This window comes from Corylus avellana, chromosome 7 (genome assembly GCF_965113065.1).
Source record: "Corylus avellana chromosome 7, dhCorAvel1.hap1.2, whole genome shotgun sequence".
NCBI lineage: Eukaryota > Viridiplantae > Streptophyta > Magnoliopsida > Fagales > Betulaceae > Corylus > Corylus avellana.
The window spans coordinates 13,227,320-13,299,408 of record NC_142496.1 but is presented as its reverse complement, the minus strand read 5'-3'; the positions used below and the strand labels follow the sequence as shown (position 1 = coordinate 13,299,408).

Below are 72,089 nucleotides of genomic sequence, written 5' to 3'. Positions count from 1 at the left end.
TTTTCTTTTAGCCGATGAAAGCTACAGATTTTTCTACACTTCAATAGGCACTTACACTTCAGTGTAAAAATAAGTGTAACCACAAAACACAATGGTTGTTTAAGAAAAATGCCCGTTGAAGACTCTGAATCCGATAATGAGTTGGAACTGCTTACCACAATTATTTTGGCACATATACTTTGCAATAGAGTGGGATAATCCATTTCGTATCATGGTTCTGTTCGAGAATGTACATTCACCGATTGTGATTCTTTGCAAGGCCACCAAAGGATTTTTCTCGATTATTTTGTTGATTTACCAGTATATCCTCCAAAAATATTTGAAGGAAGTTTCAGATGCATCGTCCTCTTTTCTTCATATTCTATCTGAGGTCAAAGATTACGATCCGTACTTTGTCCACACAAGAAATTATATTGGAACACTTTGTTGAGTGCCAAATATTGCAAATTTGGACCCCTTAATTTGCATTTTCTACCTTTAGCTTTATTATTTTCTTATGTTTTTGTTAGTTTTGGTGTTTTAGTGTTTTGCATATTGCTAAGGGAAAACTGTGGTCTTAATGTAGAAGATGCAAAGAAGTTGAAGAAAAGCATTTCTAGAGCTGGGATCGAGCGCAGCACACCGGCGCTCAAGCCCAGCAGCCTTACGCTTAAGCGCATATGTGCTAGAGCATGGCCACAACAGCGCACGAGCGCAGATACACCACTTAAGCGCTCAGCACCCGAGCACTACGCTGTAGAAGACGTGAAGCTTGCCCGAGTGTGATTGAGTGCACCTAGTGTCCGATCAAGCGTACTCGGCTGACCTGGCATCGCCGAAACCCTAGTTTTTTTAGTATAAATACCATATATTTTTTTATTGTAAACGTACCAAAGGGGCGCCGTTCAGACTGTATTTTTGAGTTTTACGTGTTTTGTAGCTCTGAATTTGATTTTCCTTTGTAAGTTTTTAGTTTTCATGATTTCAATACATTTTATTATGCTTTTTGTAATCATGAGAGGCTAAAACCTTCAACTAAGATTGAAGATGAAGCCTCACCATTGATTTACGTTCATACTTTCATATTGTTGTTCGTACAATTCCGTTATTTAATAAAGTTTGATGTTCTATTTTAATTCAATTATTTGAGTAAATTCTTATGATTGATTGTTTTGTTTATTATTTGTGCAAATTGGATATTTGATGTGTTTTATCCGACGGATACATCAAATCATTCAATTTAAATTTGATATTCATCATGACTCATAAATCAAACAGATATGTTGGATGATTTGATTTCAATTGGATATTCATTGTGATTTGTACAATGGATGGATTTGTTGAATGTTTCAATAGAGTATTTTTATAAAACATAGAACATGCATATATTTTATCGTTATTCGGATGTATGAACAAAACATTAGAGTGAAGTTTTAATTTGGTGAGGTGAATTCTAAAACCTTAGTCATTTATCATTTGATTTAATATCATCTTTCATTTAGTTTACCTTATTGCAAGAAAAATCACACAAAATTTGGAATTAGGTTAAAATATAATTAGTTTAGATAGAAATTAACTTTCACGACACAATTCCTTGTAGATTTGACCTCGCACTTACATAAACTATATTGCAAACGACTCGTGCACTTGCGAGTACTTTTAAAACTTGCAACACACTTTGTTTGTCTTCCTTTCAGAGGTGATTGTCGCATTTAGAATGTTCACTTATGGAATACGAGCCGACTATGTGGATGAGTATGTGTAGATTGGAGAAACCATTGCAATAGAATCTCTAGATAAATTTGTTAATGTGGTGTTTTCAATTTATTCTAACAATTACTTAAGTCTCCAAACATTGATGTTGTTGCTAGATTGCTAAAAGTTGGCCAGAGACGTGCTTTTCCATGAATGCTAGGCAATATTGATTGCATGCACTAGACATGGAAGAATTGTCCAGCTGTGTGAAAATGTATGTTTTATGGCCATTGACATCAACCAACAATGATTTTGGAAGTAGTGGCTTCACAAGATCTATGCATATGGCATGCGCTTTTTTGGATTATTTGGTTCTCACAATGACATCAATGTTCTAGAGTGGTCTTTTGTGTTTTTCGAGCTCGCGGAAGGTCGTGCTCCTCCAGCCAATTACTCAGTTAATGACCAAAATTATACAATCGGATACTATCTTGCTGATTGTATATATCCACAGAGGTCAACAAGAAAGGAAGTAGAACGTTCATATCCACAAGAAAAAAGACAAAACTATTTGTTGCAACCCAAGAGAGTCTTCAAGAATGGAAGTGAAACAATAATTTGGAGTGCTTTCAAGCACAATTCACTATTGTTCATGGACCTACACGTAGTTGAAGTCATGAAACGCTTATTTACATTATGAAAGCATTCATAATAATGCATAATATGATTATTGAAGACGGACGAAATACTAATAATGCTAATGACTTTGAATATGAACAAATCGATGAAACTCCCTATGTACAAATTTCTCACTAGCGTGCCTTTAAATTTTTGGAGTTCATTCAAAGGGATATGAGCATTAGAGACACTCAAACTCATTCAATCTGACCTTATCGAGAACTTGTGGCAATTGCATGGTCAATCTTAAGAATTATTTGCCTTATTGTATGTTTTAGGATTTTTTTTTTTTTTTTTTTTGGAGATATTTCCATCTGGTTTCCATTGTTTGTTGCTTTCGTGAATTGCATTAATGTATGCTGAATGGGTGTTCTTTTGTTGCTTTGTTATTTATATTAATTTCAATAAATTTTCAATTAGTGCAACACTCATATGGTATACGAAAAGAATGAGAAATCTACTGTAGGTGACTCCGTTAATGTGGAATTTCAATATTTTCCCTTTGATTGAGTGTTGGAAATAATATATATAACCAAGAATGACAAATAATATTTAAAAGCAAGTAGAAAAGATAATAAAGAATCTATTGGAGAGAGTATAGAAAAAGCAGTATCTAAAGTAAATAGTTGTATTTTTTGAGTAGCTATTTTGACAACAATTGCTAGATATGCTCTAAAAACTTCAACTTTTATAAGATATACATGTGTGTTAGGTGGTATTGTTCTCCATAATTTAATTAAAAATTTGATTTCCTGTAAGTATCTTTCCATCTCAAGTGAGTTCTCCAGAGCATGTTCTAGATCTAAACAAACAATATTTTATGTATGCCTCATGTCTTTCAGCTCAGTCGAATCCATAGAAAGACCTAAGGCTAGTGTACCTAAGGAATTCCTAGAAATAAGTTTTATAGTTAGGGTGAAAGGCTCACTACAAGAATATATTTTTTTGGTCACGGACCGTTAGTAACGTGTATATGGTGTTAACACGTTACTAAAGTATAGTAACGTGTCTATGGTAACGTGTTTGACGGGTTAAAAAATTGATCGTAACTATTTCAACTTTAGTTACGTGTCAATTATGGCACGTTACCAAATGGTAACGTGTTAATAATTGACACGTTACAAAGGGGTTGTAACGTATCAATTATGACACGTTACCAAATGGTAATTGACATTTTACAATTTGGTAATGTGTCAATAGCTGACACGTTACAAAACTTGGTAAGAAAATTTTTTTTTCTCATTTTCTCCGGTCGTGATACTAGAATTTTCTCCGGTCGGCACCTGATATACAAGTTACAATATATAATCCAACTAATCCAAAATCCAATAATCCAATAATCTATATATAAATAATCTATCAATCCAACATTAATCTAAATATAGTATCACAAATAATCCAACTACCACAAATAATCCAACTCTAAATATATACACATCAACGTAGGAAATAGTAAAACACAATACAACTTACATTATACACGAATACAAAAAACTTAAGCCTTAACTTATATACAAAAAACTATCAAACAAACACTACTCCGACGAAATCCGAGTGAACATCATCATGATCATTATCTCCCGACTTCTCCGCATTAACTGCAAATGATAAAACAGACAATCAATCAGCAAATTGACACTTGCCGTAGAATCATATCAAGTCCTAAGAGATGAGTGACGTCCAAGTAAATGAGAATAAAATTGAATGATTGTCACATAAACAACCTCAACATATATATTTGCACGACCTACGCACAAACACATATACATCTACATATACATTAATTCAATGAAGCGGCTTCAACAAATATGGTAAGATTAAATATGCAAAGCTCCAACCACAACCAAACCAACCAAGAACAACAAAGTAGATTATTTTTCAGTTTATATACATATAAGCTACCCGATTATATATATACTCACGGGGTTGCTGAATGACGGGTATAATGTCTTGACAAACGAGACCACTATCTAGCCGGCGTCTAGTGTTGGATTTCATTGTGATCGTCGTCCTCGGCTTCTGCTCTTACGTCATCTACACATATTACGTAGCAATTGTGTTAGATACGAACAAAGTTTATTTACCAAACAAAATTACTAGCCATTAAAATGATCGTCATCTCGTAAGATAATCGTGTTACTAAAATATAAACAATAAGAATATATTGTTACCTGATTGGCTATCAACTGAGAATCTCACAAGCACTGGGGCTAGGGACTCCGCATCTTGCAGAGTCCTAATAGTTGTCACCTCCGGCTCGGAGCTCATAAGTCTCAACCCTTCAAGGCTGCGAAACCGGGCCTCATACATTGCCATCTGCTCAGCCATCTGCTGAGTCACCTGCCCGGTCACCGCCGCAGTAATCTCTTCCCTTTGCTGCGCTAGCCTCGCATCCATTTGCTCCTTGTGCTTCTCCCTCTCAACTTCAATGACTCTTTCAAGTTCAACACGGGAGACCATCGTCCCGCCAGGGTTCTACGATCGTGCTTGGGACGGAGTATAGTATGAGTGGATGGTGCCGCATGCAGGCAAAATATTTTTACTGACCCCTCGAACACGACCCGCATACTCAGGCTTATTGCCATGCGCCTGGGCATAAGCGTCATTTGGTGTCCACCTAATCGTCCCCTGGGGCCCATCTACCAGTTCCGCAGGGTCAGTTTTCAATAACTCCTCCATCCATGCCTATACATGATCATTGTCATATATATAATTGTTAAGACTCAATAAGTTAATACATAAATAAAAATTCATGACAAGGTGTAAGGCACTTACAATTCTCTTTGCGATCACCGGATTTGGGTAGCTACCATCTTTCTTTCTAGGGGTCTTGATGTAATTCTTCGCTCGCGTAGGAGCCTTACCCGAAGTAATTACCCGCAATAAGTTCAAACCATCAAGGAAACATTCGTATATATACTACGCAATATATGGCACCTAGATATAGTTATGGTAAATTAGAGTAGTAAGTCTTCATGTGCCACCCTTGCGTAGCTCTTCGAGCCGATGTAGTGTGGTGTTTGATTCCTTGCTCGTATGTCTTTCATGTGCACACAATAATCCTACAAACACAACATGTAGACGTTATTAATAGCTAAACCATCGAACAATGGTGTATTAATGAAACACAAATAGTTTGAAGTGACCTACTTGATAAGCGGGATCACACCATTTCACCAACAATTTTTCCACGTCTGCGGGGTTGTACTTTGAAATTGTCTGGCCCATCCTCGCTACCACTATCGCATCAATATCGCCGCTCTGAATCATGAGCTTTTTCCTTAACTTGTGCCTCAAAAGCTTCAGCTTCTTGCCCATGTCTCTGAACGCAACTTTTTTTATTTCCGTCATATCTGACCCAGGCATGATGTAGAAGTGATTCTGCATTAGTAAAAACTAGGGTATTAAAGCATTGGTTGTTTTAAAAACAATTTAATATAAAAATGCTATATATTATAAATTAAGAACATCTAATCTACACTTACCATCAATGACTCAAATAAATCCTCCTTCCTATTTTCTGGTACCTCCTTCCAGTCGTCGGATAGCCTGATAAATGACTCGCTCATGCAAGTCTTGCCCATCATCCGTCTAAATTTTGAGCCGCTTAGTCCTATAGGCTGCCACGCGTCATTATCCTCCATGACGATCCTTTTCCCATTGGGAATGTCCCACAACTTATGCGAGTCATTTACGGTCAACACTTCAAAGTTATTCTGGCTATCTGCAATGATGAAGTATTAACACACAAATGGTAAAACAAATATTATTTGAATTTATGTACTAATTAACTACATGTACCATCATGCATAAATATGTACATATTTATGGTTTAGAATAGCATACATACATACCTATCGTGCGAACCTGGTCGATAGCCAATACTGGCCAAGTAGGGTCATTGTGCTACTGATTGTGCACGTCACCTGTCTCATCATCCATGTCATCGAGGGCCTGTGTCTCACTATCATCCACACGTGCACTACTGTGTGGTGGCCGATCGAAATAGCCATGCGGCAATATACCCAACTGGGTCAATGTGGGTGGCGAGGATGGCATACGTGGGGATTCGTCCGAGTCGCGAGGAGTAGGCTCACATCGATACCCTAGCTGGGTAAGGCATGTCGGACGGGATGGGTCAAGGAAATCCGGGCCAAAATCAATCGAAGAGTCGGGAATGTCGAAAACATAATCGTGTCTTGCAGATGTATGCCCTTCCACATGTTGTGAAAGTATGGGTCGATACCCTGATTACTGCCTAAGAAGCATAGCAGCTTCCTACGACTCACTGTAAGTAAGGGCATGATGCGATCTCGACCCACAAGATTGTGTCCTCCATCCTCTTGTCTTCTCCCGAGTACTCATATCTACCTACGAAATACAACACGTACCCAATTAGTTATGTGTATAGTGTAAGAAATATTCACCGCTTATATGAAGAAAAATTAACAATCAATGTACAAATTAATAACAACAAACCAATCAATGTACAATATTTAATTTATATGGAATGACATACACTTCGATTGGTGCGAAGCCGGGTCGGACTTATTGGATGTCATTATGCGGATCGTTTAGGTGATTATTGTTTAAAATGAGTGGCTCACTTTCGTGATAGTTGGCATGATCATCATGAGGCGCTTGACTCTGACCAACGTCGTATACGTTTCTACATTTAATCCTCACCGCGCAAGCCCAATCTGGGTTCCTTTCATCTTCGACGTAAAAAACTTGGTCCACTTGGGAAACTAGTACATAATGCTCATCACTAATCAACTTCCCCCTATAGACAAGGATTTTGAAGTTGACAAGCGTTAGGCCATACTCATCCACCTTGTATCCCATGTCCCTTGTGTTGTCCGCCCAATTACACTCGAACATAACATACTTTGTCCTGTCGTAATACTCTACCTCAAGTATTTGAGTTATCTTCCCGTAGTATGTTTCGCCATCAACAGTCGGCACTCACACGCCACTATTCTGAGACCTCTTTCCCTCATCATGTGCGACAGTGCGAAAGAACATGCCATTGACCACATATCTGTTATATTGGACTGTTGAGACCATCAGCCCTCTATAATGCATTACTAGTTTGTCACCCATATCCTTCCTGTGTTGATCGTCCGAACTATCTATCTGCGAGTCATATACAATGGTGAAATGTAGTTAGTACGATGAGGAAACATTTTGAAATTTACAAGGTGTGCATAACATTAGTCTTACGTTGTCACAGTACCAATTGCAAAATTGCTCAAAATGTTGGGTTTCCAACTGATCGTCCGTCATTCGCCCCCTATTTGCAGTTTGCCTTATCGAATCTTTGTGCATCCTACATAATGTAATAAAATCAATTAATTACAATTCACAATTAACGGTGTTGCAGGATATGAACATGCATATCTTGATTACACAATACTCACATCCGCAACTGGAGGAACTCATCTGAGTTAAACATAATGTAACGGTGAATCTGTGTCAACATGAGTCGGTCGAGGACGACTTGGGTTGCCGCCCCTTTAGGCCCACCCGGGTTTCGTTGCGGCCTATTGTGAAATGTTGGTGCGTTCTCTAAATACATCGAACAGAATGTCACCAACTTGGTTGCTATGAAGCCCTCCGCAATGCAGCCCTCATGAGCCGCTTTATTGCGCACAGTACATTTGAACCCCCCGAGGCTCCTATATATCAAAACTAGTCAATTATTACATCTAATAATTGTTTTTAAATAAATAAAGGGCAACAACATTTTAATTTTAGTTTTTTACAGGAAAGTTTACCTCTTTGCCGGGTACATCCACCTATACTGTACCGGTCCACCGAGTCGGTATTCATGGACAAGATGCACCATAACATGAACCATGATGGTGAGAAAACTGGGGATCTTGCATAGGGTGACATAGATGCCAGCCTCAAGTCGGGCCATATCCTCTTGGGTCAACGCCGTTGAACATATTCTACTAAAGAATGCAGACATCTCAACCAGAGGTCTAACCATGTTATCGGACAGTGATCCACTCAATGCAATTGGGAGAAGCTATTGCATCAATACGTGACTATCATGACTCTTCAAACCCGACTTCGTCCGGTCCTGATGTTTTATACATCGGGAAATGTTCGAAGCATATATGTCTGGTACCCTTATATTTTGAAGCACTTTTAGGAAACTAGTTGTATCCTCTTTCGACATCGTGTGGCAAGCATGAGGCATATAGATTCTCCCATCATCACCCGTGAAAGGATGAAATGTATGTCTCAAACCCATTTCTTGCAAGTCTTTACGGGCTTGAAGATTGTCCTTCGATTTCTCCTTAATGTCAAGTATTGTGCCAATTATATTGTCCATCACATTTTTCTCTATGAGCATCACTTAAGGTTGTGTCACAATAAATTATCCTTCCAGTACGGCAATCGAAAGAAAATACTTTTCTTCTTCCACAATACATTATTAGTCTTCTTCCTCTTTGCATGTGAATTATCAATGTTAACTGACTTACCGGCGCGCTCATCCCCAAATACCATCCTTTCTAACTGTTTTAGGATTTTATCTTCATCTGGCACATCAGGAGCACATTCTAGTTCGTGGTTAACATCAAATGTCTTTTTCTTCCGCCTCTACAGATGATCGATGGGCAAGTATCGCCTATGCCCCATAAAGCAAGACTTATTACCGTGTTTTAACTGTCTGGACCTTGTTGCATGCATACAGCAAGGGCATGCCTTTCCACCCCTTGTAGGCCACCTAAACAAGTCTGCATATGCCGCCCGATGCCGGGAAGTCAATAATTGTCCACATCAGCTGCGCTCAAAGCATGAAATTCTTTTTCAAGGAGACATCAAATGCCCGTACCTCCACACTCCATAGTTACTGTAATTCCTCAATTAATGGTTGCATGTAGACATCTATATCCATTCCAGGTGAACTTGGACCTAGAATAATCAGAAATAATATGAAAGACGCCTGTTTCATGCACATCCAAGGAGGCAGGTTGTACGGTACAAGCATTACAGGCCAAGTACTGTAGTATGTGCTCATGTTCCCAAAAGGATTAAATCCAACCGAGGTTAGGCCAAGTCTTACATTCCTACTATCCGTTGAAAACTCCGAATATAAATTGTCGAATGACTTCCCTGCTTCATCGTCGGCTGGATGCCTCAATACGCCGTCCTTAGTGCGGCCTTCTGCATGCCACCACATATAGGGTGCAATATGCTCTAACATAAAAAGCCTCTGTAATCGTTGTATGATGGGAAACCACCGTAAAACCTTGACTGGACGTCTCTTACTCAACGATATGGGGTGGCCATCCTCATCCAAATGAATTTCGTCTTTCCACTTAGATTTTTCACATTTAACACATGAATCTAAGTCCTTATTGCCCTTTCAGAACAATATACAATCATTGCGACAAGCCAGAATCTTCTCATACCCGAGTCTCATGTCCTTTAGAAACTGTTTGGCCTCATATGTATTAACTAGCAAAGCTCCATCATCTGCAGGCAGCAACTGATTGATTAGTTCAAGGAAACACGAGAATATCATGTTACTAACTCCACCCACACACTTCAAATTGTTCAGATGTACAGTAGCACTCAGCTTGCTATGTTTGGTCTTATCATAAAGCAGTTTGTCTGCATTTTTAAGCAATTTCTCGTACTTTCGTACTTCACCTCCATCGGCTTCGTCATGCACAATGTGTTCTTCCTCTCCATACACCTCAACCCAAGGCTCACTGTTGTCATCTCTGACTTCGTGCATGCCGAATGCATCATGCAACATGGCGTGCATATTTCCACCCTATTCAGTGCTTGCACCCGCAGCTATGGCCGGACGTACTGAATTCGAGTCTTCCACTGGAGCTAGAACAGGCCTCTCGCCATGATAAATCCAGTATTTGTATTGGGGCCACATTCCTTTCCCCCCTGTCAAGTGGTCGTATACCAAACCTGGGGGGTGTCTCATGTTACAGTGACACGTCTTACAGGGGCACACAATAAGTTTGTTTGGAGTGTCACAGTTCCTAACTACGAAGTCCACAAATGCTCTACATCCGTCTCTGTATTCCTTCGTACCCTTAGACTTCTTCATCCAACTCTTGTCCATAGTGTTACTATGTACATTAGAAACATAAATATATAAGAATTACCCTAAACTTAAATAGAAATGCATTAGTATGGCCCATGGGGACCTTAAAAATGAATAAGTAAAGCTAGGTTCATTACCTTTTTGTTATTCGTTTCTTTCCCTTTTCTGTTTTTTTTTTTTTTTTTTTTTTGCTTAATATTTACATAAAATAAATTTGCACGTAACCCAACACAAAATTGAAGCCCAAAACTTAAATGCATTTGGTACGGGGACCCTAAATAAGTTAAATCTATGTATGTTGTGGCCAATTTTTGTAAATGCATTTGTTATGTATATATTTGGACCCTAAATAAAATAAATATAGGTTAGTTATTTGTTTTCTGATTGTGTCCTATAGGTTTTTTTTTTTTATTATCCTTATAATCTATTTTATGTAATTTATGAAATCTAAATTTCCAAACCTTAAACCACATTATAATACAAAATTAAAAGCACTTGTCATGGGTACCGTACATAAAAAAAAAAATCTATGTTCGTTGTTTATTTAATAACATGTACTCGAATCTAAATTTGCAAAACCTAAACCAAATTATATAAAACAAATTGAAAAGCATAATTTGTTACGAGGACCCTAAATAAAATAAATTTAAGTTATGTTTTTGTTGCAATTTTTTTAAAAAAAATACAGTTACATAATTTGAACTTTATATGGGAACCCTCAATAAAATTCATCTAACTAGCTAGGTAGGTTTTTTTTTTGCATTCTCTATTTTTTTATTATTATTTTTGTAATCATTTATATAATAGGTTTGTAAAACCTACACAAAATAAAAAAATCTAGCTAATTTCAAACTACTTACCTAAAAATGTAGATATAAATATTTTGCATGCATGCTCATATTGAACAATCCTACATTCCTACTTACGTACCTATCATACAAACATGGGACCCTAAAAATCATATATTTCAAACAAATTAATAAGTTAATCAGCAAACAAAAAAATTTGTTCATATATATATACACTGTAGAGAAAAAAAATATCAATATATACACTATAAAAAAAAAATATATATATATATATATATATATATATATATATATACCTGATCGATGATGAGGTGGGAGATGGCCCAAAAATGTGTGAGAGTTGAGTTGCCGATGAGTTGCCGGCCAGAGATGAGTTCGTTGGCGAAGAGAGAAGGCGGTGGTGGCTAATTGAGGAGGAAGAGCTGAGCTGGCCGGCTACAAAATCAGAAGTAGAAGCTGAGTTCGCATGCAGGTGAAAGAAGAGAAGGTGGCTATGTGAGAAGAAGAGAGAAAAATTTAGATTAGAGAGGAAAGGAAGTACTACGCGCGGGGGAGAAGAAAAGAGGGGGGAAAAAAGAGAAAAGGAGAGGAAGAAGAAGTTGCCACGGCCAGCTTGGTGCGTCTTCCCGAGGCCAATAGTAACGTGCCACATAAGGCACGTTACTACCTTTTGTAACGTGCCATGTGGCACGTTACTATAATATATATATATATATATATATATATATATATATATATATATACTTAATATTTAATACAAAGCTTAATTATATTTTAATTTATTAAGCTTTATATTAAATATTAAGCTAAATATACTTAATATTTAATATAAAGCTTAATAAATTACATTTGCAATTTAATGCTTAATATATACTATAAAGCTTAAGCTTTATAATTGATATAAACCTTTATATTAATATATACTTGCAATTATTAAGCTTTATATTAAGCTTAGTAATTGATAAGTTGATATATATATATATATATATATATATATTTAAATATGCGTAATTTAATATAATGCAAAACATAAACCATAATATAAAGAACTTAAAATATGACAATATAGTAAGTAAAAAACCTATCATATATACTTTATAATTATTATAAAGTATGATAGTATTGAATTGTTTATTTATTTCATTAGTTTATATAAACTTTATAATTTATTGCTCAAGTTTAATTATTTCATGTTTACTTAAAATATGGCGTGCATATTTCCACCATATTCAGTGCTTGCATTCAGTTCCCTTTGGTTATTTGATAGGGTTATTAAGAATCTAGCTCTTTTCATAATTACTCTATCAGATTGCTGAGGAGTCACTAAATTTAACTATAGCATTGCATGCAATCATGATCTGCCTGCCACAAAGTCCTAAGCCCCCATTTCTTTTTTCTATGTATGTTTAACAACTCATCACTCTCTCTAAATTTATAATATATATGCCTCAAGTTTTTACAACTTATTATAGTTTGAATTATTAATACACGTACTAAATTTGATAATAATAATAATAGAATGAATGTCAACAAAATCGAATGACTGTTTACAAGATTCAACACTTATATAGAGCACTTCTCATCTAGCAAATATTGCAAGGAGTCATTGAAACAATTTTTTTATCATCAAATTTCTGAAACAATTTATTTTTTAATTTTTAAAATTTTTTAACAATTTTGGTAACGTGTCAATTTAACGCGTTACAAAATTGTAACGTGTTAAGTTGACGCGCTACCAAATGGTAACGTGTTAATTCAACACGTTACAAAAATGGTAACGTGGCATCCTGACACATTACCATATGGTAACGTGTCAAGTTGACACGTCACAACATGGTAACGAGTCAATATGACACGTTACCGTAAGATGACGTGTCCATTTAACACGTCATCTTATGGTAACGTGGCATTTTCCACACATCACCATTTGGTGACATGTGGAAAATGACACGTTAGTAAGCATTTTGGTAACGTGTCAGTAACTCACACGTCACAATATGGTGACGTGGCAATAACTAATGAACGGTTGCCACGTCACTAAAAGCTAATTTTTTTGTAGTGGCTGGTTTGGCTTTCTTCATTCTTACCCCAAGGAGTAATGACCATGTATAACTATACATATAGTCAAAGCCATGCCTTTATAATATCCAAGCTTGTAACAAGTTTACATGTCAAATAGATTACATGGCAAACGCACATGGACTAAGCTTAGTATAGGTTTATAGTATGTGGGCTCATGTGAGTTTGATATAACTGTATTGGGCTGAGCTATCATGCAAGTGGGCTAACAGATTTGGATAACTCAGTTAGATGGTTGGGTTGTTATTCTATAATGGCCCTTGTATTCATTTGGGAAATTCATTCAGCACCTTCTCGTATGAAATGTTGGCTTGTTAGATTATGCTCCGTTTGTTTCCACGTAAAATGATTTCTAAAAAATGTTTTTCCACATTTTTAGGTGTTTGGTACGACGAAAAATAAAAGTCAACGGAAAATATTTTCAGTTTGTCCAAAAAAGCCTCTTTAATTTCGAAAACTAGTTTTCATTTTTTAAAACCATAAAACATTTTTTTGAGTTTGAGTATCTTATTCTCAAAACAACAATACCAGCCTAAACGTCACAGGGACCTCATCAGGACTTCACCGGGCCATCGTCAGGACCATGCTAAGACCCGGTCTAGACCCACTGGAATTGGTCCACAGCCAGGACCTGGTCGAGACCTAGTCGGGACTCGACCTAGAATCCATCGAGACCGATCAGGACTCACCGGGCCACTGCCCAGACTTCATCGCTACGTGGTCAGGACTCAACGAGACCAGGTAGGGACACCACCTAGACCCGACCGAGCACCATCGGGACACAACTGGAACCTAATTAGAACCCCGCTGGGACCTAATCGGGACACTGCTAACCCAGTCGGGACTCATAAGGACCAGACTAAGCCACCACCGAGACTTTGCCGGGACCAAGTCAAAACTCGCTAAGACCCAACTAGACCACCACTGGGACTTCGCCATGACCCAATCGGGACTGGCAGGAGTCGCAGGAGCTAGACAAGTCACGGCTAGCAGCTAGTCAGGACATTATAGTAATTTAAAGTTTAATATGATTGAATGAACAAAATGTATAAATTTATGATTATAAAATGTTTTCAAAGAAATAATTTTTCGAGAAAATAATTTTCGCTGAAAGTATTTTCCAATGGGAAAGATGACATCAAAACAAACAGAGCCTTAGTTCATAGTTCTTGATAGTTTAGCCCTAGTCTTGTAAGATGACTGATGAGTACCAAATATTACATATTTGAGCCCCTTAATTTGCATTCGTTAATCCCTTGGTTGTATTTTAATCTTTTTTTTTTTTTTTTTTTGTGAGTTTGTGATTTTAATGTTTTGCAGGTTGCTAAGGGAAAATTGCGGACTAAATGAAAGAAATGCAAGTGCTGGAAAAGGCCATCAAGAAGTGCTCGTCCGGATGGGGAAAATTCCCGTCCGGACGGACGTGCGTTCGAGTGCACTGATCACACGCTCGAGCGCACACGGGAAAATCACGTCTGGACGGAGCTGCCAGCGTTGCAAAATTTGCTCAATTCTGCCTAGCACCCTTTTTAGCAAAAACCTTAGGAAAAGGGTTATAAAAAGAAAAGAAAGAAACGAAAAAAGGAGGCTGGAAGGCTAGAGGCAGGCTGGAGAGAGGACGTAAACGAGGAGCCACAACCAAGAATTGGGAGTTTTCTCTCCCATTCGGCCAAGGCCAATCAAGCACACTGGCACTCTTGTTAGGTTTAATCTTTCCTTTATGTTTATCATTTTGTTTGTATGGTTTATTTTTATAATTATGTGTAGCTAGTTTCTCAACTAAGGTTTAGGATGAAGTCTCACAGATGATTAGCAACAGTATTTTAATGTAATTCAATACTTTTCCGATTATATGAGTTATAGTTCTGATTGTTCTATTTCTATTCAATTAATTGAATTCTTTCATTTAAATTGATTGCATGGTTTTTATTTGGTTAAATTATTGAATATCCTTTCTGATTTGTGCCAAGCACGGATACATTGGATGATTTAATTTAAATATCGAGCACACTTGGGCAGAGGGTCACGTGACCTATTTTAGGTCATTTTTTTCCCCTGTCACTCTTTCCTTCTGCTCCGTGAACCACCAGCCCCCCTCCCCTCATTCAGCCGACACTGCACACTACCAACTCACCTCCACCGGCTTTCTCTCACCACCACCGAACCTCCACGTCATCGTTCACCCTCCAGCCACCACTCACTACCACACAGCAGTCACAGCCCATTCCCCCATCACCCATCTCCACCCCAACCCCCATTCTTACCCACTTCCATTTTTCCCAATTTTGTTTTTTTAAAAAGCAATCTGTAGGTGTTTCTCCTCACAGGGATTGCTTATGTGGTTGGTTTTCTCTGTTTTGCAGGGGGTTGGCCCATTTTTGCTGTGGCTTTGCAGTCTAGCTTGTGATACCGCACACCAAGTGTTCGACAAAATTCTTGACCCAAGCTGCACAATGCCTAAAGCTCGAGTTTCATCCTCTCAAGTCTCTGAAACCCAAGCCACTTCCTCCCCCACCCACTTTTGAGGAGCGGGAGCTTCGGTTTGAGACAACATTTGCAATTCGAGAAGACTTCTAAAACCTTGAAGCTACTCGCTGGGCGGTTGTAGAATTGAAATGCCAAGGGCTGAAGAAAATGTTCAAGCCCGTCACCTCCACTTCATACAAGAAATTGATAGCAGAGTTTTATGAGCATCTGTCTTTCGATTGCACCAGGCCAGGTATCCTGTTCTTAATAGTTCACAACAAAGATATTGAGGTGACTTCAGCCGGCATTGCCAGTGCTCTACAGTGCAATTTTGAGCATCCTCTAGAGGAAGCACAGCTTGCAACACAACCTCCCAGATTCTATGTTGCGGAAATAATTGCGGACATGTGTCACAGGCAGTTTGCAGACACACATAATAATGCCGGCAGCAGAGCCAATCTGCCTCCACAACTCTGGCTTGTAGACTCTATTCTGCATCGCAATGCCTTTCCCCTGGGACACAAAACCCAAAGGGGAGATCTATTCTTACAAACACTTTACGCCTTTCCTGCAATTATTTGGAACCAAATTCACAAGTTATGGAATTGGGTGCATTTAGGGGGAGCTGAGAACACCCACTCATGGGGGCTGCCCTTTCCATATTTACTCACTCACATACTTCGGAAAAATGGCATAAAGGGCACCTCAACAGATGACCCAGTCACCAAGACCCCGCGGTTTGGCATTCGACAATGGAATCAAGGTTTTCACACATGCCCAGGGTACCTCAAGCACCAGCCGTCGAGGTGGAGGAGTTCGAGGCAGAGCCTATGGCAGAAGATGAACTTGCAGCTGAGCAGGAAGCAGGAGAAGGGGAGGCGACTGTCACTCTGCCCGTAGTACAATATCGTTCTATCAATGAAGAAGTGGCAGCACTCCGGCAAGAGCTAGTAGATCAAAGACAGGAGGCTCGGGAGGAGAAAGTCTCGACAGACCAAAGATTAACTAAGTTAGAAGAGCTGTAACGGTCCATTCTAAATCGATTGCAACCACCATCAAGAGCATCTTTTTCGGGATAGCAATGAGAGGGGGACAACAGTCTGGCTGAAGACGTTAAACATAGCGCTCATGGGAGGCACCCCATAGTTTATCCTGTTATTTTTCTATTGGTTTTTCAATTAATCTTTATGTTTATCTTTAGTTTTGTTTTGTTTCCTTTTTATTTGTTTTAGTGTTTTATTTTCAGGGACAAGTGTGCTTCGATTCAAATTTGGGGGTGTGCTATGAGCCATGCTCTTCCAGACAGTTTTGTCCATATCCCGGATAAATTATTTCCATGTTATAAACACATTGGGGATAATGAGTAATTTAAGTTTGGGGGTATGGGAACACTTTACACACACTTTGTCCCAGTTTCATTTTGTTTTTAGTTTCGTTGTTTGAAAAAAAAAAAAAAAAAAAAAAAAAACCAAAAAACAAAAAAAGAAGAAAAAGAAGAAAAATATATGCATGTTCATGTTTGCCTTAAGATTTTGGTTGATCTAAAAGAATTGTGATTTGATTTCATTGGTGAGCTTAAAATTTTGAACACATGATCTGATGATAGAATTTGTTAGTTTGGTTACTTGCTTAGGACAATTGAGAATTCACATGTTTGATCTGATCTTACACAAGCACATTAGCGCATAATTTGTGGAGTATGACATGAAAGTCTCATGTGTGTTTCTATGTCTTGGGTGAAACTGGATGAATTATTAGATGGATACTTTGGCATATATATATATATATGTGTGTGTGTGTGTGTGATAATAATAATAATAATAATAATAATAATAATCATTGATAAGCTTTTCACTAAGTAACTGGACCTCTTGTCTCAAAGCATTGAGTGTTCACGTCAAAAGGTAAAGAATTTTGATTTGGTTAATGCCATAGTTAGTTTGATTTTGTAGCCTTTTTTTACTTGAGTCCTAGGGGTATCTCTACACCTAATGCCATAAAACCATCTAGTTTGGGAGTCATTGACTTAACACTTGTTACATGGGTCAATTAGAATGCTTAAGGGAACCAAATATTGTACAACCTGACGAAGAAGAATATAAAAAAAAAAAAAAAAAAAAAAAAAAAAAAAAAGGAAAAGAAAAATATGCCATAGTTATTCGTTCTAATAGGGATTTCAGTGAACTTTGAGATATTGAGACATTGCACATTGGAAATAATTGGAAGCTTCATATTTATGTGCTAGTTCACTTTACACTATTTCAAACTTGTGATGCCTCAGCATGTCCTTTTGTAAGTAATTAAACTTTAAAATTCCAATTCATTGTGAAGATGGAGTTTATCTTTTTAAGCTTGCTAATGAATGAAAATCATGGTTTTGAATGATACCCTAATTTTTGAATAACATGAACTCTTGCATGATGTTTGTGGGTAACATTCCTAGAAAACCCTCACGAGACTTCACTCGTCCTCTAGGAAACTCCTAGAGGTTTAAAAGGCTTGTTGCATATGCTAAATGCAATCGTACATCTCACGAAAGATGGGATTATCTTTTTGTTTTCTGTTTTTCCATTTAGTTTTTAGTTTCGTATTGCTAAGGGACTAGCAATATGTAAGTTTAGGGGTGTGTTAAGTGCCAAAATATTCATATTTTAGCCCTTAATTTATATTTGTTAATTCCATAGTTTTGTTAGTTTATGCCATTTTAGTTTTGTTATGTGTTTTCTATGTTTTTTGTAGGCTTTTGGAAAGGAAGCAATTTTGGAAGTATAAGGCTTAAAGAGCAATTTTGGGAAAAGTTGAAAGCTCTGGTAGTGCGATCGATTGCACGGGAATTGTGATCATGCGCACTACAAACAAGAGGACCAAACGAGCGCAAGGCATGCGTGAGGAGCAAGTCAGCAGCGCCCTATTCCGGAAAGTTCATCTTTTCAACCCTTCAAAACCCTAGGCGACTTAGAACGCAAAAGCTGCAATTTCTAGGGTTTCTAGAGTGTTCTTAAAGCCTATACATAGACCCTTAAGCCTTTCGAATAGACACACAATTTTCAAGGAGAAGAATTGGAGCTCTTCAAGTTCAAGTTTCAGGTTTATTTTTTTCCTTTCTATTTTATTTTATGAAGATTTTTAACATCAAACTCATGTATAACTAATTTACTTAGTAGGGCTAGATTGAAGACCTAATTATGTTTATTTAATATTTCAATATTGGCACCTTTGTGATGATCATGTTGTGATATTTAACTTGATTAGTTCCTGTTTTCTTGAAATCCTCATATGTGTTTGTCTGATCAACATATGCATGTGGTATGGACTAGTTAATTAAATCAATTTGGATGACCAAGTCCTGGGTTTAGTAAGGGTAACAAAAGAAATCCACACCAGGTTCTTGGGCTAAGCAACATGGAAAACCAGGAGTATACACCCACGCCCTAGGTTCCATGTGTTTGTCGATTTCCATAGATTCATGATTTCTTAAAGAACAACTTAGTATACACCCATGCTAAATCCTTTGAGAAAGAAAAGAGTTAGAGTATACACTCATGCCTAACTCGTTGCTTAGGGAAATCTATAGCTTAAGGAGTATGCACTCATGCCCTTAGGATGACAAACATTAGGTATGCATAACATGATTAAAGCATTGGCATATTGTTATATTATATAAGCATAATTAGTGGTGGATATCAAAGCCCGACCTTTTTATAATTATCAACTCAAAATCAATTTTTGTTTTATTTTACTTACGGAATTTATTTTAAGCAAAATTTAGCAATCCTCGTGGGAATGATCTCGTACTTGAACGCTGTACTACTATATTGATCTTGTGCACTTGCGAGTAAAACGTACAATTATTTGCCTATTAATTTAGGTCGATATTTGGACAACAATACTCGCAAGTACATGAATCGTTTGCAATATAGTGTTGCAAGTGCGAGATCGATCCCACAGGGAATTGTGTTTTTTAAAAGCAATTATGTCTAAATCAATCAAACCCTAACCTAGATCCAAAAGATGAGAGATTTTTTTTTTTTTTTGTGAATATAAAATCAAAAGCATAAGTAAAATAAAGTGAAAGAAATCAAGTGACGAAGTACTAAGGTTTCGCAATCCGCACTCATAAAGTCATAGCAACATATTCTCATGATCAATAATATTTCTAAAGTTCTCACAACAAAAATCTTAGGTATGTTTTACTTTTGATTCAAAGAATTAATCAAAACCATCCCATGTATCCATTCTTTGCATAAATCACAAAAGATATCCAATTTAAATTAAATCATCAAGTGTATTCGTAATTCATAAAAGATATCCAATTTAAATCAAATCATCAATTGTATCTGTAGAATAAATCACAAGGGATATCCAATTTTTTTGACAAAGAAAACCAAGCAATCAATTAAATGAAACTATCTTAAATCATCAAATGTATCATTGAATTACAAAAGATATCCAAGAATCATCCCACTTAATTGCATTGAAGTAAAACAAATGGAAAATCAAACTCATTAAATTGAAAAATTTTACATCACATGAGAATAATGTTTCTAATCATAAGTGAGACTTCATCCTCAACCTTAGTTAAGGGTTTAGCCTCTCATGGAGCTGAAAAATAAAACAAGAGTAATTGAATACATGGAGAATTGAGAAGCTTACAAATTAAAAACTCCAAAGTTGAGAACACCAAAAGCTAGGAAGACCCTAAGCTCTCTTCTCTCTACTCTGAAATTCCGTACTCTGCGGCCTCGTTAATTTTCTCTGAAGTCTATTCTATTTATAGGGCTTTGCCTAGGGTTTTAACCTAAAAAAGGGCGCCAGATCAGACAAGTGCACTCGATCGCACTCGAGCATGTATTTCTTCTCCTGGGGCATAGTTCTTGGGCGCTACTTGCTTGGTCATAGGCAGGGGCGCACTTGAGCGCACATGTGCTTGAGCGTAGGGTTGTGCGCTCGATCCCACTTCTGTTGATGGCTTTTTTTTCTCAAACTTTGCTTTTTTCACATCAAGACCGCAGTTCTGTTGATGGTTTCATCCTCAAACTTAGTTGGGGATTTAGCGTCTCATGGAATTGAGAGAAAATACAACAAAATGGGAATCCATAGACATTGAGAAACTTACAATGAGAAAATTCAAATTGAAAGCCGCCAAAAACTAGAAAACCCTAGCCTTTTTGCTCATATTCTCTCCAATTTCGGCCCTAGTAGGCCCCCCCTTTTTTCTGAAATTTTGTGTTCTTTTATTATATACTTAGTCTAGGGTTTTCTGAGGTTTTAACCTAAAAATCAGCACGAAGTCAGGTACGTGCACTCGAGCGCACTCGGGCATGTATTTTTCCTCTTCTGCGGTGCAGTGTTTGAATGCTGCTTGCTTGACCGTGGGCGCGGGTGCCCTCGATCACATGGCCAATGCGCTCGAGCGCACTAACGCAAGTGGAACACTCTTCTGCGCAGTTGTGCGCGTGCGTTGCTACGCCTCTGCTCTAGCGTAGGTGCGCTTGATCTTAGGCCTACTAGGCTCAAGCGTAGTTGCACTCGAGTGCCAGTCTTGGTGCGCTCGATGCCTCTCCTTGGTGTATTAACTGAGACAACACTTCCTTTCAAATGTTTACCAAAACTGCATGTTTATTTTTGCTTAATTACAATAGGCTCATGTCATACCCCATTTGTGAGGTTTACTTATGAAGTCGTTACATTTATGTGATTATTACTCTTATAGGAAGCCTGTTTCTAGGACCCAGACGTGACATAGTTGCCACTACAGACTTTACCTTAAGATCTTCATGTTGTTATCAGGCTTGCTTTATATTGTTAGGTGCTCCATGTCTTTTAATTTGAGGATTATACTTGTCTCTGTAATGATTGTAGACTTCTCAGATTTATTTCACCTTCCTATGCATTAACTTTGATAATGCTTAAAGGGGTGGTTCCCCATTTAGCCACCAGTTGGTTAAACTGGAGTAATTGCTAGTAACCCTACCAGGCTGACCAAGGCTAGTTTTGGGGGGCGTTACAAAAATTGTGTCTCCGACCTCATATCTACAAAATTCTAATAGGTTTTTTCAACAAAGAATGGGAACCAAATGGATTTGGGAAAGGTAGAGGATAGATATCTCATTGAAAGGAGAAATGATAAAAATCATTCTTTCAACCATCTTCGTATAGCAAATGGGTGAATTTACTATTGAATTTTTGTGAGACCCACATGAGTCTATAAATTCAATGATAAATCCATTAGATTTGTAAAAATGTATAGTTAAAAGATGATTAAGAGAATGATGTGCATCATGCCTCCATTTGAAATGGATCCCATTGGTAAAGGGAAGACAAGATTCAGGTGGCTGCCAAGTGCGTGGTTGTTTCCAATGTGCATTGCTGAGACAGGGTTGAGAGTGAAGCTGGAATTGGGATCAGCTTTCTATTTATAGAAATTCAATTCAACGAAAAAGAATATTCGTCAACTTAGAGGAAATAATGTTATACTGCGTTTGTTAAAATTCTCCTCTTCTGATATATATATTCAAAAGGAATTAAATATAAAATAATATTTGACTTTTGACTTTTTTTGGTGATAGCAAGGACGGCCTGGTAGGGGCATTTAGAATATATCTGTGGTGAATATGGGCCATGTGAAATATTTATGTGAGAAACATACTTTGCATTTCTCTCGCCTTTTATTCCATTGAGAAGCAAAAACAATAAAAACTTTGAATATGGCCTACCTTGTGTTTTACTTGGATAACAATGCCTGAATTTAAGATTTCGATATTCCCTTACCATTGAACTATTTTAATGGTACATTTACCAATGAGCCCATGATAACTAAATCATGATTTGCGTTGGATCAAGTGTTGATCAAAGAATGAAAAACATCGGATCAAGTGAAAGTTCGATGTACTCAAGTCTTGTTCCGATAATTCAATATCAAAAGGTAAAAGAACAAAAAAACAAAACCAAAAAAAAAAAAAATCCCTCTGGAGGGATTTTTTTTTTTTTTTTGAAATGTCCACGATCCACACATTAGTTGCAAGTGTCACTCAACATATTATTTATCACATCAATTATTAAATAATATAATTTGTTTTTAATTTTTTTTCACCCATATTATGACGTATAGTATTTGTGTAAATTGCGGTCAAGGCATAAGGCAACAAACTTAAGTAGGACTTCTTTTATATTATTTAAATATTTAATCAGATAATTTTAATTTTAATTCATTCTTCTTACGTTTTTTCCCTTAATTGTTTTTCCAAATGACTTACAAAATTCATCACTATTAAGAGACATTTAATTTCAACCGATATCATATTTTATATTTTCCTTAAAAAAAAGATATCATATTTTGTGTTGAGTTATAATAATTAATTTTATGTAAAATTTAATTTATTCTAAAAATTATTTTAATGAACTAACTTAGCCAATATGGTGGTTAAGTTGGACAAGGATCCTTTCCACTTTATTTGAACCGGAAGGGATCCAATTAGTTGTATTTATAAGGACTCTAATTTGATTCCCTCCGGTTCATTTGAACTTTAAATTATCCAAATTCAGTTAGTTCAGGTGAAATTATGAGTTTAGCTACTACTTTAAGAGTGTAATTAATGTAACTTTCTATTTTTTTATTTTATTTCTTTTCATCTAAAGTTTTATTATCTTGGAATTCAATCTTTTACCTTTATTGTGGCCTTAATTAAAGAGCACAGACTAAATTTTGTCATAATATCATTTTTTTTTTCTTTTTTTCTTTTTTTTTTTTTTTTGTATAATTGAGGCCTTAATTAAAGAGCATTAACTAACTTTTTTGTCATAATTGGGGCTTTAATTATTTCATTGGACGACTTGGAAAAGGATCCTCTCCATTTCAAAATCTCTCAATTTCCTCTATTTAGTGTATTTTGAAGGGTATTGCATTTAATGCATTACCATCATTAAAATTTTTAGACAACACTACCCTTTAAAATGTACTAAATAGAGAAAATTGAGGAATTTTAAAATAGAGAGGATAGGCTATTGTCATAAATGGGGCTTTAATTAGTTTGTATATCTTCAATTAGAATAAGAGTTGGATTTTGCTTTGCTTGACCACCCATCACAATATTCAAAGTTTTTGTCATCCTCGTTCATAACAACGAATATGATATAATTTTAATTAATAAAAGTTACTAATTAGAACTGAAGCAGTGATGTCGCTGTCTTTTAATGATTTTCACCAATTTGTTTAATCTATGAAGTTGATTACGTAAACACACCTTTTTGCCGATTGTGGTGTGCTGCGAAAGCAACGTTTCATAAATATCATTATTTTGGAATAAAATGGTTGATTATTGTAGTAATTAATTAAATAGTGGTTCTCGGATCATTCAATATAAACAAAGAAACTAACGCATTGGGATATCCGTAAGCTTTAATGAACCAACCAACTATTTCTTTATTTTTCTCCTACTTCAAAACATCGGTAAGCAACGATTGGAGACCCCATGGCTTTGAATCCTCCAAATTGAACCCAAGAAAGGTGTTTTTCAAGTGATGTACGTCCTATCATATCATGGTTGAACCTATTATAGCCTATACTACTGATCAATCAAGTTTTCATATTTATTTTCGAGTAATTATAGATGGCTTATTTGTGTTCTACTTGTATCCCACTAAGAATAATGTGGCTATTAAAATCACTCTTTGATCAAAATTCAATAATGATCAATCACAAGTCCAATGGTAATTTTAATAGTCACATCATTCTTAGTAGGATACAAATATGACATAAGTAGGCCACCTAAAATTACTCTTTATTTTCAGCTCTAAATAATTATGAAGAAAGTTTGATAAAGAATTAACTCTAGATTCCAAAAAAAAAAAAAAAAAAAAAAAAAATTAAACTCTCTAGCCCTAACATGATGGATACATGAGGGGTTTGTGTTAGAATCTAAAAAAAAATTAGCTAGTGAGAATCTCGAAAATCTCCAATTATTTCCAGAATAGAATATCAGAGATCTTCTATTATTTCAAGAATCTCTAAGATATTATATTATCTTCAAAATCGTTATACTTCATTATGTTGATGTGTGTATAAAGTAGGATCACTAATTAAAATCTATTGCCGTTCTGGCCTAATCATGCACTTTTAATTAGCTGTGCACTACCTCTCTTGTATTGTCTTTCTTCAGTCTTCTATTACTATTGAGCCACACAGAAGAAAGAGACCCAAATAGACAAAATTATCGGGGTAAGAAAAGTTATATCCTAGCTGAAGCATCAAATGAATCAATTAACTTGATTCATGGCCTCTCTGGTGGTCCTCCTTATCATTATCGATGGATGGATGGAGAATAAAGTGAATGTAGCAAGGAGAAATCTTTATCATCACGCAACCAATTTATGCGTGTCCTTGGCAATTCCGCGGCTCCAACTCTAAAACATAAAATAAAATAATAAATAAAAGCTATTACAATTTACATTACATGCCAGCTAAAAATGAAGTAAAAGGAGCACGTGCAATCATTCACCGAATCTCCTGGTAGAAAAGAAATTCTACTCCTCCAATAAACTAGGCTGAAGAATCGAATATATAGTTTGAAAATGACACCAGCAAACGTGCATATTACACAACAAAATAGTGTATTTAAGCATTTTATACCCCTATAAACAAGCACAACTCCAACCACCAGAGGATTACGAATGACAGCAAATGAATAAGCCATAATTCCAAGGGTCTTAATAAAGTTGCATCAATAGAGGAACAAGGCAAAGCGGCAAAAGACAACCACCCTAGTGATGAAAGCAGCGGGCATTATTTCATAGACTTTTAAAAACCCAAAAAGTGAGAAAGTAAATTGAACAACATATAAAGCAATTCATCAAGTAGTTTGCAGAAACTAGGTACATACACACCGACACACTGCACCCTATCATTCCATGGCATTTTGTACACCCAATAAATAGGAGAGTGGCAATGATATGTGTAGAGATAAAATTAGAATGTAATATATGCTTAGAGAAAATGAGAAGACCACAAAATGGAAGACCAACGAATTAACCTTCCATGAATCCACATTGCGTAAACCATATCTATATTTGCATCCCCCCGGTGTACAATGCAGATCAATCTGCTCTCACCCTGTAATGGCAGGGTAGCTTCTATACATGAATTGGATGGATTATTGGCATATAGAAAAAGATAACGATGTCCCCCAGCTCTTTCCGTAGATCCTCTCAGGCTTTCTTTAAGTTTTTACCACTCCCTATAACCTTCATGATCACCTCCTCTTCAGAGCAAAATCCTTCATTATCATTGTACCTCCGTGTAGAAAAAGTATCTGAAGATCTATGGCAGAAAAGCTAGCACTGTAGGAAAACACTGATGAATGTCACAGTTTCCAAACATAATGGTCACGTACTACTCCATGATTCATCTAATGGTGGCAAGCACTCTTCTGGGTTGGCATAGAAATAATCCTCCTCTTTAGGTCTGTCTGGGATCACCAACCTTCTACTCGGGCTCCCCATGCGAAATGCATGAGTTTCCTTCACTGCTGATGAGAACTCATCCCAGCTCAGTGATCCACTATTGTACTGATCTATCAAGCCGACCAGAAGTCCTCTGTCCAATAAAATTGTCTTCTTGAACCCAAGAAATCTGAAGCATTGATAAACAACAGATGTCTCAGTTGAGATGAAATGCTTTTGACACCATTAAAATAAATTAGCATGTAAAAAATTAGTTACTGACAAAGGACAGAAAATTGTGATGTCAAAACCAGTGGTGATTTAAATTCCAAATTACTTTATTCAAAGAAACCACTATACCGGTTAAGGAACGTCAGCATAATTTTCACACAAACAGAACAGAACTGAACTCTTAACAAAACAGTACCTGCGGTGGCCTTCAACAACTTTTGCCATGTTTCCATCATATGTAGGAACAAAAATATCACTCTCCAGTGACACTAGATAATCCAATGCAGCCATCTGGGACGAGTGATTTTGAAAAAACCTAAGGTCAGACGATTCCAACAGAATCTCCTTTCTGACCTGTATTAAGAAACCCAAGCACAATAGGTTAAGTCACGAAGATAAATAATAACCAAGTAGTAAAAGTCAAAGAGTTCGCCTCAGCTCTATCTACTCACCAATTTTGGATAAGCCTTTGCAAGACTTGCCATTCTCCTTTCTCCACCATATATTTCACCAGCTGCAATATAAATCTGGAAGCTAGGATCAATGTCCAGCGCCCTCAGAGTAAGAGCAGTTTCCTCAGGTGTCAAAGGGCACAAGCCATCTTTCCTTTTCAAGTCAGAATTTATTATTTTCTCTTTCCACCACGGATAAGCATACCTGTAAAAATATGTAAAATATGAGATGGAATGAGGATGGAATGAAATTTTCAGAGTTCAATAGCTGGTTAAAGAAATACACACAGCTCACCTCATTCTTGTCAACTCCTCCACCTCCTCATTGTTGCAACCTTGAGTACAGCCAGAAAATGCCAACATGTCCATTTCATATCTAAGATGAAGTACTAAGAAAGGACCATTTTTCCTTAAAAGCTTGATAACCCTTTTACCCAACTCCTCTATCTGAGAAGTGAACCTCAGAGCACTAAAATTCACTCTACAACGCAGCTTCTGAATCTCCAAAGGTTGGCCATTATTGGCAAGTCGAGCATCAGTTCTATTTAGATGTACAACCTTGTGCTTCTGTATCAGTGGAAGAATCTGTGTGGCACAAATACAAACAATAACCATTACTTTGAGAACAGAGGTTTCAACAAATTGAAAACATCATAAGTAGGAAATATAAGAATACAAATTGATGAATTGTTGCTATGTTTTGAGTAGATACTAGGTTCGAATCACACCAAGCGAAAGAGAAAAAGATATCTAAACGTTTAAGTTTAAAGATTGGATATCCAACCCAGCTATGGTAGTCATTTTCCATGATATTTAAGTTTTGCATCTTGCAATGTTCTGATATTCTTGCCTGACAGAAGGGGCTAAGGAAACAATAGTATAAAACTAACCTGATAATGATAGTAAGATATGTCCGACCAACTGATTGGAGGCATGGAATAAACAGTTCCTAATTCCACTTTCCTCTTGAGCCTAGGAGGCAATTCTTTCAATATTCGAACTTCATCTCTCAAGGAAGTAATGAAATGATCCACATCAAATATGTCTTGGAACTCACTGCAACATTAATTCATAAATATTCATTTGACACGTAAGAAACAAAATCCTGCTACACAAATGAGGGGAGAAAAGCTATACATCCTTTTAAAACTTGTCAACATTCAATAGCTTCAGATATGTAAGGAGAGAAACGTTGACACACCTGGGATCAGCCCAAAAGGAGGTTTTATCCAGCTCAGGCACTATAAGTGTGACATTTAAATATCTAGCAATAGCAACCATGTCACAAATCTGTACACAGAAATATAAGACTCATTACGATATGAACGTTTTTCCATATTACTAAGGTCATATGCCAATGGAGGCATGCTTCGCTAACCACTCACCGCTGCTCTCATTTGATTGAGTCCTCCATTGCATGAGACCATCAGGTAGCCATTGTTCTTATAAACCCCTAAATAAAACACGCCAAAATTCAATTGAGTCTAATATTGATAATCACAATTAAAAATAAAGAAAATAAGGATATGCCAATGCTTCATAAGGACAGAATATACAAAGAAATCAACATATCTGCAAAAACTCATTAAGTTGCTCTACTGTATTTCATAAATCAGAAAATCTGTCACAAGCTTATGATGACAGTAACTTGGAACAACATCAGTCAGCTCAATATACACTGAAGCTAACGGAAATGGGGCATCAGATATGATAGCTACATTCCGGATGACCAGTTTCTACCTCCAAATGCTACCACGCTAACTCACATTCTATTGGGCAGTCACATCTGCGTCAACAGAATTTCTATCACATGAAAGAACTGAGAACAAAGATTCTCCATAAATGCAAATATCCCAACATCCCCATATAGTCACAAAATGAAAATGGCAAAAGGCTTTTGAAAAGCCCATCTCCTAAAATCATCTCTACCTTAAATTAACAAATGAAAATGAAACAAATTGAACTTAAATAACCTCCGCATCATCATTCTCAAAATCAAAAGTCATTTTGAAAAACAATTAAGACTAGCCAATATCTTAAAAAACCCATAACAGCGACATAATTTCTAGAATACAACGTTACTTGAGGGATTCAGAAACCAACAGATAATAATATATCCAAAATACCCAGTAAAATCAATCAATTCAGAAACAAAATTTCACAAAAATGCTCACTTTTGGGTGGAAGAACACGCAGCGGAACAAACGGGACGCTGAGGGCATTATTGACGGAGGAGTCCCCGGAGAAACAAGAGGGCCAGCCCTTCAAGACCCTAGGCCCCCACATATCCCCCAACGCCGTCAACTGCACAACGCAGGTCCAGAGCAAAACCGACGTAGTGGCGCGTATCATCCACAGCTTCATCCTCGACCTCGACATCGAGCTCTTCAGCTTCTCAACCCTACTCTCACCCATTGCCTTCAAACCCATCTCGCTCCTCTCCTCCTCCTTATATTCACAACTCTTCCTTTCACTCTTCCTCTCTATCCTGCACATCTCGCTTCTCTTCCCCCCATGCAATAGGATGCGTTTTCATCCAATTCTCTTAATGTACTAGGATCAAGAATTGGAAACAGAAAGAGAAACAAAAAGAAACCCTAAATTCACAACCAAACTTGGAACCGCGAGAATGTCCTAATAGAGAAAGATCCAAATCCAACCTAAAGCTCACCCAAACTTGCCTCAATTAGCACCATTTCCCCACATCGCTGATTCCTCTCACAAATCTCTCCAAACCCACAGATTCCTTTCCCAATTTTGCACCAAAACTACACTGATTTCCACGCGCATTACCCAAAAGCTTCGATCCGAGCAATAAAAAAAAAATTTATAACCCCATTCGGATCTAAACAGAAATGGGAGATTGCGAATTAAAAGCTCATCGGAGATCCGGTGGATTTTTCGGTTAGAGATCGATTCCGGTCGCCCCAGAGCCCGGCCCGGCGAGTACACAAGCGCGATTACGAATATAGAGGGTGAGACCGCGAGCGAGAGAGAAAGAGACAGAAGGAGGACGTCGATGAATTATTGGGGCAATATTAACAGCGCGGTGGCTATGCGTGGGCGCACGCGACCAAAAGTGCAAAGGAGAGCGAGTCTGGGTGTGTGTGAGAGAGAGAGAGAGAGAGAGAGAGAGAGAGAAAGCGAGAGAGCCGTACACCGCTACTGTGGTTGGGTTGAGGGAGGTTTCGACTTTCATGGTGAGTCCGCCAATAAATGCCAGCCAGCTAGATGGGGATACGGTGGGCCCATGGGAATTAAGTGTCGAGGACGTGTCGAAGATCTGGCCGTGCAAGTTCCACCACGTGGCGATGACTCTGAGAGGTTTAGAGATGTCCGTAGAGGTAGCTGTTTATTGTTCTCCGCCCCGTTTGATTTGGGATTCGCCCGTCCTTTAATCTCGATTTCGATACGCCGACAAATTATCGCGATATTTTCCGCATATTTCGCCGCCGACGGCCAAAGGTTTTGAGGTGTATATTGATCGCTGAATTAAATAAAACTAGGACTCTGTTGGCCCATTGATTACAAAAGTGTGATATTTATTTCTTTAATACGATTAAATGAAGTATAATCCAATGACAAAGGAAGAAAAACTTCAAAATATATAGATATAATAATCCATATAATTAGACAATCTTTTATTTCTATAATTAATAAAATTTTATTTTTACTCTCATTATTGTTTCTTCAATTCAGAAAACAAAAATCCCCCCTATTACGAAGGAGCATTCAATTAGACAGAAAAATAAGGGGAAAATGCATCCATTAGTTACGATACCTTTGCTTGGAATAAGTCAATGAAAACATTTTTTGAGTTATAAATGATAGAAAAAGCAAGTACTACAAATGAAATAATTATATGCTAACTTAATAGCCAACAAATTTAGTAGTGCTTTCTTTATATTTAAATATTTAATTAAACAATTTTAATTTTAATCATTCTTCTGTTTTTTTGCTCTTAATTTTTTTTTTTTTCCAAATGACTTGCAAAATTCATAAAAGACATTTTATTTCACCATAAGGTGTCATATTTTATGTTGAGCTACATATAATTCTTTTTATGTAGAATTTAATTTGTGCAAGATGAAAGTTACTTTATTTTAAAAATTATTTTAATGAACGAACTTAGTCAATATGTTAGTTTATGTTCAAGTGAAATTATGAGTTTAGAAACTACTTTAAGAGTGCATTTAATGTGACTTTCTATTTTTCTCTTTCTTTTCCTTTAAAGTCTTAATATCTTGAAACTTAATTAAATTTTTTTTAAAAAAAAATATGTCCCCAAAAGGGGGTATTGGAGTTCAATTATTTGTATATGTAATTGAGCCATTAATTAAAAAGCACTTACTAACTTTTTTAACATAATTGGGGCCTTAATTAAATTACATTTTCCTATCATTTATAACTCAATTAGAACCATTTACTTAATTAATTGGGGCCTTAATTAAATTTTATAATTGGGGTCATAATATTATTTTTAAATGATAATCTCAAATTTAACGATAATTTTAAAAGACATATCACAGTTGAGAGGATACCAGGAGAATACTAGAATAACCCTTAGTATTTCTCAAATATATAATTGGGGCATTGACTAACTTTTTGTCATAATTGGGACTTTAATTATTTTATATATATAGAAAGAAACTTAAGTATACTATAGTTATTTGGAGAGTCTTATTTTATTGGGGGCCTTTTTTTTTTTTTTTTTTTTTTTTTGATAATAACGTGAATTTCCCATTGATACTCAAGGAATAAGTACAGATTGCTCTAAAGCAATAAGTTCCTGGATACAAGCGGGTGGGTCTACGAACCACACATTGTCCATAATCTGCTTTATCGCCAGTCTCGCAAGCTCATGAGCTATCCGATTTGCATCTCTGCTAACGTACATTATTGTCCAGTGGGGGAAAAACTGTAGGTTGGTGCGTATGTCATCTATAAGAGGGCCCCTCCTACTCCAGTCCGGCTCCAAGGAGTTCACCGCGTCAACCACCATCGTCGCATCTCCCAGGAACTATATCTGTTCGAAGCCCATTTCATGGCATAGCTGAATAGCAGCTAGAGCTGTCATAGCCTCTGCATCTCTGCTGGTTCAAGATATCCCCATCTCGTAAGACATTTCGCAGCCAGCAGCGTCCCTATATGGTCACGCAAGATTAATCACAAACCTATCCTACCCCGGCCATAATTAATCGCAGCGCCTGATATGTGCCAAATATTGCATATTTAGACCCCTTAATTTACTTGTGTTAATCCTTTAACTATATCTGAAATTGTGTGTTAGTTTTGTATTTTTAATATTTTGTAGGTCATTGAAGAAAAACTATTTTTCGAAAGAAAACATACTTTGAGAAGACCTAGATGATGTGGTTAAGCTTCACTAAATCTAAGAAATGGTTAAATCGGATTAAAGATAATATTGGATTAAAGTTCAGATTGGATAAAATTTCGGATTTGATTCAAATTCAGATTCTTAACATGTTTCAGTATTTTAACTATAACTTTTCGCTCACATATCCGATTGAGGTGATTCAAGTGGTATTGGAAAGATAACTCAAAATAATACAATTCATTGTGAAATATAATTTTCCTAATTCAGACGTTTACTATTCCAAAATCGTCTCGTAATTAAAAGGTACAAACGTGGACGAATTTTATCCGATTTCAACTTGTAAAACCCTAAGTTTTAGGTCTATAAATAGGGAATTATCAGATAAGTTAGGGAGGTTACGAATTTCAAGATTGCAGAGGAGAAAGAAGGGAGTTCAAGGTTTTCCTATCTTTTGGATCTCAACTTTGTGATTCTTATTTGTAAGTACTCAATTTTACATTATGAATTCAATCAATCTTGTTTTGTCTTTCAATAACATGAGAGGCTAAACCTTCAACTAAGGTTGAAGATGAAGCTTCACTTATGATTAACAACTTTGTTTCATGTATGTAATATTTCCCAATTTAATGGTGTAATTGCTTTATTGTTTTACTTCTAATCAATTGGATTGAATAATTCTTGGATATCTTTTGTGATTCAATTATACACTTGATGATTTAAGATTATTCAATACAATTGATTGCTTGGTTTTCTTTGTTAAAAATTGGATTTCCCCTGTAACTTATTCTCTGGATACAATTGATGTTTTGATAAAGATTGGATATTTTCTTGTGATTTACGGATACAGTTAATGATTTGATCGAATATTAGATTTCTTTTGTGATTTGGGTTATGAATGGATATATGGGATCTTTTGATTAATTCTTTGAAGCAATAGTAAAACAAACTTAAGATTTATATGTGAGAACTTTGGGGAATATTATAAATCATGAAATTATGTTGTTATCAATTTGTGAGTGCGGATTCCGAAACCTTAGTGCTTTTGTCATAAGATTTCAATCACTTTAAATTGCTCATGCTTTTGCTTTTTCATTCAAACAAAAAAAATCTCTGAAAAATTTGGAACTAGATTAGGGTTTAATTAATTTAGATTTAAAATTGCTTTTAAGAATAGAATTCCCTATGAGTTCGACCTCGCACTTGCAATCCATTAACTACAATTGATTCGTGCACTTGCGAGTTAAATAATTTGTACAACAAGTTTTTGGCGCCGTTGCCGGGGATTTGTTTATTTTTTTAAACCAATTTATTTCTAGATTAATTTTATTCTTCTACTAGTTATAATTAGGATTTTATTTTTCTGTAATTTGTTTTGTTTTAATCTTGTTACTAACAAAAAATAAAAATAAAAAAAAAATTCTTTTTCTTTTTTGTTGTTGTTTTGTTTGTGTTACAGCCCTGCTACGATCGAGCGCACTTGTGGCCAAGACAGCAACCGCAACAGTTCAGTAGATTTTAGCCAAAATCTTTTGGTCCTTTTTCGTGAGTTTTTAGTTGCTGTTTAAATTAATTTATGCTTGCAATTGTGTTTAGTTAGTTTAATATAATTTAATTTAGTTCAATTCATTTCAGTTTTTAGTTTATTAGTTTGTTAGGTTATTAGCTTGTTAGTTCCTTTTTGCATGTTTGGTCGTTGATCTTTAAATCTGGAGTTAAACACTTTTGATCCCAAAATTGAAAGAACGGCGAGAGAGAATCTAAGACATCCACCAATTCTCAAAATTCCGAGTTTGATTCGGAAAAGTCTGTTAAGATGGGAGAACAAAATCAACCTAGATCCCTTAGGGAGCTATTCGTACCCAATATTACCAACACACCGTAGTGTATAGTGTTGCTAGCTACTCACTTCGAGCTGAAGCCGAGTACAATAAGTCACCTTCCTGCGTTTAGAGGATTAGAGAATGAGGATCCATATGTTCATGTGAGGATTTTTTTGGAAATCTGCGATATTGTTAATACGTAGAATGCCCCAGCAGAAGCGGTGCGTCTTCGGTTATTCCCTCTGTCCCTACATGATAGGGCGAAATCCTGGCTACTCAACAATAGACTTGGATCTATCACTTCGTGGGATATGCTGCAAAGCAAGTTTTACCACAAGTTCTTCCCAATTTCCAAAATCAATGCCCTCCATTTGCAGATCACCAATTTCAGACAGAAAGAAGGGGAAAGATTCATCGATAGCTGGGAGAAGTTTAAAGAGCTTACTATAAAATGCCCATCCCACGGGTTTGAGAATGAGGTGCTTGTTCAAATTTTCTACAGGGGACCAACATCAAGTGAGCGAAACTCGCTTGAGACGATGAATGGTAGAGAATTCTTCAGTCTTACAGAGGATGAAGCCTATAAAACTTTGTGGACGAAATGGTTAAACAAGCACTACAATGGGATTTTCAAGATAGTTGGGACAGACAACAACCCGCTCCCAAGATAGGAGGCATCTATGAGGTGAGGAACGATGCTGAATTAAGGGAGGAGTTCAAAGTTCTCAGGCGTCAGTTTGACACTATGGTCTTAAACAAACCAGTGAATGCAGCAGATACTTACCAAGTTGATGCATGCGGGTTATATGAGAGTCAAACGCACTTCAATCAAAACTGCCCAACTCTGTCAACAGAGTATCCAACTGAGCAAGTCAATGCCTTCAATGAGTACAGAAAACCCACAACTGGACCGTCTTTTGAAACTTACAATCCAGGATGGCGGAATCACCCCAATTTCTCTTGAAAGCAAAATTAACCATTGAACCAGAGAGATACATCCACTCAAGCTCAGAATCAGTTCAGGCCATCTCACCAAACTCAACCTCCTGCTTATCAGTCCACCACTCATGGGCCACAGCCTGCACCACAGTCATCACTGGAAGACATGATGAAAGCATTCATGCAATCAATGGATAAGAACATACAAGATATGAAGAATGCAACCATGAGCAATTCCCAAGATATACAAGAGCTAAAGGTTTCACCAATCAAGCCGTACAGGAGATGGGGAATTCCAACATGGCTAATAGCAGAGACATACAAGAACTTAAGCAGGCCATGATCAAGGTAGAAGGACAAGTTGGCCAAAAAGCAAATCAAGTGGGGGAAAGAGAAAGAAGGAAGTTCCCAGACAACCTGTGCCTAACCCAAAAGGGCAATTTGTGATTGGAAGTTCCTCTCCCTCTACGCATGGTCAGGATCATGTAGAAGCCATCACCACTTTGAGGTCATGCAAACAAGTGGATAATCAAGTGGTCATGCCTGAAGAGGCCATTGAGCTTGCATAAGAGAAGGAAAACTATGACAAGCCTGCGGAAGACATAGAACCAAACATTACCATTCCGATTGCTAAGGACCCTTCTAGAAAGTATATACCCAAAGCTCCGTATCCAGAAAGACTGATAGCGCCAAAGAAGAGCTCGAAGTTTGATGATATTTTGGAAGTGTTCAAGCAAGTGCAGATAAACATTCCATTCCTAGATGCCATCTAGCAAGTGTCTTCTTATGCCAAATTTCTAAAGGATTTGCTCACTATCAAGAGAAAGACGAACGTCCCTAAGAAAGCTTTCTTGACTGAGCAAGTCAGCTCTATCTTGCAATACAATATGCCTGTAAAGTATAAGGACCTTGGATGTCCTACCATTGCTTGCAAGATTGGTGACAATCGAGTTGAAAAAGCTCTGTTGGATTTGGTGGCCAGTGTAAATCTACTGCCATATTTAGTATATGTTCAGCTGGGATTGGGAGAGTTGAAATCCACTTCAATTGCACTTCAGTTGGCCGACAGATCTGTGAAGGTTCCAAGGGAAATTATTGAAGACGTGCTGATCAAAGTTGATAAGTTCTATTACCTTGTGAACTTCATCGTCTTAGATACAGAGACGAAAAATGCAGAAATTCAAGTTCCAATCATATTAGGGCGTCCCTTTTTAGCTACGGCTAATGCCCTAATCAACTGTAGAACTGGAGTCATGAAGATATCATTTGGAAACATGACAGTGGAGCTGAACATCTTTGATATCAGCAGGCAGCCATTTGAGTATGAGGAGGTCAGAAGCACATGCTTAATTGAGGAAATAGTAGAGAAAACTGTCAATGAACTAGATATTGAAGACCCCTTGGGAGAATGCCTGATTGCATTGGAAGTGATATGGAACTGGACACATTATTGGAACAAGTTGACGCCTTGTTAGACTCAACTCCTGAATAGAGACGGAGACTGCAGAAATTACTTTGACATCGTCCCCTGGTCCATCTTTATTAGCAGTTGAGCCTGTCAAACGGGAGTTAAAGCCTCTACTAGACACCCTAAAGTACAAGTATCTAGATCCTACAGAATCTCTACTAGTGATCATTGCTGCCGACCTGGATAGTGATCAGGAACAGAAGCTGCTAGAAGTTTTGAGAGAGCATAAAGAAGCAATCGGGTGGTCAATAGAAGATATTAAAGGAATCAGCCCTATAGTAGTGATGCATAAGATTCATCTGGAAGAAAATGCTAAACTTCTCGCGAGCCACAAAGACGGTTAAATCCGACCATACAAGAGGTAGTTCGAGCGGAGGTAATTAAACTTCTGGATGCGAGAATCATATACCCAATCTCTGACAGCAAATGGGTGAGTCCCATTCATGTAGTGCCGAAGAAGGCAGGGATTACAGTTATCAAGAACAAGAAAAATGAGTTGGTCCCCACTCGTGTGCAGTCAGGATGGAGAGTGTGTATTGACTATAGGAAGTTAAATGCCGTGACAAGAAAAGACCATTTTCCTCTACCCTTCATCGATCAGATGTTGGAGAGATTGGCAGGCCATGAGTACTACTGCTTCCTTGATGGTTACTACAACCAAATTCCACTGGACCCAGAAGATCAAGAGAAGACTACTTTCACTTGTCCGTTCGGTACGTTTGCCTATCGCCGTATGCCGTTTGGATTGTGTAATGCACCTGCCACTTTTCAACGATGCATGATCAATATCTTTTCAGATATGGTTGAACATCACCTAGAGATCTTCATGGATGACTACGCAGTCTTCGGTTCATCATTTGGGGAGTGTCTACATCATCTCACATTGGTGCTAGTACGGTGTAAGGAGAAGAATCTAGTTCTAAATTGGGAAAAATGCCACTTCATGGTAAAATAAGGAATTGTTTCGGGGCATGTAATTTCCCACAAAGGTATTGAGATTGACAGAGCTAAGGTTGATCTGATCTCTAACCTTTCGCCCCCGCGGATAGTTAAGGAGATTTGGTCATTTCTGGGACATGCTGGATTCTACAAAAGATTCCTCAAGGACTTCAGGAAGATAGCAAGACCTTTATGTAATCTACTGGCAAAAGATGTTCCTTTTGATTTCAATGACAAGTGCCAGACAGCCTTTGAGATTCTGAAAAAGACCTTAACTTCTACACCAATCATTCAGCCACCTAATTGGGGGGTTTCCGTTCGAGATAATGTGTGATGCCTCCGATTATGCTATGCGAGTTGTTTTGGGTTAGCAAGTAAAGAAGATTCCACATGTCATATACTATGCTAGCAAGACTCTGAATGATGCACAACTCAACTACTCCACTACTGAAAAGGAGTTGTTAGCTGTAGTGTTTGCTCTGGATAAGTTTAGATCTTGCTTGCTAGGATCTAAAGTCTTAGTCTACTCGGATCATGCTGCGTTGAAATATCTATTGTCAAAGAAAGATGCTAAATCTCGTCTCATCCGGTGGATTCTGTTGCTGCAAGAGTTTGATATTGAAATTCAGGACAAGAAGGGTTTCGAGAATGTGGTAGCTGACCATCTATCTAGGCTGGTTGTAGACTTCAATGAAAATGTTGTGCCGATTGCTGAGACATCCCCTGATGAACAACTTATGCACATCTCTCAAATTACTGCACCATGGTTCGCAGATATAGTGAACTACCTTGTCACTACCCAAATGCCATCACATTGGACCAGGCAAGACATATCAAAATTCTTGGCTGGGGTGAAGTACTTTTGGGATGATCCTTTCCTGTTCAAATACTACCCAAATCAGATTATAAGGGGATGCATTTTTGAAAATGACCAACAAAATGTCCTATCTTTTTGCCATGATCATGCATGTGGAGGTCACTTTAGTTCTAAAAAGACCGCGGCAGAGATTCTTCAAAGTGGATTCTATTGGCCCTCCGTTTTTCGTGATGCCCATGCCTACTGTTCAACCTGTGATAGATGTCAGAAGTTGGGGAGCATTGGAAGAAGGAATATGATGCCGCTGAACCCGATCCTTATTGTGGAGCTGTTTGATGTTTGGGGCATTGATTTCATGGGGCCCTTCCCTAATTCTTATGGGTATCTTTTCATCCTTGTGGTGGTGGATTATGTTTCCAAGTGGGCGGAGGCCATTGCATGCAAGACTAATGATCACAAAATCGTGTTGCAATTTTTGAAGGAAAATGTGTTCGCACGTTTTGGGACACCACGTGCCATCATCAGTGATGGGGGGAAGCATTTTTGCAACCGATATTTTGAGCAACTCATGAAGAAGTATGGCATTACTCATAAAGTTGCAACTCCCTACCATCCTCAAACAAGTGGGCAACTTGAGATATCCAATAGAGAAATGAAGAGGATATTAGAAAAGACGGTGAACCCGACAAGGAAAGACTGGTCTCTTTGACTCAATGACGCTTTGTGGGCATACCGAACTGTATTCAAGACTCCAATTGGCATGTCTCCCTACCGACTCGTATATGGCAAGGCTTGTCACCTCCCTATGGAATTAGAACACCGGGCTTATTGGGCTATAAAGCAGCTAAATTTCAGTCTCACCAAGGCTAGTGATCAAAGGAAGCTACAGCTAGATGAATTAGAAGAATTGAGGAATGATGCCTACGACTGTGCCAAGCTATACAAAGCTCAGATGAAGAAGATTCATGACCAAAACATTTTGAGAAGATCATTTGAAGTTGGTCAGAAAGTCCTCCTTTACAACTCACGTCTGCATCTGTTTCTAGGAAAGCTCAAATCCCGATGGACTGGACCATTCATAGTGCGTGCAGTTTCTACTCATGGAGCCATCGAAATCGAGGATCCTAAGAATGTAAGTACTCTCAAGGTCAATGGTCAGCGGTTGGAGCCGTTCTTAGAACTGGAAATTTCGGAGAGTGAGGAATTGCCTTTGGAAGATCTTACGTCATCTACTTAATCATCAGCGGTGAAAAGTCTGGATGAAGACTATAAACTTAGCTATTATGGGAGGCATTCCTTTTTTTTTGGTATTTTTAGTCATTTTTTGTGTTGTTTCGTTTATGTTCATTTTTGTTTTATTTTTGTGTTTGTTAGGACAGGTGTTGTCACGAGTAAGTTTGGGGGTCGTCTCTTTGCTCACTCTGGTTCCTTATACCTCTTGGTATTGTATTTCTGCCTACTGAGGACAATGTGTGATTCAAGTTTGGGGGTATGGAAAAACATTTCGCCTGTTTATTTTTGTGCTTATTTGTATTGTTTAATAAAAAATAAATAAAAATTGTGCTATGTTGTTATCAAGTTTGAGTTAAACTGTAACTATGATTTGCATTTCATTAGCTCGCTTAAAGGGTTGAACACATCATTATGTCATTAGGAGTCTGAGTCCTTTGACTTATTTTTTGGTAAAAGAGATTTCACTTGTTTTGAGATAAATTTTTATGAGCACATTAGCATGTTTTCTGTGAGGTATGATGTTTGAGCTTAAGCATGTTCTCTTTGAGATTTGTTGGATGACCTATTGATGAATAACCATTGGCTTGAAAGATATAAAAAAATGAATAAATAAATAAATAAAAAAGAGAAGGAAAAAGAAAAGAAAGATCATGTTGAGTTTTTCACTGAGTAACCAGACCTCTTGCCTCATTAAGCATTGAGTGTTCGTTGTCAAAAGGTGTGAAGTTCAGTGTTGATTTATGATATGGCTAATCTGACTTCGTAGCCTTTTTGACTTAAGTTAATAAGCCCTTAGGGATGTTCTACATCTAGTGCCCTAAAGCCACCTGGCTTGGGAGTCATTGGCTTAACACTTGTTGCATGAGTCAATTAGAAAGCTTAAGGGAGTTAGACATTGCAGAGCGTGTAAAAAAAAAAAAAAAAAAATAGAAAATAGAAAAAAAAATGCATATCTTGCCTTGGTTGTTTCATTTGATAGAGATTTTTACAAATGTTATGTAACTTGTCTTGAGTTTAAACTAAAAGCTTCATGATTGTATGCTAATTACACTTTACACTTTTCAGAACATATAAGATCTAAATTGCCCATTTATGAGTGAATTGATTTTGGTTTCCTATTGACTGTGATGATGGTGTTTGTCTTTTTAAACTTGCTCATGAATAAGAACCATGGTTTGTGTGAAACTTCTTTCTTGTTAAACAACATAGTGCTACAACGTTTGTGGGTATCATTCCTGTTAAGCCCTCACGAGACTTCACTCGTCCACTAGGCATGCCTAGGGGCTTAAAAGGCTTGTTGCATATGCTAAATGCAATCATTTCTCCCACGAAAGAGGTTTTATGTTTTGTTTTATTTTGTTTTCATTTTATTTTTCGTTTTGTTTTGCTAAGGGACTAGCAAAAGTTAAGTTTGGGGGTGTTTGATGTGTGCCAAATATTGTATATTTGGACTCCTTAATTTACTTGTGTTAATCCTTTAGCTGTGTTATTATCTGATGTTCTGTGTTAGTTTTGTGTTTTTAGTATTTTGTAGGTCATTGAAGAAAAACTACTTTTCGGAAGAAAACATACTTTGAGAAGACCTAGATGAAGTGGTTAAGCTTAACCAAATCCAAGAAATGGTTAAATCGGATTAAAGATAAGATTGGATTAAAGTTCAGATTGGATAAAATTTCGGATTGGATTCAAATTCAAATTCTGAATATGTCTCAGTCTTTTGACTATAACTTTTCGCTCACATATCTGATTGAGGTGATTAAAGCGGCATTGGAAAGATAACTCAAAATACTACAATTAATTGTGAATAAGATTTTTCTAATTCGGACGTTTACTATTCCAAAATCATTCGGCAATTAAAGGGTACAAACCTGGACGAATTTTATCTGATTTCAACTTGTAAAACCCTAAGTTGTCTATAAATAAGGAATTATCAGATTACTTAGGGAGGCTACGAATTTCAAGATTGCAGAGGAGAAAGAAGGGAGTTTAAGGTTTTCCTAGCTTTTGGATCTCAACTTTGTGATTCTTATTTGTAAGTACTCAATTTTACATTATGAATTCAATCAATCTTGTTTTGTCTTTCAATAACATGAGAGGCTAAACCTTCAACTAAGGTTGAAGATGAAGCCTCACTTATGATTAGCAACTTTGTTTCATGTATGTAGTATTTCCCAATTTAATGGTTTAATTGCTTTATTGTTTTACTTTTAATCAATTTAATTGAATAATTTTTGGATATCTTTTGTGATTCAAGGATACATTTGATGATTTAAGATTATTCAATACAATTGATTGCTTGGTTTTCTTTGTTGAAAATTGGATTTCCCCTGTGATTTATTCTCTGGATACAATTGATGTTTTGATAAAGATTGGATATTTTCTTGTGATTTACGGATATAGTTAATGATTTGATCGAATATTGGATTTCTTTTGTGATTTGGGTTATGAATGGATACATGGGATCTTTTGATTAATTCTTTGAAGCAATAGTAAAACAAACTTAAGATTTATATGTGAGAACTTTGGGGAATATTATAGATCATGAAATTATGTTGTTATGAATTTATGAGTTCAGATTCCGAAACCTTAGTGCTTCATCATAAGATTTCAATTACTTTAAATTGCTCATGCTTTTGCTTTTTCATTCAAACAAAAAAATCTCTCAAAAATTTGGAACTAGATTAGGGTTTAATTAATTTAGATTTAAAATTGCTTTCAAGAATACAATTCCCTGTGGGTTCGACATCGCACTTGCAATCCATTAGGTACAATTGATTTGTGCACCTGCGAGTTAAATAAATTTGCACAACAGAGTCCCAATTCACCTTTACCCATCCTTGGGGAGGAGTTGTCCACTTGTTCTCCCCGCCCGTGGAATGTGCGATAGCTCCCACAACATGGACGTTCTGGAATTCAACAATAGTAGCCAACATGCATTTTACCACCTCTATTGGGTGCGGGAACTGCCCTCCATGCACCACTTTATTCCTACATAGCCATATCATCCTAGCAATCCCTGCAAATTTTTGGGCTTCCCAAATATCACATTGGCTGAACATCCCCTCTACAACTTGAAAAAAATCCAGGCCTCTGTAGGAGCTCTTTTGAAATTTCCATATGCCCTCACTCCAGACATCCATAGCCAATGCGCACTGCCATAGGATGTGGAATGCCATCTCGGCTTCTAAACCGCATATAGGGCAAAGTGAGTCATCAATGATCTTTCTCCTATGTAGATTAGCGCTAGTAGGTAGAATATCATGGCAAGCCCTCTATAAGAAATTCTTCTCTACATTTGGTATCGGCAATTTCCACAAAGTCCTCCATACCTCACTGTTAGGAACTCGAGATGAACATTTCACTTGACCAACCGCCTCCATCTCTTTTTGCATATGGTATGCACTCCACACTGAAAAGACCCCCTTTGCCGTGCCCCTCCAAATGAGTACATCTTCTCGATTTGTTCTACTAAGGGGGATGGATTGTATGAGTCTAACCTCTGCCAGAGAAAAAATCTACTCTAGCAAGCTGTAATTCCACCATTTTGAGTCTCCATCAATGAGTTCACTAACCGTGGCTGTCGGGGCTAACAAAATTGGATCGGATTGAACCATAAATGTGGATGGATTGGGAAACCACCTATCTTGCCAAATTCAGATTTTAACCCTGTTAGGTTTATTTTGGCCTTATTTAATGATCAAAATATCAGTTTGTAATTTTCCATTCTTCCTCAAATGTCGGGGTGAAGATTGGATGTTTGTTAGAGGTCTCTGACTTTCTCATTGGAAGTTGCGTCAAGACAGGCATGTAATGGGAGTGAAGCTGAAGCTACTAGTTTATCGTTAGAAGCCTCGTTAGGATAGGCATGTAAAGGGACCAAAGTTGGACTCCCTATTTTCTCATCAGATGGAGCATTAGGACGGCACACGTGATGGGGATGAGTCATTTGTTCTTCCTGTCATGACAGCACCCCTTTCCCGTTAAGACGTGAAAGACGAGAGGTACAATTTTGGTGGTATCTTGGTTTCTTCCTTGATTTATCTTCCTATTGCTCTTGCAAAAGCATTGGATATGTTTACGGAAGTGTTCTACAATGCTCTAGCACCTGGACATCTCTTGGGCATCACTTGGAAGTGATTGGGTCACTTGGGAATGAAATTCTTGTCACTTGGGCATCATAATGGGACATGTGACAAGAAAACAGTAAGTTACTGCCCAATCCCCGTCATAACGGAGCTAAATCCCATTAGGACGTAGCTGGTTTCTGCAGAAAGTTCAAAGCCATTTTTGACCTATCAAACGTCTAAATTTAAAGAAAGCCCATTAGCAACAAAGTTGTAGATCAGGGAAAGATCTTTCCATAGCCGTTGAGTTTGCATCATTTGGAACTTGGGGGAAAGAGTTATAGCGAAAATACCCTGATTGGTTTGGTTCTCCAAATGACTTTTCAGCTTTATGACAAGTTTGCCCTTTCTCTTTGTATATAGAGAAAATGATGGTCATTTGGGAAGGTTGGACCTCCAAGCACGAAAATCAGAAGGGAGAGTCTCTAGAGAAGGTTGATTACTTCTCTATGTTGATCCAAGATGGATTGGGTTGGAAGCCATGGTTGCTTTCCCCCTCTTAATGGTTGTGAAGCTTTCTTCCATACTTCACCATTGTTGTACCAAGTGGAGTTCCTGAAAAGCTTGAAGCTTTCCACCAGTTGGGGTTGGGGTTGTTGATTGGCGTATTTCCTATTCCTTTGTTCTTGATTGGCATGTTGCCTTGTTCATTCATCTACATAAAGAACGTGGGTTTCGTAAGCTTGAAGAAAAAAGTCTATCGAAGGGTCGGTGAGGAAATGCACTCGATGAAGAGGGTCAACATGGAGACAAGCTAAGAAGCTTGTTGTTCTTACTAAGTCTAGAGGACATCCAGGGAGTGATATCGTCTAGTTTGTAACTCTGAATCTTCATTTAGTGATTTCCTAGGTTTCCCTGCCCTGGAGTGGTCTTTACCTTTGATGTGTTCAAATGGTTTTCCACTTCGTAAACAAACTTTGTGTTCTGTTTGTGATGTTACTTTACATTCTGCTGTGCATGTTTTATTTTGTTATATGATTTATGTTGTGTTGAATAATACCTAAATTAATAGATAATATTTAGTACGTTTTAACTCGCAAGTGCTATCAACTTGTCACTGAATTGATATTGTGAAAAAAAGGAAATAAAAAGATAAATGAAAAAGTAAAGGTAGGGCTTTGATATCCATCACTAATCATGCTTAGATAATATAACAATATGCCAATGATCCAATCATATTATGAATACTTAATGTTTGCCAACCTAAGGGTATGGGTGCCTACTCCTTAAGCTATTGATTTCCTTAAGCAACGAATTAGGCATGAGTGTCTACCATAATTCTTTTCTTTCTTAAAGGATTTAGCATGGGTGTCTACTAAGTTGTTCTTTAAGAAAGCATAAATTTATGGAAATCGACAAACACATGAGGCCTAGGGCATGGGTGTCTACTCCCGGTTCCCATGTTGATTAACCCATGAACCCGGTGTTGATTTCTTTTGTTACTCTTATTAAACCAAGGACTCGGTCATCCAAATTGATTTAATTAACTAGTCCATACCACATGCATATAATGGCCAATCACATACATTTTTGGAATTCAAGAAAACATGAATTAATCAAGTTAAGCAACACAATATGATTATCATAAAGGCGCAAATATTGAAATATTAAATAAACATAATTAGGGCTTCAATCTAGCCTTCCTAAAGAGTTAGTTACACATAATGAAAATAAAACTAAAAAGAAAAGGGAAAGAAAGAACCGAAAGGTAGCCTCCAATTCTTCTCCCCAAAGTTGTGCCTCTTCCAAGGATGATGATTCTTAAGGTTTAGAGGTCTATTTATAGGCTTTACAAGTCCTTGACAAACTAGTAAACCTAGGAATTTCATAGGGTTTTAATCCTATTACAATTTGGAGTTGGAAAACCCTAATATGGAAATAGTAGCATTCTGGCCGCAGCTCTGATGTGTCTCCTGTGCGCGGGTGCGATCGATCGCAACCTGTGTGCGCTCGATTGCTCGTCTGCGATCAAGCCTCCTCTGTTGTGCGCTCGATCACTCATGGCAGCTTCATACTTTGTCTTCTCTGGTAGTGCGCTCGATCGCAATGGCAGGATCTCCAATTTTTCCCATTTTCTCTCTTTTGAGCCCAAATCTTCCAGATTTACTTCATTTTTTTTTCCAAAAGCCTACAAAAGCGTGGAAAACACAAAAAGGAACTAAAATAACCCAAATTAACAATATTAAGGAATTAACACACATACGTTTAAGGGCTAAAATATGAATATTTTGGCACTTAATACACCCCCAAACTTATATATTGCTAGTCTTTAAGCAATACAAAACTAAAAACAAAAATGAAAAATAAAGAACGAAAAGATAAATCCATCTTTCGTGGGATATACTGTTGCATTTAGCGTATGCAACAAGTCTTTTAAACCCCTAGGAATTCCCTACAGGACGAGTGGAGTCTTGTGAGGGTTTTCCAGGAATGTTACCCACAAACATTATGCAAGAGTCCATGTTATTCCAAAAATTAAAGTATCACTTCGAAATCATGATTTTCATTCATTAGCAAGCTTAAAATGATAAACTCCATCTTCACAATGAATTGGAACCTCAAAGTGCAATTACTTACAAAGGATATGCTAAATCATCACAAGTTTGAAATTCGTGTAAAGTGAACTAATACAAAATTATGAGGCTTCCAAGTATTTCCAATGTGCAATGTTTCCACATCTCAAAGTTCACTGAAATCCCTATTAGAATGAACAACAATGGCATTTTTTTTTTTTTTTTTTTTTTTTTTTTTTTTTTTCAGGTTGTGCAATGTTTGGTTCCCTTAAGCTTTCAAATTGACCCATGGCGAGTGTTAAGTCAATGACTCCCAAACCAGATGGTTTTAGGGCATTAGGTGTAGAGACACCTTTAAGGGCTTACTAACTCGAGTCAAAAAGGCTACAAAACCAAACTAACCATGACATCAATCAAATCAAAAAATTTCATCTTTTGACGTGAACACTCAATGCTTTGAGGCAGGAGGTCCAGTTACTCAATGAAAATCCAAGATACAGAAACACACATATCAGACCTCATGTCATACCTCACAAATTATGTGCTAATGTGCTAATGTGCTTGTGTGATCAAATCAAACATGTGATTTTTCAACTGTCCTAAACAAGTAACCAAACTATAGATTCCCTCATCAGATCATGTGTTCAAAATTTTAAGCTTACTGATGAATTCAAGCCACAATTCTTTTAGATTAACTAAAATTTTTAGGGTAAACATGAACATGCATAATTTTTTTTTTCTCAAATAACAAACACACAAAACAAATAGCATGAAATTGGGACAAAGTGTGTGAACAACGAGTGTGCCCATACCCCTAAACTTAAATGACACATTGTCCCCAATGTGTCTAAATAAAGGAAAGAGTGTATCTGGGAGATGGACAACATAGTCTTGGAAAGTATGGCTCATAGCACACCCCCAAACTTGAATTGAAGCACACTTGTCCCTGCCAAAATAAGAAAATACAAAAGCAAGTAAAAAGAACAAAACTAAAGATAAATAAAAAGATTAACTGAAAACTCACTAAACAAAACAAAATAAAAAGATAAACTATGGGGTGCAGATGATGGGGGGGGGGGGGGGGGGGTTGAAGTCTGTACAACGCAAGGGAGGATATGAGGTGAAAGTGGGGAAACAATGACCTAAAATAGGTCACGTGGCCTTCTGCCCGAGTGCGCTCGATCGCACTCACGCAATGGTGTGTGTGTGTGGGTGATGTACGCTCGAACGCAAGCATGGTGCGCTTGATCGTACTGATAGAATGTAAAACAGCCAAAATTTGGTTACTGCGCTCGTTCGCAACTCAGGGTGCGTTCGATCGCAATAACAGAATGTAACAAAAATGATCAGGGACTTGAAATACTCAAACACTAAAATAAAATAAAACACAAAGTAAAACAAAAACAAAATATAAGTAAAATAAAACAAACACAAAATAAAAAGGATATACTATGGGGTGCTTCCCATGAGCGCTAAGTTTAACATCTTCAGCCAGACGGTGGTACTTTAAACTTGAAGCACCAATCTTTCCTTCTCTTGCACCAAAGAGAATGAATCTTTTTTGCTGCAAGGTGATTCTGAGTGTCTATAGATCGGGGAGGACCACTTTGAGCTTTTTCCAACAGTTTCTCATCCGGGAGGGAATCGTGAACTGGATAATACTTAGGGAATTCATCTATCTTGATGTTCTCAATTTGCTCATCACATAGCCCCAGTAGATTTCTCTCTTGGACTCTTGGTAATTCAAGAATAGGAGCTGATGTTAAAGAAGTCTCAGTGCTCTCTTCCTTTTCCCGATGTGGTTCCTCTAGAACCTCAGTTTGCTCCTACTTCCTCTCTTCCACCTTGTTGTTCTCAAGAGTGGAACCCAATAAGGCCTCAGCTTGCTCACCTATCATGTCAAGGTCCAGATCAAATTCAAATTGAGCAAAGGATTCTGCCAATGGATCCTCTAGACTTGGCTCACTACACATATTAGCTTGCTTGAGCAATTTGTCAAGATCCAGGTCACATCCAATTTGATCAAAATGCTCTCCCACCGGATCCTCAAGACTTGGCTCATTAGAAGTTTTAGCATACTCAAGTAGCTTGTCCAGGTCTAGGTCACCTCCAAATTCATCAAAGTGCTCTCCCAAAGGGTCCTAAAGACTTGGCTCACAAAAAATTTCCTCAATAGTTTCTTCATTCCCAGGTGTGGTGGTTGTTTGCTCATGATAATAAGTGCACTCATCCTTCATGTATTGTCCATGAGGAGTGGTCACCGATTGTCTTTGGCACTCTTCTTCTTCTAGGTATTGTTGAGGTCAATCGATTGGAGATGGCTCCTCTTCATGATAATGTTGAGACGAATTGATGAGAGATGTCTACAATTGAAAACATGGGACAAGTCTTAGTGGTGTGGTCAATATGGGAACATATGGCACATACCTCGACTTGTGTAACTTGCTGAATAGGAGCATTGCTATGATTATACATAGCTTTCACAAGCATGTCTAGCTTTTTCTCTATGGTAGCCATTTGAGCCTGACTTCCACCATTGGTGCTCTCTTCATTTATGTCTTTTCCTTTGAATCCTTGTCTCCCTTTAGATGGGAATTAGGAGTGCTCACTCAATGTCTCGAAGAGCTCCATGGCTTCCTCGCTGCTCTTCTCCATCAACATGCTACCACAAGCTAAATCTACAAGACTCTTGTTAGGATCATTTAAACCCTCATAGAATGCCAATACCTGATCGTCTTGAGATATATTGTGATGAGGGCATCTGAGAAGTAGCTCATTAAAGTGTTCCCATGCCTCGAAGAAAAGGTCTCCATCTCTTTGCTGGAAAGTCATAATTTCCCTTCTCAATTGCCTTGTCTTTTTGGCTGGGAAAAATTTCTTTAAGAACTTTGTGGCCATCCAATCCCAAGTATGAATAAAACCTGCGGCCAAAGAATTGTACCATCTCTTAGCATTATCTTTTAAAGAAAAAGGGAAGAGGATTGACCTGATTTCTTTTGGAGTTAAACCCTGAACATTCTGAGTCCTACAGAGATAACAGAATTCTTGAATTTGCCAATATGGGTTCTCTGTAGGTATGCCTTTATAGTGTGGGCTCATATTGAGCAATGGAGATAAATTGTAACTGCTCTGCACAATGGGCTGGAAATTAATGCATGATGGCTGGTTGAGGATCTGGGGACTGAATGAATTTTTCATAGGTCTTCGCACCGAAGGTGTATTGCTTACCAACATGATTAAAACAAAAAGAAAATTAAATAACAAAAGAAAAATAAAAGAAATAAATCAGATCTGTAATTCAAACAAAAATAAAAAGAAGTTAAAATAACAAAAATAAAAAGAGCCGTGATACAGGTTACATGGCGTGCTCAGCACGCCGTGAAGGAAATTTTTTTTTTAATATTTTAATGCAAAAAAAAATTTGCACGCGGCGTGCTGTGCTCTTTTCATTCACCCAAATAAAAATAACAAAAAGAAGTTAATATAAAAAGGGAAAATAAAACAAAATTAAAAATAAAACTTATGAAGATGTAGACTCAACTGACCCTCCATGAAATAAAAGCAAAAAACATTAGATCTACAATTCGTGCAGTAACTGTGCTGCTCTTTGGATATGTGATCGATCGCACCGTGATGTGTGCTTGATCGCACTGGTGCGCTCAATCGCCCTGGTTGGGCGCTCGAGCGCACCTCCAGAGGCAAAATAGGAACTGCAGAAAAAACTAGAAAAACAGAAAAATTTAAAACAAAAATAAATTAAAGGAAAAACATTCGAAACAAAATCAAACTATCCCCGGCAACGGTGCCAAAAACTTGTTGTGCTGAATGCTACCTAAATTAATAGATAATATTTAGCATGTTTTAACTCGCTAGTGCACATGAACAAACAATAGTATAGTGCAGCAAGTACGAGGTCAATCCCAAGGAGGTTGTTGATTTTATTTAGAATTAATTAAAAATATCAACTTGTCACTGAATTGATATTGTGAAAAAAAGGAAATAAAAAGATAAATGAAAAAGTAAAGGTAGGGCTTTGATATCCACCACTAATCATGCTTAGATAATATAACAATATGCCAATGATCCAATCATATTATAAATACTTAATGTTTGCCAACCTAAGGGTATGGGTGTCTACTCAGCTATTGATTTCCCTAAGCAATGAATTAGGCATGGGTGTCTACTCTAATTCTTTTCTTTCTTAAAGGATTTAGCATGGGTGTCTACTAAGTTGTTCTTTAAGAAAGCATAAATCTATGGTAATCGACAAACACATGAGGTCCAGGGCATGGGTGTCTACTCCCGGTTCCCCATGTTGATTAACCCAAGAACCCGATGTGGATTTCTTTTGTTACTCTTATTAAACCCAGGACTCGGTTATCCAAATTGATTTAATTAACTAGTCCATACCATATGCATATAATGGCCAATCACATACATATGAGGAATTCAAGAAAACATGAATTAATCAAGTTAAGCAACACAATATGATTATCACAAAGGCGCTAATATTGAAATATTAAATAAACATAATTAGGGCTCCACTTTAGCCCTCCTAAAGAGTTAGTTACACATAATGACAATAAAACTAAAAAGAAAAGGAAAAGAAAGAACTGAAAGGTAGCCTCCAATTCTTCTCCCCAAAGTTGTGCCTCTTCCAAGGATGATGATTCTTAAGGTTTAGAGGTCTATTTATAGGCTTTACAAGTCCTTGACAAACTAGTAGACCTAGGAATTTCGTAGGGTTTTAATCCTCTTACAATTTGGAGTTGGAAAACCCTAATATGGAAATAGTAGCATTCTGGCCACAGTTTTGATGTGTCTCCTGTGCACGGGTGCGATCAATCGCAACCCATGTGTGCTCGATCGCTCGTCTGCGATCAAGCCTCTTTTGTTGTGTGCTCGATCGCTCGTGGCAGCTTCATACTTTGTCTTCTCTGGTAGTGTGCTCGATCGCAGGGAACCTGCGATTGATCGCAATGGCAGGATCTCCAATTTTTCCCATTTTCTCTCTTTTGAGCCCAAATCTTCTAGATTTACTTCATTTTCTTCCAAAAGCCTACAAAAGCATGGAAAACACAAAAAGGAACTAAAATAACCCAAATTAACAATATTAAGGAATTAACACACATAAGTTTAAGGGTTAAAATATGAATATTTTGGCACTTAACAGTTGAGTTCCATACCTTGATTATTTAGTGATTTTGGGCATTGCAATTTATTTTCTTCATATAAATTGTTTATGCATTTGATTTGGGGGTAGAACACGATCCTCGTTGTTCTTTCAAAGCCCATTTCCCACCCTCCATATTAGGTCCTCTTGAAGCAGTTCGCACGAACTATGGATATTTCTCCAAGCAAAAGACAGTTTCTGCCCTTGTGGGGCTTCTAAGATAGAACAGTCAGGGAAATACTTGGCTTTTATAGTTCTTGCAATTAGGCTATCCGGCATCTTCCACATCCTCCAACATTGTTTTGCCAAGAGAGCTGTTGTGACAAATACTACCTAAATTAATAGATAATATTTGTTACGTTTTAACTAGCAAGTGCACAAGATCAAAACAATAGTATAGGGTGGAAGTACGAGATCATTTCTACGAGGATTGTTGATTTTGCTTATAATTTATTTTATAAATTAAAATACCAAAATTATCACGAAATAAATATTATGAAAATAAATAAAGATAAATGAAAAGTTAGGGCTTTGATATCCACTACTAATCATGCTCAATAATATACCAATATGCCAATGTTCTGATCATATCAAGAATACTTAATGCTTGCCAACCTAAGGGTATGAGTGTTTACTCCTTAAGCTATTAATTTTCCTAAGCAATGAATTAGGCATGGGTGTCTACTCTAATTCTTTTCTTTCTTAAAGGATTTAGCATGAGTGTCTACTAAGTTGTTCTTTAAGAAAGCATAAATCTATGGAAATCAACAAACACATGGAACCTATGGCATGGGTGTCTACTCTTGGTTTTCCATGTTGGAAAGAGGAAAACACTCATGCAATAGGTTGGTATAGCTTGAATCACCGCCTTCAGCAAGATTTTTTTCCGACTTGAGTGAGGAATTTTAATTTTCAGTCTTGGAGTCTCTTCCATACACATTCAAGGATACTTCGAAATGCAGCTGTTCTCGACTTTCCCACAAGCGTTCGTAGATCGAAATATATGTCAAATCGTTGTGTGGCTTGTATCCCGGATGTTAGGTTTTAGTTTGGCCTTATTTAATGTTCATTCTTATATTTCTTGTTGTTTAAAACTTTAGGGAATAGCTTTTTAGGTCATCATGGATTGTTTGAAGAAGCTACTATTTCCCCGTTAGAAGTACCATCAGAACATGACATGTAACAGAGAGTTAATGGATTCTTGTTAGGAGTGCTGTTAGAACGAGACATGTAATGGGGAGTTACTATTTTCCCGTCAGGAGTGCCGTTAGAACGAGACATGTAACAAGGAGTTACTATTTTCTTGTCAGAAGTTCTATCAGAACGAGACATGTAATGGGGAGTTACTGTTTTCTCGTCAGGACAGGACACGTAACGGGAGAAGAGTTGAAGCAACTGTTTCCTCGTCAGGAACCTTGTGATGGCAGGACATGTAAGAGCTAAGTTGAAGCTACTGTTTTCTCGTCAGGACGGGACATGTAAAGGGACCAAAGTTGAAGCTACTATTTTCCCTTCAGAATGGGCGCTACATGTTACAAAGAGGAGACAAGTATTCTTCCAGTCAGAACAAGACTGCTTTCTCGTTATGATGTGGATTTCTTAGATCCATGAATTTGGCCTTTCCATAACCCAGAACTTGTATAATGCATAACAATTTAATACGCATAAAAGCCCGACATTACTTTTAGGCATTTAGCTTCATACTACAATTCCCCCCAACTTTCAGACCTAATTAGAAATTTCCCAAATTAATATGATTTCAAGCTTGGAATGCAATGGGTAGGACAAAACCTTAAAGAGAAACTAGAGATTCAACAAAATCCCATTCAAGAACCCTAATTTTCAGACCAAAATCAATGCCCCACAAATCCTCACAATTTATAGCTTCCATCCCCATTAGTATAACGAAAATTACAAGAAAAGACTAAAGCTTTTACCTCACAAGCACCCATGGCCGAAACCCATATAAACTTCCTCACTTTCTCTTTTCTTATTCTCCTTCTTCTTCTTTCTCACGGCCAGCATCACCTCTCTCTCTCTCTCTCTCTCTCTCTCTCTCTCAATCTGCAACTCTTTCTCTCTCTAGCTCGTTCTCTCTCTCTCTCTCCTTGTCGGTGTGGTGTGTGTATGTGAGAAGAAGGGAAAGACAAAAGAGAAAGAAAAGAAAGAAGGGAGGGGGAGAGTGCACGTGAGATGAAAGAAGGGAGAAAGAAATGGGATAAGGGGATAAGGGATATCCCACATAGCCAATCGTAGCCCGACATGTGGCATTAGTTAGATCTCCTTTTTATTTAAAGCCCCATCTTTTATAAATTGCTATATTACCCCACCTCATATTAATTCTATCTTTTTTGTTCTCTTTAATTTCCCACACTACTTTTATTTATTCTAACCACAACTTATCTTTACCATTAATCATTTACCACACTATAACTTATTATTACACTTTATTCTTCTAATACCATTAACTTATTTTATTTATTAATCGATTGTCATACTCACATCATTATTAGTTAAACTCTTTATCACTTAAAACTTATATTACATAAGTATATAATCATTAAATAATATTGTTAGTATATTATTATCACACAAATATTATTATTATTAATCAATCTCATATATATCTCAATTATGATAAAGTCATTATTATTATTATATCTATTATTCTAAATTATCCCATGTGCAATTTATCCCATTAATTAATTTAGATTACTATGAGGTTAGTATTAAGCTTAATTATTTTCTCAAGTCTTACAATCATGTCCTCTCTTGAACAAAACCAAACTCTTGAGACACAGCTGATAAGTGCCAAATATTACATATTTGGACCCCTTAATTTGCATTTACTAAGCCTTTAGCTTTATTATTTTCAGATGTTTTGGTTAGTTTTTGTGTTTTTGTGTTTTGTTGGTTGCCAAGGGAAAACTGTGCCTTTAAAAGGAAAATACATTAATTCTAGGGCTTAAGACACTTCAGGGAGCATTGGCAGCAAATCTGGATCGAGCGATGATTCGCACCCGGTGACTCCTACTAAAAAGGCCATATCTAGAGTTGTAGAGCTTAGATTGAAGCGATCTTGGTTTCATTGGAAAGCTAACTCAAAGATCTACAAGGTCATATTTCACAAGAGTTTGCTAATTCTACAGGTAGTGCACTCGAGCGCACATATTTTACGATCAAGCGCACTCGGCCAACCTCACAGCGCTGAAACCCTAAAATTAACTTATAAATATCATTTTTTTCTATTGTAAACGTACAGAGATGCGCCGGGGGCACCGTACTTTGTCAAAATTCGCGTTTTCTGGATTTTTGGAGCTTTGAACTCCAATTCTTTTGTAAGTACTTTAATTTGAATGAACAAGGTAAGTATTTTACTTACTGGGCAAAAGATACTATTTTTAATGTATAAAAGATGTTTTGGTTGAATGATTGGTGTAAAGTGTTTTGTGATACTATGTCTATGTAATGATGTTTCATGAGATGTGTTGGATGAATGTTTGATTTAATGTTTTTATGAGCTTTTATGGGTTTGCAAGATATTGTGATGATTATGTTGTTATGAGTATTGGATGGCTTGCATGGTTTATGACATGATGCTATGATTTTTATGTTATGAGTTATGATAGTATAAGAGTTCAATGTTTTGTTAATATGAGCATGAACATGGCTTGAGCATTAAAATGGAAACGAGGTTCAACTCCAGTGGTGATTGAGTGTGGTCTCACTACCGTAGAGCTGGCCCATGCATAACGGAAACGGGGTTCAACTCTGGTGGTGATTGAGTGTGGTCTCACTACCGTAGAGCTGGCCCCATGTGATGTACAAATTTAATTGTACTCGCAAGTGCACGAGTCATGTGCAATATAGCGTGTGTGCAAGTGCGAGGTCGATCCACAGGGATTTGTGTTGTGTAAACCAATTTCTATTTAAACCAACTCTATTTTAACCTAGTTCCAAATTTCGTGATTTTTGTGTGCAAAAATAAAACATAAACTAAAGAAAATGATGAAATAAAATTGTAAAGAACACTAAGGTTTAAGAATTCACTTTGCCAAATCTTAACTCTATATTCTCGTATTTGTTCCTACAATAGACAAACTATTATGCTCAAACTGTTGTTCGATGTTTTACAAATATCTAGTTTAAATCATTCAATGAATCCACCCATTTTTGCAAATCACAACAAATATCCGATTTGAAATTAAATCATCCTATGTATCCGTTTGGTTAACGAATCACAATGAATATCCGATTTCAATCGAATGATTTGATGTATCCGAAGGATGAAACACATAAAATATCAAACTCCAACACATAACAGTTCATCACATTCAATTAAAAGATATAAATCAACCAATTGAATGAAAATCTACAACATCCTTATTTAAAGTCAAAATTGTATAAACAAAATACGAGAATACATGAGTTTGTCAACGACGAAGCTTTATCTTCAACCTTAGTTGAAAGATTTAGTCTCTCATGATAACAAAAACAATCCACAATTCAATTGACATCATGAGAAAATAAAACTTACAATGGAAAAAATGAAGCAAACGCTCCAAAAACCCAAAAAACACGAATTTTAACAAAGTACGGTGCCCCCGGCTCGTCTCCGCACGTTTACAATGGAAAATAATGATATTTATAAGCTAATTTAAGGGTTTTAGCACTGCCAGGTCGGCCAAGTGCGCTCAATCGCACTCTAGGTACGCTCGATTGCACTCGTGCAACATGTATGTTGCTGCGCAAGGCGCGAGTGCGCTCGATCGCACTAAATGTGCGCTCGAGCGCACTTCTAGTTGGAATTAGCCTACTCTTGTGAAATATGACTTTATAGATACTTGAGTTAGCTTTCCAATGACAGTAAGATCACCTTAATCTGAGCTATACAACTCAAGATATGACCTTTTTAGTGGAACTCGTCGAGTGCGAATCATCGCTTGATCCCAATTTGCTACCAATGCTCCATGAAGTGTCTTAGGCCCCAGAATGAGTTGTAACTATCACCTTAAAGCGGCATTTTTCTCTTAATAGCCTGCAAATCACTAAAGCACCAAAACTAACCAAAACATTAGAAAATAATAAAGCTAAAGGCTTAGTAAATGCAAATTAAAGGGTCCAAATATGCAATATTTGGCACTAATCAAATACCTCCAAACTTACATTTTACTAGTCTCTTAGCAAAACAAAATGAACAACAAAATGAAAGCAAGAAACATATGTCCGATGTCGTGGAAGAGACGATTGCATTTAGCATATGCAACAAGCCTTTTAAACCCCTAGGGATTCCTAGAGGACGAGTGAAGTCTCGTGAGGGTTTAACAGGAATGATACCCACAAACATTTATGCACTATGTTATTTGATAAACAAGGACTTCAACACAAACACATGGTTTTTAACATTATGAGCAGGTTTATCATAGTGATCACCACAATCACATCATCAAGACAAGCACAAATCATTCAACTCAAAGATGGAAATTTGAGAAAACACATGTTCCAATAAGTGCAATGTGAGACTAACATAAAATCCGGAGGCTTCAATTTATTCTCAAACTTGGGTGTACTTTATAAGTGATAGGAATTTGCTCAGATGAAACAACCAAGGCTTAATTTTTTTTTTTTTTTTTTTTTTTTTTTTTGTGTAGGCTGTGCAATGCTTAACTTCCTTAAGCTTTCTAATTGACCCATGTAACGAGTGTTGGGCCAGAGACTCCCAAACCAAATGGTTTTAGGGCACTAGATGTAGAAACATCCCTAAGGGCTTAATTAAACAAGTCAACTAGGCTATGAAGCCAAACTAGCCATACAACCAACCAGGTTAGGTTTCTCATCTTTTTACGCGAACACTAAATGCTTTGTGAGGCATGAGGTCCGGTTACTCAATGAGAAGCTCAAACTGATTTGATTTTTTTTAAAACAATTTTGTTTATTTATTTTATTTTTAATTTTCAAGCCAAGGTTTCATCACACTTCATCTTGCCTATCTCAAAATACACCCTAATCAAGTCAAATCTTATACCTCATTGATTCTGTGCTAGTGTGCTCGTGGTGATAAACTCGAACATGTGAAATCTCTCTAATCCAACAATGAATCAAAAGACTCAAATTCCTATTGACATGCTGTGTTCAAAATGCTAAACAGACCAATGACATGCAAACCACATAATATGTGTTACCCTTGCTTAATCAATAACATAGCAGATTTTTTTTTTTTTTTTTTTTTTTTTAACAAAACAACACGAATAATCAAGGAAAAAGACAGAGAAATGTCTACCCCACCCCCAAACTAAAATGACACATTGTCCCCAATGGGTCCAGAGATACAATACCAGGTGAGTGGCGCAAGTCGGGTGTAACGTAGGAGAATGCTCCCCCAAACTTGAATGGCAGACACTTGCCCTGAAAAACACAACAGAAACAAACAAACAAGATAAAATGGTAAGGGAAAGAATGAGGGTTGCCTCCCACAAGCGCTAAGTTTTAAGTCTTCAGTCAGACTCTCCATAAAAGACGACAATCACTCAGAATAACTCAGATCCTCCAACAATGTCGTCTCAATCTCCTTACTCCTCAACTCTAAGAAGGGTTTTAATCTCTGTCCATTCACCTTGAAGGTGTTACGATTCTGAGGATCCTCAATCTCAATGGCCCCATGAGGAAAAACTGACCGAATGATAAATGGACCTATCCACCGAGATTTCAACTTGCTTGGGAAAAGATGCAGCCGTGAATTGTAAAGAAGGACTTTCTCACCAGGCTCAAAAGATCGTCTCAAAATGCTCTGGTCATGAGCCTTCTTCATCTGTGCCTTGTACAACCGCGCAGAATCATAAGCATCATTCCTCAGCTCCTCTAATTCATTGAGTTGGAACTTCTTTTGTGAGCCAGCCTTCAAAAGATTGAAGTTCAGCTGCTTGATGGCCCAATATGCTCTATGCTCCAACTCCACGGGAAGATGGCATGCTTTCCCGTACACAAGCCGATAGGGTGACATCCCAATCGGGGTCTTGAAAGCTGTCCTATATGCCCACAGTGCATCACTCAATTGCAGAGACCAATCTTTTTTGTTGGGGTTTACCGTCTTTTCCAAAATATGCTTGATCTCTCGATTGGAAACTTCAACCTGTCCACTCGTCTGTGGGTGATATGGGGTGGCAACCTTATGTGTGATGAAATACTTCTTCATCAACTGCTCAAAAATCCGATTGCAAAAATGCTTACCTCCATCACTTATAATTGCTCGAGGCATACCAACGAGCAAAGATAGTGTCTCGCAAAAACTGGACCACAACTCTGTGGTCATTAGTCTTGCATGCAACCACCTCCACCCATTTGGACACATAGTCCACAGCAACCAAGATGTATAGATAGCCAAAGGAGTTCGGGAAAGGTCCCATGAAATCGATGCCCCATACGTCAAAAATCTTAACAATCAAAATGGGATTGAGGGGCATCATATTCCTCCTAGAGATACTCCCTAGCTTTTGATAACGCTCACAAGATATGCAATAAGCATGGGAGTCTTTGAAAAGGGTAGGCCAATAGAATTCACAGTGCAAAATCTTGACAGCGGTCTTCTTAGCACTGAAATGGCCTCCACAAGCATGATCATGACAAAAGGAGATGACATTGGATTGGTCATGCTCAGGTATACACCTCCTAATGATCTGATCGGGACAATACTTGAACAGGTAAGGATCATCCCAGAAAAAATGTTTCACTATGGACAAAAATCTGGACCTATCTTGTCTCCCCCACTGCTGAGGCAGTTGGCCAGTGACAAGATAGTTCACTATGTCAGCAAACCATGGTGCGGGCTCGTGAGCAATGTGCATCAATTGCTCATCTGGGAAAGTCTCTGAAATAGGGTTGGCGTCCTCAGTCTAATCCACAGTCAATCTAGACAAATGATCCGCCACCACATTTTCGGAATCCTTCTTGTCCCAAATTTCTATGTCGAACTCCTAAAGTAGCAAAATCCATCGGATCAGACGCGATTTAGCATATTTTTTGGAAAAAAGATACTTCAATGCTGCGTGATCCGAAAAGATGATGACTTTAGATCCTAGCAAATAGGATCTGAACTTGTCTAGTGCAAAAACGACTGCCAACAACTCCTTCTCCGTGGTGGAGTAGTTGAGTTGTGCATCGTTCAGAGTCCTGCTCACATAGTCAATGACATGGGGGAGTATATCAATACGCTGCCCTAAAACAGCTCCAACGGCATAACCCGATACGTCACACATGATCTCAAAGGTAAACCCTAGTTGGGTTAATAAATAATGGGTGTGGACGTCAGAATGCTCTTAAGGTCCCCAAATGCTCTCTTGCAATCCTCATCGAATACAAATGGGGCATCCTTCACCAACAACTTGCACAAGGGCCCGGCATTCTTGCTAAAGTCCTGGATAAACCGCCTGTAGAATCCTACATGGCCCATAAAAGAGCGAACCTCTTTCACTGTACGTGGGGGTGGATGGTTGGACATCTGATCCACCTTCGGTTTATCAACCTCAATCCCCCTCTGAGATATGACGTGCCCCAATACAATACCTTACTTTACCATAAAATGGCACTTCTCCCAATTGAGCACTAGGTTCTTCTCCTTGCATCGTACTAATATCAAAGTCAGGCGGTGCAAGCAGTCATCAAAGGATGAACCGAAGACAAAAAAGTCATCCATGAAAATCTCTAAGAAACGCTCTACCATGTCAGAAAAAATACTGATCATGCATCGCTAGAAAGTAGCGGGTGCGTTGCATAACCCAAAGGGCATACGATGGTAGGCGAAAGTCCCAAATTGACAGGTAAACATCATCTTCTCCTGATTTTCGGGGTCCACAGGGACCTGGTTATATCCAAAATAACCATCAAAGAAGCAATAGTATGCGTGCCCAGCCAAACGTTCCACCATCTGATCAATGAATGGAAGTGGAAAATGATCCTTCCTTGTGGCGGCATTTAGCTTGCGGTAGTCTATGCAAACTCTCCATACTGACTGAATACGAGTTGGGACCAACTCGTCATCCTTGTTCTTTACTACCTTCAATCCAGCCCGCTTTGGCACAACATGAATTGGGCTTACCCACTTGCTATTCGAGATTGGATAAATGATCCCTACATCCAACAACATAATCACTTCAGCCTTCACAACCTCTTGCATAGCTGGGTTTAACCTTCTCTGTGGCTCCCTCGATGGCTTGGCGTTCTCCTCTAAATGTATCTTGTGCATCACCACTGAGGACTGATCCCCTTGATATCCTCAATGGTCCAAGCGATAGCTTCCTTGTGCTCTCCTAACACCTCTAGCAATTTTTCCTCTTGAGCATCAACCAAGTCCGAAGCTATAATCACAGGCAAAGAATCTGCTGGACCTATGAACTTATACTTAAGGTTATCAGGTAAAGGCTTAAGTTCCTTCTTCGGGGATCAGATACTGCTAACTCCTCCTTCTCATTGCTAGCCAAAGGAGTAGTTTCCAAAATTGCATCTGCTTGCTCAAGCAACTTATCCAAGTCTAAATCCTCTCCAAACTGAGCAAAGCATGCCTCCAGGGGGTCCCTAATGCTTGATTCATCAATTGTCTCCTCCATAATCTCCTCTATCAAGCATACATTTCTCACTTCATCATATTCCAATGGTTGTTTGCTAATATCAAAGATATTCAGCTCCACTATCATATTTCCAAATGAAATCTTCATCACCGCTGCCCTACAATTAATCAGGGCGTTAGCCGTAGCTAAGAATGGTCGCCCTAGAATCATCGGTATTTGAATTCCAACATTCTTGACCGGCTCTGTGTCTAGCACAATGAAGTCCATGGGGAAGTAAAACTTATCCACCTTGATCAAAACATCCTCAATGATTCCCTGTGGTATCTTAACTCCCCTATCAGCCAATTGAAGTGTCATGGACGTGGGCATCAGTTCTCTTAACCCTAATTGTAGGTAAACTGAATAGGGTAGGAGATTCACACTCGCCCCGAGATCAAAAGAGCCTTCTCAATTCGACTGACTCCTATCGTGCAAGAGATGGTAGGACACCCAGGGTCCTTATACATAATGGGCAACTTGCACTGAAGGATAGAGCTAACTTGCTCGGTCATAAATGCTTTCTTTGGGACATTCTTTCTTCTCTTAACTGTGATCAGATCCTTCAAGAACTTCGCATATAAAGGTACTTGTTGGATGGTGTCCAAAAATGGAATATTGATTTGGACTTGCTTGAACACTTCTAGAATGTCCTCAAACTTCCCCCTTTCTTGGCTGCTCGCAACCTTTCATGGTAAGGTGCTTTCGGCACAAATGACCTAGAAGGGTCCTCAATAATGGGTGTGGCTGTAGATGGCTTGGCATCTCTCTTCTCTTTGTTGCCACGCTTTTCCCTTGCTTGCTCGCAGGGTCTTTTTCATGCTCAACCACCTGATTGTCCACTTGTCTCCCTGACCTCAGTGTAACAATTGCTTGCACATGTTCTTGCCTGTGTGCAGGACTTGAGGAATTGCCAACCATATATTGACCTTTTGGATTGGGCACGGGTTGATTGTGTAACTTCCCCTTTTCTCTCTCACCCAAGTGATTGGCTATCTATCCAATCTGACTCTCCATCTTCGCAATTGCTTGGGAGTTAACCATGGTGGCATTCTTCACTTCATTAATCGCTTGGGTGTTTGCCATGGTAGAGTTTTTGAGCTCTTGTATGGTCTGGCTATTCGATTGTATGAATGCCTTCATTGTTTCTTCCAGCGATGATTGTGACGAACATGCAGAAGGTTGCACTGGTTGAGCCGAACTACCATGACTCTGAGCATGTGCGGGTAATCCTTGGTTCATTGGTTGGCTCTGTTTCCATGAGAAATTAGGGTGGTTTCGTCACCCTAATGTCTAGGGGGTCCCCAATGCTTGATTCATCCATGGTCTCCTCCATAATCTCCTCTATCAAGCATACATTTCTCACTTCATCTATTCCAATCGTTGTTTGCTGATATCAAAGATATTTAGCTCCACTGTCATATTTCCAAAGGAAATCTTCATCAACCCTATCCTACAATTATTCAGGGCGTTAGCCGTAGCTAAGAATGGTCGCCGTAGAATCACCGGTATTTGAATTCTAACATTTTGACCGGCTCTGTGTCTAGCACAATGAAGTCGACGGGGAAGTAAAACTTATCCACCTTGATCAAAACATCCTCAATGATTCCCTGTGGTATCTTAACTCACCTATCAGCCAATTGAAGTGTCATGGCCGTGGGCTTTAATTCTCCTAACCCTAACTGTAGGTAAACTGAATAGGGTAGGAGATTCACACTCGCCCCGAGCTCTAAAGGAGCCTTCTCAATTCGACTGACTCCTATCGTGCAAGAGATGGTAGGACACCTAGGGTCCATATACTTAATGGGCAACTTGCACTGACGGATAGAGCTAACTTGCTCGGTCAGAAATGCTTTCTTTGGGACATTCATTCTTCTCTTAACTGTGATCAGATCCTTCAAGAACTTCGCATATAGAGGCACTTGTTGGATGGTGTCCAAAAATGGAATATTGATTTGGACTTGCTTGAACACTTCTAGAATGTCCTCAAACTTCCCCCTTTCTTGGTTGCTTGCAACCTTTCATGGTAAGGTGCTTTCGGCGCAAATGACCTAGAAGGGTCCTCAATAATGGGCGTGGCTGTAGATGGCTTGGAATCTCTCTTCTCCTTGTTGCCACGCTTTTCCCTTGCTTGCCTGCAAGGTCTTTTTCTTGCTCAACCACCTGATTGTCCACTTGTCTCCCTGACCTCAGTGTAACAATCGCTTGCACATGTTCTTGCCTGTGTGCAGGACTTGAGGAATTGCCAACCATATATTGACCTTATGGGTTGGACACAGGCTGATTGTGTAACTTCCCCTTTTCTCTCTCACCCAAGTGATTGGCTATCTATCCAATCTGACTCTCCATCTTCGCAATTGCTTGGGTGTTAACCACGGGGGCATTCTTAACTGTGATCAGATCCTTCAAGAACTTCGCATATGAAGGCACTTGTTGGATGGCTTCCAAAAGTAGAATATTGATTTGGACCTGCTTGAACACTTCTAGAATGTCCTTAAACTTCCGTCCTTTCTTGCGGGCTTGCAACCTTTCAGGGTAAGGTTCTTTTGGCAGAAATGACCTAGGAGGGTCCTCAATAATGGGCGTGGCTATAGATGGCTCAGCATCTCACTTCTCTTTGTTGCCACGCTTTTCCCTTTCTTGCCCCACAGGGTCTTTTTCTAGCTCAACCACATGATTGTCCACTTGTCTCCCTGACCTCCGTGTGACAATCGCATGCACATGTTCTTGCCCGTGTGCAGGAATTAAGGAATTCCCAGCCATATATTGACCTTTTGGGTTTGGCACGGGCTGACTGGGTAACTTCCCCTTTACTCTTTCACCCAAGTGATTGGATATTTGTCCAATCTGACTTTCCATCTTCGCAATTGCTTGGGTGTTAACCATGGTGGCATTCTTCACTTTATCAATCGCTTGGGTGTTTGCCATGGTAGAGTTTTTGAGCTCTTATATGGTCTGGCTATTCGATTAAATGAATGCCTTCATTGTTTCTTCCAGCGATGATTGTGACGAAGATGCAGAAGGTTGCGCTGGTTGAGCCGAACGACCATGACTCTGAGCATGTGGGGGAAATCCTTGGTTCATTGGTTGGCTCTATTTCCATGAGAAATTAAGGTGGTTTTGCCACCCTAATTTTCAGGGGGTCCCCAATACTTGATTCATCCATTGTTTCCTCCATAATCTCCTCTATCAAGCATACATTTCTCACTTCATCATATTCCAATGTTTGTTTGCTGATATCAAAGATATTCAGCTCCACTGTCATATTTCCGAAGGAAATCTTCATCACCCTTGTCCTACAATTAATCAGGGCGTTAGCCGTAGCTAAGAATGGTCGCCCTAGAATCACCAGTATTTGAATTCCAACATTCATGACCGGCTTTGTGTCTAGCACATTGAAGTCCATGGGGAAGTAAAACTTATCCACCTTGATCAAAACATCCTTAATGATTCCCTATGGTATCTCAACTGACCTATCAGCCAATTGAAGTGTCATGGACGTGGGCTTTTGTTCTCCTAACCCTAATTGTAGGTAAACTGAATAGGGTAGGAGATTCGCACTCACCACGAGATCTAAAAGAGTCTTCTCAATTCAACTGACTCCTATCGTGCAAGAGATGGTAGGACACCCAGGGTCCTTATACTTAATGGGCAACTTGCACTGAAGGATATAGCTAACTTGCTCGGTTAGAAATGCTTTCTTCGGGACATTCGTTCTTCTCTTAATTGTGATCAGATCCTTCAGAACTTCGCATATGAAGGCACTTGTTGGATGACGTCCAAAAATGGAATATTGATTTGGACCTGCTTGTACACTTCTAGAATGTCCTCAAACTTCCCTCCTTTCTTGGGTGCTTACAACCTTTGAAGGTAAGGTGCTTTCGGCAGAAATGACCTAGGAGGGTCCTCAATAATGGGCGTGGCTGTAGATGGCTCGGCATCTCTCTTCTCTTTGTTGCCACGCTTTTCCCTTTCTTGCCCCGCAGGGTCTTTTTCTTGCTCAACCACCTGATTGTCCACTTGTGTCCCTGACCTCTGTGTGACAATCGCTTGCACATGTTCTTGCCCGTGTGCAGGACTTGAGGAATTCTCAACCATATATTGACCTATTGGGTTGGGCATGGGCTGACTGGTTAACTTCCCATTTTCTCTCCCACCCAAGTGATTGGCTATCTGTCCAATCTGACTCTCCATCTTCGCAATTGCTTGGGTGTTAACCATGGTGGCATTCTTCACTTCATCAACGCTTGGGTGTTTGCCATGGTAGAGTTTTTGGCTCTTGTATGGTCTGGGTATTCGATTGTATGAATGCCTTCATTGTTTCTTCCAGCAATGATTGTGACGAAGATGCAGAAGGTTACGCTGGTTGAGCTGAACGACCATGACTCTGAGCGTGTGGGGGAAATCCTTGGTTCTTGATAAGTGTTAAAATATTCATATTTTCAGCCCTTAACTTACATGTTTTAATCCTCTGATTTTGGTTAATTAGGCCATTTTACTTCATTTTTGTGTTTTTTATGTTTTTACAGGCTTTTGGAAGAAAATAAGCGTTTTTGGACAAATTCCAAGCTTAAAGGGCAAATTGGGAAGACCTAGAAGATATGGTTAAGCTTAGCCAATCATGGTTAAGTTTAATCAAATAGTGGAAAGGATCAATTCGGAATTTCTCACATTGAAGACAAATCGGATTGGATGCAAAATTGGATTCTGAACATGTCTCGGTATTTTGATCAGAACTTTCAGTTCAGATATCCGATTGAGGTGATTCAAGTGGCATTGGAAAGTGAACTCAAAATGCTACAATTCATTGTGAAATAGCATTTCCCTAATTCGGAGCGCCGCAAGGCCAAAATCACGCCGCAATTCAGGACCGCAATTCTGGGCGAATCCTATTCCGATTTGGACTTAGGTTTTCTTTTTCCTAATTGGACTTGGACTTAAAACTCCGAATTTTCTAGGTTTACTTGTGTAACAAGGACTTCTAAAAGCCTATAAATAGACCTCTTAGTTTCTAGGAATGGGTGTGGAGAAAAGAGGCACAAGCTCTGGAAAGGAACTGAAGGTTACATCCAAAGGAGTTTGGGTTTTTCTTCTCTTCCACCCTTTTATTTTTGTTATGTAGTTTATATTTTTATTAGGGCTAGATTGAAGTCCTAATCATGTCTTTTTATGATTGCAATATTGGCGCCTTTGCTACAATTATATTTTGGTGTTTTTAACTTGATTAATACCTGTTATCTTGTATTCCTCATATGTGTCTGTCTGGCCAACATTTGCATGTGGTATGGACTAGTTAGTTAAATCAATTTGGATGATCGAGTCCTGGGTTTAATAAGAGTAACAAAAGATATCCATACCAGATTCTTGGGTTAATCAACATGGGGAACCGGGAATAGACACTCATGCCCTAGGCCTCGTTTGTTTGTCGATTTTCACAGATTTATGCTTTCTTAAAAAACAACTTAGTAGACACCCATGCTAAATCCTTTAAGAAAGAAAGGAATTATTATAGACACCCATGCCTAATTCGTTGCTTAGGGAAATCAATAGCTTAAGGAGTAGACACCCATGCCCTTAGGTTGGCAAACATTAATTATACTGATATAATTGGCGCAGTGGCATATTGTTATCTTAATTAGTCTGATTAGTGGTGGATATCAAAACCCTATCCTTTTTAGTTTTGTTTATCTTTTATTTTATTTCTTTTTGTTGAAATATCTGGTTGTTCTTTGTTGATAGGCTACCATCATTGCCTGAGCATCATCCCTTTTTTGCTGGAGCAAATCCAAGCTTAGTTTTATTCCTTCTTCATTCATCTCAAGGTTATAATGCTTCACTCAAAAACTGATCGAGCCGATTTCAACGGGATGACTGCCTTGGAGCCAAATGCCAAGGAAAAAGGGGTTTCTCCAGTTGGTGTTCGGATGGTTGTTCTGTATGACCATAAGACTTCTGGAAGGATCTCTACCCATGCTCCTTTCTTGTCTTCGAGTTTCTTCTTTAGAGTTTTCATCAAAGTCCTATTTGTTGCTTCCACCTGACCGTTGGCCTGAGGATGTCCAGTGGACGAGAAATAATTTCTGATATGGTGTTTGGCACACCAACTTTGAAAAGGTTCGCAATCATATTGTTTTCCATTGTCGGTTACAAAAGCATGCGGGATACCGTACCGACAAACGATTGCTTTTTCTAGAGGAAATTCCTTATATTTCCAGTGGTTATAGCGGCCAATGCTTCTGCCTCTGCCTATTTGGTGAAGTAATCAACAGCAACCATGACTAACAGACATCCTCATTTTCCAGTTGGAAGTGGGCCCACTAAGTCGACTCCCCATTGTGTGAAGGGTCACAGGGCCGAAATCGGGCTTAATTCTTCGGGTAGATTGACTAGCATTCTGTCAAAGCGTTGCCATTTGTCGCAATGCTTTATCATTTCATGGGAATCTCAGTTCACTCTCAGCCAATAATACCCTGCTCGGATGGCTTTATGGGCTAACATTCTCCCTCCAGAGTGGCTGCCGCACACCCCCTTGTGAATTTCTCTGAGCACGTACGCAGCTTCATCTTTGGATTGACATTTGAAAAGAGGGAGGGTGTAACCCATTCGATACAAAACACCATAAACTAGCATGTATCGTGCTACTTGGATGCAGATCTTCTGTGCTAATTTGTTATCAGACGGCAGCTTGCCTTCCTTGAGAAATTATTGGATGTCGCGACCCCAATCTAGACACTGCTCTTTCTCCTCAATGCACGCTACTTGATTTGTTTGGCCAATTGAAGGTTCAGTTAGCTCCTGGATTGGGCGATCAACCGTTATGATTTCTTCCTCGGCAGTGGAGCCCATACGAGATAGGGCGTTTGCATGTGAGTTTTCTTCTCTGGGAACCTTTGTAAAGGTTATCTTGTCAAAAGATTCCATGATCTCGTTCACCTTCGCCAAATATTTCTTCATTTTGCTCCACCGAGCCTCGTATTCGTCCCAAATGTGTCTGACCACTACTTGGGAATTGCTTCTAACCTCCAAGTTTTTGACTCCCATTTCCCTCGCCATGTTCATACCAAGGATCATGGCCTCATATTCAGCTTCGTTGTTGGTGGTGCTAAATTTCAGCTGTACAGCTGCTTCACATTTTTCACCATTGGGTCCCTCGAGCACAACTCCGATCCTATTACATTTCTGAGTTGAGGACCCATCTGCAGATGCTACCCATGTTTCTCCTGGATTGGTTCCTTCTTCCTCGGAGACGTCATAAAATTTGGCCAAAAAATCGACTAATGCTTGCCCTTTCAGGGATGTTCTCGGATGGAATTCTATGTCGAATTCTCCGAGTTCTATGGCCCAATTGACTAACCTCCCGGACAAATCTGGCTTTTGTAGGATTTTTTGTAAGAGATATTCGGTCAATACCTTGATTGTATGCGACTGAAAGTATGGCCTCAACCTCTGGGCGGACGTGACCAAAGTGAATGCTAATTTCTCGATCCGTGGGTATCGTTCTTCGACACAGTGCAGGGCATTGCTGACAAAGTAGACAGGCTTTTGTACTCCTTGCTCTTCTCTAATTATGGCCGAGCTTATAGCTGATGGTGATACCGCTAAATATAGGTATAAAGCTTCCCCTCCGACCAGTTGGCTCAGTATCGGTGGGCTGATTAGGTATTCTTTCAATTCCTGGAAAGCTTTGTCATATTTTGGACTCCAGGAGAAAGCTTTCTTCAGGATTTTCAAGAAGGGAAGACACTTGTCTGTTGAGTGAGAGACGAACCAATTCAGTGCCGCTATCCTGCTTGTTAGCTTCTGAAGCTGCATTGTGGTTGGAGGAACTTGCATGTCCAGGATCGCCTTGATTTTTTTGGGGTTAGCTTTAATTCCCCTTTGGGAGACGATGAACCCAAGAAACTTGCCAGAAGCCACTCCTAATGCACACTTGGAGGGATTGAGCTTCATCACATAGTGCCTTAGTGTATCAAACGCCTCGACTAGGTCTTCTACATGATTGATTGCCCGTATGCTTTTTACCAGCATATCGTCTACATACACCTCCATGTTTTGCCCAATCTGCTTTCGAAACATTTTGTTGACTAATAGTTGGTATGTTGCTCCTGCATTTTTTAGTCCGAATGGCATAACTCGGTAGCAATACAGATCCGTGTCAGTTATGAAAGCTATTTTTTCTTGGTCGGACTCCGGCATTGAAAACTGGTTATATCCCGAGAATGCATCCATAAAGCTTAGTAGCTCATGCCCCAAAGTTGAGTCTACAAGCTGGTCGATTCGAGCCAAGGGATAGTTGTCTTTGGGGCACTCTTTGTTGAGATCTGTAAAATCAGCACACATCCTCCATTTTCCGTTTGACTTTTTTACCAACATCACATTCGCCAACCAAGTGGTGTATTGGATTTCCTTGATGAATCCAGCTTCACGTAATTTCTCGACTTCTTTGGCAGCAGCTCTACTTTTTTCAACCGAGTATCCCCTCTGCTTCTGTTGTATTGGCTTGAAATTATGGTCAGCTTTTAGCTTGTGCACCATGACTGAAGGTGCTATCCCAGGCATATCGTCATGACTCCAGGTGAATACATCGCAGTTACTGCAGAGGAAGGACTTGAGTTCTTTCTTTGTGGTTAGGTCTAGTTGGGACTCAATTTTGATAACTATGTCGGCTTCCCCGATCGAGAATTCCTCAATATCTTCGATCGGTTCACCGCCCTTTGATTGCTATCTTTCCTCCTTGCTGGCATTCCCCAAGGCTGGGATTTTCGGGCATTCTTTTATAGAAATGTTGTAACATTGTCAGGCCGCCCATTGATCACCCCTAATTTCCTCGATTCCGTGATTTGTCGAGAATTTCACCTTGAGGTGCGGAGTTGATGTGATGGCACTTAGTTCATTGAGAGCCGCCCTCCCGATAATGGCATTGTAAGCATAAGGTCGGTTGACAAACAGAAAATGTACCATTATAGTTGCCTATCTTGGATATGATCCGGCTGTAACCAGTAGCTCAATTGATCCAACCGGCTGTACTTGTTCCCCCGTGAATCCCATCAAGGGGCAATTGGTTGGGACGATTTTCTCCTGTCCCAGATTTAGCTTCTTAAATGCAGACCAATACAGGATGTCTTCTGAGCTCCCATTGTCCACCAGGATGCGATGGACATTATGATTTGCCATTATTAGGGTGATAACTAAAGCGTCCTTGTGTGGGTGCGACATACCCAAGTAATCTGCATCTGAGAATCCAATCACCATCTCGCTTCTTCGGGACTTTTTCACGGGCCTCCCAACAGTGTAGACTTCATGAGAGCCTTCCAGTTGTCTGGCGTAGGCCTTCCTTGCTCTCCCTGATTCTCTTCCTCTGGCAAATCTACCAATTATGGTGCAGATTTTTAGGAGGTTAGCTTGATGTTGGGGCTCATGGGTTGGGTGCCCTGGCCTTCCTCTATGCTCTTCCCGTCTTGCTCTCTCTTTCTGAGGATACCTGTTTTGGTTTCTACGGTTGGAGCTTCTGCTTCGATACCGTTCTTGTGGCTGTTGATTCTTAGGAGGATGGTAGTTTATTTCTTAGACGTAGTTTTCCCGAGGTGGAGCTGCTCTCCGTTGTTCTCCCAAGAATCGCACAAGTTTACCATTTTGGATAAACTTTTCAATGAGGTGCCGCAAGGCGATGCAGCCTTCTGTGTAATGCCCGTTGACCTCGTGGAACTTGCAATAACGGTCTGAGTTCTGATTCTGCGATGCCCCGGGAGGTCTTCAATATTCTGAATCCTTCTTGATCTCCCATCAGGACCTCGAAAATGTTGGCATTGAGTGGAGTGAAGTTGTGATTACTAAACTTTTTCTTGAAGTGCTTTGGGGCGTCGAACCCTTGTAGATCTTTCCTCTTCTTTTCTTCTAGCTTCTTAGGAGTCTTCCGAGCCAACCTCATTGCCTTCAAGGTCTCCTCTTCATTAATAAACTCCTCTACTTTGTCCAGTAGCTCCTAGAGGGTGTTTGGCTGCCTTCTCACGATTTTCCTCGGCATGGGCTCCTCGGGTGAGATTCCGTTGTAGACGGCGGAGAAGATTATACCGTCCGTAGGACCTTCCACCTTTAATTTTTCGGTGTTAAATCGAATCATGAATTCCTTTAAACTCTCCCCTTCTCATTGGTGGAGCGTCAATAGGTACCTGGACGGTTTCTTCCTTTCTCTGGAACCTAGGAAATGGGTGAGAAAAATCCGAGCTAGATCCACGAAGGTAGGCATGGAATTAGGTGCTAAGCTTTGGAACCATTCCCTAGCGTTTCCCGAGAGTGTAGTCGGGAGAGCTCTGCATGCTATCTTGTCGGGAATGGCATGCAGCGTCAGATGCATCCAATAGTTCTCCAGATGCTCGGTTGGATCTCCAACTCCACTGTAGCTCGAAATTTGTTGTGTTTTGAACTTGTTGGGGAGTGGATGATCGATTACCTATTTGGTGAAGGGTGTCTTCGTCCCAGCGAAGAGCTTGCTCACCACTGCAGTCTTATACTTTTCTTTCTTCTCCATCGCTTCCAACTTGGTTTTAAGCTTCGCCAATGCTTTGTCTAACTCCCCTTGCGGAGCCGTGATTGGTAACGGTTCTGCCATTTTGTGGGAGTTTTCACCTCTGCGAGTATGGCTACGTGGGGGAGGGCGACTCTCGCCTTTATGGCTGTGACCATCAGAGTGGAGGTTTTGGTCATCAGAGTGATGATCGTGGTTTCTTTGCCCATCTGACTGTTCAACTTGATTGACTTGGGATGGAGACAGAAATCGGAGTCGCTGCTCCTCAACCTGCTGGATCAGAAACGCCATTTGTGCTTCAAGAGAAGCGATGCGTTCCTTGTCGCCGGCATTCTGATGCGCCGATGGTTCTTCGGTGTGAGCTCGGCTTCTTGACCTTGTATTCACCATTGCTACGGATATTTGTTTTTGCAAGAATGAATAGTCGTCCCCACAGACGGCGCCAAACTATTGAAGCAGTTTTCGGCACGATGAATTCAAGCGAATCCAAGTCTCCAAGCTACGCCTTTCGTGGTTCACCTTTCTGTAAGCCTTCTAGTAAATTTGCAAAACAAAAGCACACGTTAAGAGGATGCGCCGGGTGTTGGCCGGCGGTTCCTCCTCTGATGCTTAAGTCAGTATGTGTATTAGTTTAGTATGCATATTTGCAGTCCCTCATACCTTCGTAGTGAGGCATTTTATAGTTGAGCATGCGG

General features: G+C 38.5%; 1 protein-coding gene, 1 non-coding gene and 3 pseudogenes across 2 annotated transcripts; 2 read left to right on the top strand and 3 right to left on the bottom strand.

Annotated features, from left to right (window-relative positions):
- The first annotated feature begins 1,696 nt into the window (after positions 1 to 1,696).
- LOC148584487 (uncharacterized) lies at positions 1,697 to 2,490 on the top strand (annotated as a pseudogene).
- Positions 2,491 to 25,742: 23,252 nt separating this feature from the next.
- Positions 25,743 to 30,077, bottom strand: LOC132184036 (rhamnogalacturonan I rhamnosyltransferase 1). The gene is made up of 8 exons (XM_059597513.1): positions 29,084 to 30,077; positions 28,295 to 28,362; positions 28,111 to 28,199; positions 27,800 to 27,965; positions 27,205 to 27,494; positions 26,910 to 27,114; positions 26,654 to 26,811; positions 25,743 to 26,416 (listed from the first exon to the last, which is right to left on the bottom strand). The coding sequence occupies exons 1-8, from the start codon at positions 29,403 to 29,405 to the stop codon at positions 26,170 to 26,172; spliced, it is 1,545 nt and encodes a 514-aa protein (XP_059453496.1). The 5' UTR covers positions 29,406 to 30,077; the 3' UTR covers positions 25,743 to 26,169.
- An 18,766-nt stretch (positions 30,078 to 48,843) lies between these two features.
- Positions 48,844 to 48,950, top strand: LOC132185976 (small nucleolar RNA R71). Its single transcript, XR_009440662.1, has one exon. It is a non-coding gene; the product is annotated as a small nucleolar RNA R71 (small nucleolar RNA).
- Positions 48,951 to 57,796: 8,846 nt separating this feature from the next.
- LOC148584486 (uncharacterized) lies at positions 57,797 to 63,797 on the bottom strand (annotated as a pseudogene).
- A 6,042-nt stretch (positions 63,798 to 69,839) lies between these two features.
- LOC148584485 (uncharacterized) lies at positions 69,840 to 71,397 on the bottom strand (annotated as a pseudogene).
- Between the last annotated feature and the right edge of the window lie 692 nt (positions 71,398 to 72,089).

Bases quoted from the DNA above. Each gene is read 5' to 3' on its own strand.
- LOC132184036 (XM_059597513.1), bottom strand. From the start codon at position 29,405: ATGTGCAGGATAGAGAGGAAGAGTGAAAGGAAGAGTTGTGAATATAAG. The intron at 27,966-28,110 runs GTGTGTCAACGT...TTAATGTTGCAG, and splicing joins TCCTTTTGGGCTGATCCCAG to TGAGTTCCAAGACATATTTG. The intron at 27,115-27,204 runs GTGAGCTGTGTG...ATATTTTTACAG, and splicing joins GAGGAGTTGACAAGAATGAG to GTATGCTTATCCGTGGTGGA.